The 70,789-nt window shown below is 42.4% G+C and overlaps 3 protein-coding genes across 6 annotated transcripts in view; 2 read left to right on the forward strand and 1 right to left on the reverse strand.

Annotated features, from left to right (window-relative positions):
- DESI2 (desumoylating isopeptidase 2) overlaps positions 1-14,917 on the forward strand; it is a 14,980-nt gene extending 63 nt beyond the window's left edge. The window contains exons 1-5 of one of the 3 annotated variants that reach the window (XM_027657216.1): positions 1-177; positions 6,884-6,956; positions 8,783-8,876; positions 9,371-9,512; positions 11,313-14,917. The exon at positions 1-177 is cut by the window's left edge and continues 63 nt beyond it. In XM_027657216.1, coding sequence (XP_027513017.1) covers positions 139-177; positions 6,884-6,956; positions 8,783-8,876; positions 9,371-9,512; positions 11,313-11,546 — 582 coding nt within the window. In that variant the 5' untranslated portion in view covers positions 1-138 and the 3' untranslated portion in view covers positions 11,547-14,917. Of the gene's footprint in view, positions 178-866; positions 953-6,883; positions 6,957-8,782; positions 8,877-9,370; positions 9,513-11,312 lie in introns of those variants that run through there. The other 2 variants (XM_027657217.1, XM_027657218.1) reach the window with 2 other exon arrangements.
- A 17,033-nt stretch (positions 14,918-31,950) lies between these two features.
- On the forward strand, positions 31,951-35,520 carry LOC113953731 (cytochrome c oxidase assembly protein COX20, mitochondrial). Its single transcript, XM_027657219.1, has 4 exons — positions 31,951-32,159; positions 33,972-34,086; positions 34,237-34,300; positions 34,757-35,520. Exons 1-4 carry the CDS (start codon positions 32,127-32,129, stop codon positions 34,896-34,898), a joined length of 354 nt encoding a protein of 117 aa, XP_027513020.1. The 5' UTR covers positions 31,951-32,126; the 3' UTR covers positions 34,899-35,520.
- A 10,782-nt stretch (positions 35,521-46,302) lies between these two features.
- HNRNPU (heterogeneous nuclear ribonucleoprotein U) lies at positions 46,303-60,548 on the reverse strand. 2 transcript variants are annotated; one of them, XM_027657215.1, is made up of 15 exons: positions 59,708-60,548; positions 59,592-59,665; positions 58,757-58,868; positions 58,558-58,631; positions 56,072-56,211; positions 54,381-54,480; positions 53,152-53,264; positions 52,488-52,751; positions 52,115-52,234; positions 51,478-51,606; positions 50,950-51,118; positions 50,171-50,410; positions 49,728-49,930; positions 48,562-48,633; positions 46,303-48,148 (listed from the first exon to the last, which is right to left on the reverse strand). In XM_027657215.1, the coding sequence occupies exons 1-15, from the start codon at positions 60,316-60,318 to the stop codon at positions 48,095-48,097; spliced, it is 2,475 nt and encodes an 824-aa protein (XP_027513016.1). In that variant the 5' UTR covers positions 60,319-60,548; the 3' UTR covers positions 46,303-48,094. The 2 variants fall into 2 exon arrangements, with proteins under 2 accessions (XP_027513016.1, XP_027513015.1); XM_027657214.1 differs by having other exon boundaries at positions 59,592-60,548.
- Between the last annotated feature and the right edge of the window lie 10,241 nt (positions 60,549-70,789).

Here is a 70,789-nt window from a genome sequence, read left to right on the forward strand (position 1 = left end):
CCCGCCCCGCAGCAACAGGCAGGACGAGGAGGAAGCGGCCCCCGGGGGTCCGCACGGCCCCGCCGCCGGCCTGAGCGCCGCCGCCGCCGCCGCAGCGGGAGCTCCGAGCGGGCGGGGGGCGCCCGCGGGCCGCCGGCGATGGCGAACCAGCTGGTGATCCTGAACGTCTACGACATGGTGAGCCAGGGCTCGGCACGGCCCGGGGGCGACGGGGCGGGCGGGGGTCCCGGCCGCATCCCGGGAGGGCGGCGGCGGGGAGAGCCCTGTCCTGTCCTATTCTGTCTTGTCCTGCCCTGCGGGGGGCAGGGGCGGCCGGGAAACTTTTCCTGCCCTTCCCCTGCCTGTCCCCGCGGGAGCGGGCTCTGTGGGCGGCGGAGCGGGAGAAATAACGAATCCGGGAAGGGGGAGTCGCGGGCGGTGATTTGGGAGGTCTGTCGATTTCTACAGATCTTTCGTGACCTGCGACCAAAGTTTGCCGGGATGGGTCTTCCAGTGGCAGGTGGATCCGCTCCCTGTCGCAGGGGAAACTTCCCCCGCCCCTGCTATGAGCGTCCCCGAGCTGTGCCGCTCCCCCTGCTATTGCCCCAAAGCTCAGCAACCGGGAGGCCCTGCCTTTCTGCTCACGAAAACCATAAAAGTGTCTAATTTTCTAGCAGGATAGTAGTTGGGGATAACCACATTCTCTGTAGGGATAAGAGTTTTTTAGTGCCGAGTCAGTAAGGTGACTTTTTTCTGGATCAGAATTTTTGGACGGTTTTGGTATGGCTGCGATTTGGTAGAAATAAAGGAGTCGTTCCAGCTTGATTTGCAGCCCTATGAGCTCACCTTCCCTCCCTCCTGGGTAGTCTTTCTGTGACATCTACAGCAACTGTTGTATTGTCTTATGTTCAGCTGGAAGCTGCTCAAATGCCATGGTAACAAATGAGGTGTAAGTACCTGCATGGAACAGGAGGTGCGGATAAATAATATTAAGAAAATATTATCCCTTAATGCGTTTCAGCTGCTGGAAATTAGAACGAGTGGCATTAGTTCTCTGACCAAGTTTTGAGTCTACTGATAGAGGGACAGTAAGATCAACAACTAGCTTCAGGTGACAGTGTTTGTGTTACTTAGCTTGTTTTGGATAGGCTTTCCTACCACCATTTTAAAGTGAACCTTTGGTGTTTTGAAAGGGTGAAGGTATAGAGTCAGTGACTGCTGGAAGTAAGAAAATACAGCTTATTAGCTTGAGAGCAGTCATGTTCAAATGCTAAAATGTTTGATAGCAATCAATAGGCAGCTATCTGGCCTGAAATCAAATCTATTTATGATATTATAGGAACTAGCCTGATCCTCGTCATCATTATTTCACCCCAATACTTCTCATAAAAATCAACATCCCTCTCAGAGGAGTTTTTTGGGCTTTTTCTTTTTTTGTCCACTCCTGTGTTTGAGTTCTGTATCCAGTGAATATAACCTGTTACTTCGACTTTGGTTTGCCGCCTTTGTAGAGAATAAGGGGCGACTGGAGACAGGATCAGTCTGCTCACTGTGATTTTTCTGAGGAGGCGGGGGGAGAAAGAGGTCTTTGCTCACCTGGTTGAGCTCATATGTGGTGCTGATATTAGGAAGAAGTCACTGTGTGCCTTAGACTAGACTTGAGGAGGGAACGATGCTCTGTCGCATGCATATATATGACTTCTCTTGATTACAGTGCAAAAATACACATTGTAGAATCTCTTTTAGTATGAAAAGAGATGGTTTTACATATATTAACTATAAATATTTGTACAGAGAAAGAAGTAGGACTTCAGTTTTGGGACTCTTACGTAAGAGAGTGTCTTTAAAGTCAGGGCTTGACGCACTTCTGACTCGCCAAGATGGAGACCTAGTGTTCCTGCGAAGACTTGCTTAGCTCTGCAAAGTGTCAACTGGGCCCAGTTCACAGGCAGGCTGTGAAAACTTTACAGAAACGGATTGTCTCCTGTATAAATGCCTGCCTGGAAAGTAGGGTCATGGCCTCTGTGAGAAACTCCATTCTCACTATAAAGGTAGCATTGGTGGGGTGTGACTTCAGCATGCTGTTTCTTTTTTTCTTGTGATAGTCTGCTCTTTCATTCACATGGTTCTCCTTCATCTCTTACTCCTTAGATTTCTTTGCTGCAACCCATATCCTGCTTTCTTTTTCCTCCAGAGTTGAATTGCTGTGATCAGTTTTACTCCAGCCAACCTAGGAAGGCTGGCAGTTGACACAAAGGGAAGGGACGTAAAAAAGCAACGGGAAAGGTGTGCTCATGAAAACTAGTGTCATACTTTTCCTTAGGATGTGTTGGGGACTGATTGTTCTCCGATTGCGATTGCTGAAGCTCTGCCTCCATTGAGAAGTTATATGGCCTCTAAAGCTATGTAACTGTGGAAGGAACTTATTCTCCAAAAAGCAACCAAGTACATTTATTTGCAGATGTTTGGTTGCATGTAGGGGGTTACTTTTTTTTGCATTAGTTCACAGTTTTAGTATTGGTTAAACCTGTACATCAGCACAACTTATACATAGTATAAGCTGAGGCCATAAAGGAAAGTGTTTCTATTTCCTGCTTCAGTCCTGTTTGTTGTTTTATAGCAATGTCTACATTACTTGACCATTAGAGAAACAGATTTCCTTTAAACGTGTAAGAAAAACCCAGGTTCCTGTGACGTCTGAAAGATACCGTCAGTGTACATCCTGCCTCAAACTCTTTTTTTAAATGATGTCTCAGTCCATTTTAAACTTGTTTGAAGCAGGAATTTAAACCAAAGCCTTACGTTCGTGTGCATAGCAGTCGTTACTGCATGTACACAGCCTGCTGAAATCAATGGTACTCTGTTATTTGGGGGCACTGAGAGTGGGTGGAAGAAGGGAAGTGTCTTTTCTAAAGGCTATTTTGAAGTTCTGCTTGTTCATCAAATCCTGCCAACTGTGTACTTAAGACATTAGCAGGTTTGCTATTTGCTCCTCACATTCTGTGTCACTTGGAAGTGGATTTGGGGGTTTTCTGTAGTTTAGGTTTGGGATTGGGTTTTTTTGTTTCTCTTTTGGAACAAGAGACCACTGTTACTCACCTGGTTGACAGAATCAAGACTACTGTAATAATTGTAAAGCCGTATGAACAGCTTTATTTTAACCTGAATACTAACTGCAGCTTCATTTCCCAAGCAGCTGCTTAGGTATGCAGGGTGACCTTGCTACTGCTGGATCTCCTTACATCACTGAGTCGGTTGGTTTTGGAGCATATACCCTTCCAATGTCCTTATAACTTGAAAAAACAAAAATCTTTGATAAAAACAAAGAGGGAAGAGGGTTGAGTGTATTGTACAAGAAAGTGGACTTTCAAGTACTGGTGATTTTATGGAGGGAGAAAAGCTTAAGGCCACATTTACATCGTGCAGTTCATACCTTTGAAAATCTTTTATGATCATTAAAAGAGTAGGACGAAGACTTTGATATATTGTGTTTTGAGAATTGGAGTACTTTATAGTTTCATTTTAACTAACTTCTGTTTTTAGGAGTCTAGTTTTTTTGTGCCCAAAGAAGTATGCTATTTTTTCCCCTTATCAAATAGGATGATAACAAGCTAAAGTATTAACATAAGTGAAAGCTCTGAAGAAAGTACTGTAGATATTTTTGAAGCACCGGGGTTAGTGTTTTTCTTTCATTGCAGTGACATGACTTTATTGTGTGCACAGAAAAACACTTCTCTAATATTTTCACTATGATAGTCGCATTAAACCTGAAATCCTGTTTTACAAGACTGACATATTGCAAAATTTTGAGGATATGGAATTGAAGCATTCTACTATGGCAAAATTCATATCAAGACCAAAGGGAATCCAGTTTGTGTAATGGAAGCAAGGATATAGCGTTTGGGATGAGTTTGGGATTACAGAATTTATGGCATGTTACTGAACCAGTGATTTATAGAGATGTCATTTGATTTACAGTCTTTATTTTGTGAGTTATGTATAATCTTTTCAGCTGTAGCCAAATTCAACACACTTTGTTGCATTTGTCCTGCATTTCTTCAGTGAGATAAGGCATTGTGTTCAATGAGAAAATATGACCGACCTTCCAATAGCTCATCCAGATTAAGTAATAATTAGATATAATTACTGTTCCTAAGGGGAAAGTAATTCTGCCTCATTGAAATTCTTTTATCTTCAATTAACCTACTCTGTTCTTACTGGAAACACAAAGCGAAGTGCCAGCTTACTTCAGGCTCTTCTTCCAAAGCTCTGCTAACTTTTGTTTCATGTGCCACCCAGTGCTCAGTTTTTGTACTCTAGCAAGCCCAGTGGTGGCACCAGCAAGGAGGAGTGTGTACTTGAATAGCACGTGCTGAATACCTTGTTGGAGCAGCTTTCCTTCCTGTTCATCTGCTTCTGTGCAGATGGAAGAGAAGGGTTGGTGACTCACTTTTCTGTCCTCTCCCTATACTTTGTGTCAGGTTTCATGGGTTGTGGGCGGGCAGAAGCATGAATAAATTTTTCCTCATTTTTTCTGTCTAGTAACCAACTAGACTTTATTCTTCTACTGCTTGTGGGGTATCTTGTCTAACTTTTGTTCCATTTTCAGAAAGCAGCCATAACCTTGCTTGTCATTAGCAGATCCAATAGGTACGTGATGTGTAGGTTGTTTGGAATTCAAAGGCCAAATTCTGAGTTTGTGGCCAAAAGTGTCCAGGAGAGGGAAAGACCTAAAGTACCAGGACCCTGTCTAGCTCAGTTCTAGATTAGTTTCATTTGGATACACCTCATTAGGCAAACATACTTTCTTCCAGTGCTGACAAAGTGTATGCTGACTGTGCCTACGGTTCTAACTATAAATATAAACATAAGACTATTTTGGAATGGTCAGCTGGTAAACTGTGGGATAGGAATGGCTTCAGAACTGAAACAGGTTTATGTTGCAGTAGCTTTTCTGTTTTCCAGGGGATTTTGATTTCACCTCATGACCAGAATCCATTGTTTTATGGTCACAAACCCATGAAGCTGGATGAGTAGTCTTAGCATCATTCTCCTTTCTTCTCCTCTTTGTTTTCTCTCTGTTTTATGTCTTTCTATGCATATTTCTGGATGTAGCTTGTTCATATGAGACTAGCTCTTTGCTCTTTCCTGGGGAGTGGAAGGAAAGAACTGCTAAGCCCTTTAAATAGACTAAGGTGATGATTTAGTGCAGTCATCCATACCCCACTAGCTAACATAGCAGTGCATTGACAAAGGCAGAGATTAAAGCAAAGGGTAAAGTTTAGTCTTAAGCAAAATTTATCCACAGATTACAATGAGCTTTAAATAAATATATGGCACAAAACCTGTCTTCTGTTAATTCATGTTGACAAAATTTCTCACAAACTGGCCTGTCTGTTTGTAACTATTGGCATGACATTCTCTTTTTGCCATTGAACTTGTCTTAATTTTCATGAATAGCTTGTCAATCCAAGGTTTAGTGTATCATTTTTATTGGAAGGCAACGAGCTTTCAGAAATGCATGTTACACTCCATAATGTTTGCCATGGCACTGTAAATTACGCAGTAACTCCAGCTAGCACTTCCTAAAAAAATGTGACATCTGCAACCTTTTACATCTTTATCAGCAGTTGTACTGTTTTAATAGTGACTTCGCATCAGAAAACACTGATTGTCTCAACAGGTTGTGCAGAGAAGATAGCTTCATTTTTCTGTTTGCTAAACCAGTATTAATTTACCAGCAGTAACACCTCATCCCATATCTGCCTGCCAGCTGATGTTTTGAAGTCTGCTCTGTAAAAGTTCACAGCGATGCTCTCTGAGGAAAAAAAATCCTGTTACTGGAGTAATTGACAAAATAATACTTTTCTTGTATTTTCCAGAGGTTTTTCTTTCTAGTCAACTTCAGTTTTAAGGGCACAACTGAGGCTTTTTTTTTTTTTAAAGACTTTGTTTGACCTTCTTTTAATTATGTGTCACTTGAAAATTTTTAATGCTTAGAGACTGATATTTTGAGGGTGGTGATGTAGACAAGGAAAGAGTAATTTTGAGATTTTTGTTTTCCAGAACTCCTTGCATCTTTAAGGACTTGAGGGTAGCAGCTTCTGATAGACACTGGTTGCTGGTGCAGCTTTTGTAAAAAGAAAAGACAAAGCACTAAGGGAAATTTCTCTTTCTTTCCTATTTTTTCCCTTTTTTAACAAATTATCACTTCCTGGATTCCTTTTGAAATGCATCTATTTTCTGTTGTCGACAACACAAGTGATATATTGGAAACAGGTGTTAGACCTATGCAAAAGACTTAAACCTGATACGGGAGACCCATGCATCAGCAGCCTGGAGAGAGCTTTGTCTCTTGTATGGTGACCACTGTTTAAGTATTCAAAGACAAACTATAATAAGGTCATTTCAGTCCATCTTACAGATCTCTGAGTATGTCTCGTGCTCGTCTGCTCATAAGCAAGTGTGATCATTGCCATAAGTGACAGTCAGTGTGTGTATATTACAGCCTTACGTTGTGATTTTATTTTTTAAAAAATGTGCTCCTTCAAGATTACTGTAATTGATTCTAGAATGTGTTCCACCTAATGGAAAACTTTACAACCTACAACTTGTTGACAAATAGAAAGTTGATCTGGATTTCTTCCGGGTACAGACTCCTTGCTTGACCGACATTGACAGCACGAAAACACTGGCATAGGACCTAATGGAATTAATTCACTGTGTACAGTTGGGGAATTTTAATGACATGTTCTGTTCTCGTAAAATGAGTTGTGCAGTTTCATTTTGTGGTAGGGTTTAATGCTTTTCATGTGGGGGACAAATACATGTCAGTCTGCTATGAGAAGACAAATCTGTATTACAAACTAACTAGAGTTGTTCTTGTTTTCTTCTTTCCTTTTAGTATTGGATGAATGAATATACTTCTTCCCTTGGAATTGGAGTTTTTCATTCAGGTATAGAGGTATATGGCCGAGGTATGTACAAAAAAAGCACAACTTACTCTTTGTTTCGGGAATTCTGTCATTTAAAACCATTTTTCAGGTAGTGAGGGAAGTCTGGCTCCTGAAACCCATTTATGTCTTTTCTCATCTATTCTGCCTCTGGAAAAAATCTTGGACAGGAATAATCTGGTAGCCATCATGCATTCTTTTGTATAAAGCTATGCAGCTATGGAAAAGTGTGCAATTTATTCAGCCAGGCATAGAAATCTTTACTTTAGGTTTGAAAACACTTGTTGCAAAAAGGAATGTACACTTTATGTAAGCATGGTTGAATCGTATTCTGCCAGCACTTAGTACAAGGAGTTAATTTTTAGGTACAGAAATGAGAGGCACCCAAGAGTGCATGATGCTCAGGAAAAAGTCTATTCGTTATTGGTTGGTTGGTCTGCTTTAAGGAGACTGTTTCTTTAAAAGACGTCTCGTTCATGCTGTTCATAAAAGATACCCTAGTGATAATACAGAAATACATTTCAATTTTGCTAAATAGGTTGTACCGTGGGACTGCAGCTTCTTGATCTGTTCAGGCCACTTAGAATCTGCACTGCTGCCAGAAGGTGTTTCTGAGGAAGCTGTAGCACAGGCTCAGGTCTGAGGTGTTTCTGCATAGCAGCATAATGACGCTCGGAGGTGATGGTGTTGCTGAAAGTAGTGCATTTAAAGAAGAAAAATCTACTTCAGTTCTTTTTTTGGGAGGTGAGGGGAAGCAGCAAAAGGCATGGCATGCACTCCGAAGACCACACTGCTCAAAGTTATCCTAAACTATGTTTCAGCTACTATAATGGTCACATTGTAACTGGGTTTGCAAGTGTTACCAGAGCAACAAAGTGACAATACTATGATTATTGTAAAAACTGTTTTTTTGATTTGTTTTAATCCAAACCAGAAAGACCTGACTCTTAATAGTGCTGTGCCTGAAACCCAGTTTTTGAGCTGTGCCAAATACATGTACCTCCCTTCCTGTTGGGATTATAACAGCTTTCTCATACAGCAGGTCATGCCCCTGCTAGAACAATGACTTGCATTTTTCAAAGTACATCAAACTTTTTATTCATTAACGTGTTGTAAAAAAGATTATCCGCAAAACTGAGTGCTAGACTTGCATGATGTGTTACGAGTTTTGAGGAAAGGAAGCGTGAAGTCATGCTTAAAGCCTTTTATTGCAGTCTGGGCACGACATGCTGTGTTATCTGACAGACACAGATGGAAGCTCAGCATACCATGATATTGTCATGTACTGTGAGTGCTTGTGCCAGCAGATGCTATGTGCAGACTTCAGATGCGTGCACTGGTTTACTTTGTTGTTATAGTAAAAAAACTTGTGACAGTTGAACCTTTGCAAATCAAGACATTTAAGAACCTCTTATGCCACTACTTACTGCTACACTTAGAGCTATGTAGTGCACACTGAATAGAAGTGCCATCAGACCTTTGAGGATACTGTACTTTGAATCCCCAATTTAGACATATCAAAGTGGACCTTTAAAGACAAGCATGTATAAAGAACATTGATAGGATTTACAATTTAACTTGTAAATCCTCACTTATACAATGAAAATTATATACTTACTGTAAAGTTATTCAAATTAAATCCATACACTGTAGGAAATTTCCTGTCAGTTTTTACTCAGGCTGACTAGTAACCTAACAAAACTATTCACTTCCAGCTCCTTTCATTTGTAATAATAAGATGTCTGGTTCCTAGCTTTAGATCCACATGAAGTTGTCTTTGGTCAGTGAGCCCTGCTGTTCTTTGCTGTCATCATGTGCTGGTTTTGTTAAATCTGAACTTTCTCTTTTAGAATTTGCCTACGGTGGTCATCCATACCCTTTTTCTGGAATATTTGAAATTTCACCGGGAAATGCTTCTGAGCTAGGAGAAACATTTAAATTTAAGTAAGAAAGATACCTATTTTCTTGTTTTCTGAGAAGGCATATGAAAAAGACAATTTGTTGGATTTATTTTTGAGGATAGAGGAATTGTACAAGGATTTCTGACTTTCTGAGAAATTCATGTGTTTACTTAGAAATGAAAGGATGGACAGAGGTAATGAGATGGTGAAGTGTCTACAGCAAAAAACATTTTTTTTTTAGTATACCATTAAATTTCTTAAATGCATAGAAATTTTGTGGACTTGTGGCTAACTTTTATTATTCATGCAGCGTATACAATGCAGTAACTTTTTCAAGGTGAATAATAGGCAAGGAAACATAATCTCTCATGATAAAGATGAAAGTGGTGCCGTAAAATGGAACAGAAAGAATTTATGTTGTTCTAGGAGGACCGAAAGATCTCACCACCCACAATGGGGTGACTTTTGAGCAGTGTATGAACAATAATCCACCTGTATCGTGGGAGCCTGATCACTTACTCTCTGTTTCTCTTCTAGAGAGGCTGTGGTTCTAGGCAGTACTGACTTTATGGAAGATGACATAGAAAAAATAGTAGAAGAGCTTGGAAAAGAATTCAAAGGAAATGCTTATCATCTAATGCACAAAAACTGCAATCACTTTTCTTCAGCTTTATCTGAGGTAAACAAACATGAAGATCTAGAAAGGTGCTTCCCAGGTGGCTACAGAGTATCATCTTCCTTTGGAATGTTTGGTCTAATTTCCAACTTCTTATCTCTGATACCTTGGGCAAATGTCACCATTTTTCAGATTGTATTTGTGCTTATGTCCAAAGTACAAGATTTTGCTGTCAAAAATGCTAAATATTGTTCTCATACATAGCTTGTATTCAAGCAGGGGTGCATTCCTAAATGAGAGACCTAGTAAATGAACTAACAGGATTTCAAAATCATTTCAGTTGCTTCAGAGATTGCTACTGAGGATAGTATTTTGGTCAGTATTTCCCCACAGAAACATCACACTGAAAATAATTTTTAAAGTTATGAGCTACTGTTAAAGAATAACACATTCACAGAAGTTACACAGACAGTGTTAATCTTCTGCTTGAGAGGCTTTTGTCAAGGTATTGCTCTGCCAGCATCTGTGTCCTGGTCATGTAGATACTTGAGTATCTGACTGAGGAGTCAAATGGGCTTTCCTTTCTTCCCTTTGCAACGTGATCAGTTTGCCAGTATGATTGAATGCCTGATCATTCACACGTGTATCAACACAAGGGAAGGGGTCAGGAACAAGTATCCTAGGACAAAGAGGTGAATGGAAATTTGATTTTTATTGATAGTTGGCAATCTGTGCTTGCCAGAATTTATGATGTTTCACTGAAACACTCCCAAACAAGAATGGCTATTTTTTCTGTAGTGAGCTTTCACAGATTTTAATTTTTTTTCCCCCAAATAGTTAATGCACTCTTACTGTATAGCCTGTGTTTTGTGTAGACTGATCTTCCAGTGGTACTGGAAAATTTTATTGAGATGATGATTCGTGTGCAATGCTGGTACAAGTAAGTAGGGTGAGACACTAACAAAGCTGCAGTTGGTGTGAAATCTGGCCTGTATGGACAGGGTTTTGCTATACTCTTCAGCTGCATGGTCATATTGTCTCTGTTTTAGTGTTTGTCCTATTTAGTGTTCAAATTGACTATAGAAGTGGGTATAATTACAAGGTAAATGCTGCTCAGTTACAGCAGAGTAATGCTCCCATTCTCCAAATTTGCACTGGAGTAAGTAATACCAGAAGTGAGTGTGGAGGCAGTTAAGTAAAATGGCTCACTCCTTGAATAGTGACAACGGAATTATTTAATGACTGATGTGCAGTACAAATAAGTATTTAATGCTGCATTATATATTTTTGAGGAGTTGAAACCAGCTATGCAGTGTATATCCTCTCTTGTTCCAGTGAACCTAAGTGTGTGTGCTTGTTTTGTAAGATAGTGACATCTCATGAAAGTCATCAGAGGCCATCCCACTAAATAGCCTCAGCTGTATGTGTAACTCCACGCAACTATGGTATTTTTGGTCATTTGATTTCAGGGTGCTTTTTTGTAATAGTGAAGTCTCTCCTGCAATTTCTGTTTCTGAGGAATTAGCAGTGAATGGAATACATACCTTAACTAATTTCTGTCCCTTTCGTAGAAGTTATGCAAGAAGTGAGGTGGTTAGGCTTTCCAGGACTTCTAAGAAAAGCACAGAACCATGTGTCCAAATTTCACAGTGGAAAATAAGTCTCCTTGTGGACTTAGGATGCTGCTTTTACTGATGGAGAAAACTTGTCTTAGTGCAGCTAACTTGGGTGCTTCTTGAGTGGCATTTGTGATAAGTAAACTGTAAGGCTACTGCAGGTTTTGGTTTTCATTTACCACGCTGCAGTTTTGTTACTGCTGAATCCAGAAAACAAATTAATCCTTTCTTTTTCCTTCCCTCATAGATTCTCTGTGGAAAAGAGATTCCACGATGGGTGAATCGCCTTGCCTACTTCAGCTCTTGTATACCCTTTCTCCAGAGCTGCCTGCCGAAGGAGTGGCTAACTCCTGCAGCTCTCCAGTCTAGTGTTAGCCAGGAGCTACACGATGAGCTGGAGGAAGCTGAGGATGCAGCAGCATCAGCTTCCTTGGCAAGCTCAGCATCTGGGTCTAGAACTGGACGCCACACCAAATTATAAGTCCTCCTCCAAAGTAACAAATGGTTTGAAATACTTCAGTTTAATCTCTCCAGCAACTGACTTCCTGACAGAACATGAGAGCTGACTCTAGAACATTGTTTTTATATGCAAAAAAAAAAAAAAAAGCTCTCAGCAACCCATGTTTCAGCTCAGGATTATTTATGTAGTGAGAAGAATTGCTGGGAGAAAAGGGAAGGATTTTGTGTGAAGCCACCCTTTTCATTTTCACCTGATGTTTGGTAGACCTGGATTAACTTAACATCTTGTATAAAGCGGAACTTAAATTATTTGTTTACAGTATTGTGTACTGCTGTTTACAAGTCCTGTAAGGACTCCTGCCACCATGGAAGAAGAAAGAATTTGAGTTTGATTTAACTGTTGGTGTAACTCAAAACAGTGGTGTGATGCCCTGGATGAACTCTCCCCTTTGTTTTCAAGATTTAAGGCAGGTGAACGTTAAATTGAGAAATGCCAGAAACTGCTGAATACTATATATATGAACAGGGTATTGTGCACTTAAAGTGGCTGATGTAAGCAGGTAGTTTCCAGGATGTAGGGAGACTGGTTCCGTCTAAGATCTGTTCCTAGAAGTATGACCTCTACATTGATGAAACTGTGGATTTTTGCACATATGAAGGGAAATTTCTATTTCATTACAATGCACATCAGTCCTTCTTTTCTAATTCAGCCATGTAGTTTACATCTGATTTTCCATCTTTATTTACAGTTTATTTCAATCAGGATTTAGACATGTGAAAATCATCTGTTAGAAGCATGAAAAATTTTTCGCTGTTTGCTTTACTTGATTTCAAACTTGTATCTACAAGTACTTATATTCCTTTTTTGTTTGTTTCATATAGTTTGGAATCATGTAAAACAAGCCATTTGTGTTTGGGGAATGGCCTTGCTTCCTGCTGCTGATTTTGCTTCATTTGAGTTTGTAAACATTCATGTCCTTTTTTTTTTTTCTTGAGCTATGAAGTGCTGCCCAGTTGTGCATATCTGCACAAATGATAGAGAAATCCTAATTTATTTCCCCACTGTCTCTATCTGTGGCATTAACTTTTTTTATCAGATGTAATGAAGAAAAACCTGAAAACTGCTTATGCACCTGCGTGTTTACACAGCAGAACCCACTAATCTGCACACATAATTATATCTGAAGGTAAGAGATATTATTTTCTAAAACACAGAAGTATGTTTGCTGGTAGATTATAATTAGAGCTAAATTATAATTAGTGATCAGAATATATAATGGAATGCCTTATTCTTGTTCACTTACCAAGAGAATTAATGGTTCTTCCAGTCATTAGTGTAAATTAGTGAGGTTCTATTGTGTGCATAAGGCTACAGTAGCACAAACATGAGGGAGGTGAGCTTGTGTATTTTCTAAGAGTTGCTGCCTTAAACCAAAAACATACCATCCCTAAACTGATCAGCTCACAAAGAAGTGTGCATTACTAGAAATATAAATGATTCTTACAAGCTTTATTTTCAGTCTGTTGCTGGGTTTAGTTTTTCCACTAAGTGAAATACTGACTCTACAGTTTCTGCTGTTTAAAAAGAAAAAAAAGTCCTCTAGGGAGGCAAGAATACTTCATGTTACAAATGCTCCTAGCCATGGGAAGTCGGTGCCATTGAACCCTACAGGAAGGTGCAATAGGCTGTATTCTAGTAAGAATTCTTATGATGGCTTACTGCGACTTGTGTTACAAACAAGTTTCTCTGCTGGCAGCTGAGTTGAATCCTTTGTCAGACAGACTTTGTTTTCACTTATCTTCTGTGATGCCATGTAGGTACAGAGAGAGAAACTCTCAGTTCGTGGGGGGGGGGAGGAATCACATGAGACTCTTTGTGGAAAGAGTGAGGTAATAGTAGGAGTCTCCTTAACTGTATTTTGGTACATATTTTAATAATCTCTTCTACCGCATGGGAAAACGCATAAGACTGATGAGTCTGCCACTGACTTCGTTCTCTGATCTCCAGAAGCTGGACATACTTACCCTCCCTGTTGAGTGCTTTTCACTTGGATCTCTGAATTTGAGTTCTCCTTTCCTTTTTTTCCCCTGTAGTGAAAATGAATATGGTGGTCTCCAGTCAACTCTCAAGCATTACAGAACTGAATCTCGCACTACACACAGCTAAGACAACAGGCTGCAGATAGGTTATTTTGTCTCTGCTGTGCAGCTGTGGTAGTAATGTGACTAAGTCTCTTGGCCAAGGCAGGTCCTTTATTTCAGCTCAGGGTTGAGGCCACTGATCTAGCAATGTACTGTAGCTTTTCCTAGGCTTTAGGAAAAATAAATAGAATGAATTTTCATTGCTACCTTTTATGTACCAAAATCAGCTTTTTAGGCTTCTGATACATCCAGAGTGCTAGGTCACAAATCTCTACACTTTCATTAACACACACAATTACAGCATGTACAATGCAAGAACGTGACAGATCACAGCACAGTTTTTATTTAGAAGTAAAACTAAGACTATTTTTTATAAAGCAGACTGGAAAGTTTGTAACAAAACCATTCATTTTATTGGTAGCTGTACAGGTGAAAATACTGTCTCATGCTCCATAATGAGTTTTGTGTTTGTTTCAAACCCATCCATTTGTAAATCCTGTGAGGAAACTGGCACCTGAACCCTGAAGGCTGTTGGGTATTGTATCGAAGCGAGCGGTACTGTAACTCCAGTCATGTGCTGTCAGCTCAGCTTCTGCTGGATGCCTCCAAAAAGTCGCCCTGCCAGTGGTTACTCTGATTTGTTAGCAATAGAGCAAGTTACCTTTCACCAGCATTACTGCCAAGCAGGGATTACTTTAGTCTACTAATGACCACACTGTGCTAGGACTAGAACACTCCAAAATGCTGTGAGAAAGCTGGACACCTGTGGAATCTTTTCCATCAAAACGGGTAGAAAAATCACCACTTCAGGGTTCTGCTCTGTTTACTTTCTCATTCTTGTTTAGTTTCCTGTGAGATAGTACTTTTGATACTTATTACATTGTTTAACTCGGTCATTTTATTTAAATGCCATTTTCTGTTCAGCAAGCCAAAAAAATCCAATGTACTGTTAGTGTGCACCAATAACTCCAGAGTGGCTTGGTAAAAAAAGCATAGTTGCATTACTTCTAAAACTGACAATGCAATTCTGATCACTATTGATAGATGATAATTTTCACTGTTGGAAGTTGCTTACAAGCTGAATATTCACTGATGCATTTTTTGTAAACTTGTATTCAAGTTTACTGTACTACATAGTATTTGTATAAAATTCGAAGAATTTTGACTTTTGTTACCTGTACATGGCAACAATTTGTCTAGCATCTTAAACTTAAATCCATCAGTTTATTAAAAATACTTTTATAAAAAAAAAAAAAGACAGTTGGCTCTGTGTGTTACTCCCCTTGTACCTACCTGTTTTGGCAGTGCCACCCAAGCTGATATTTGGTTTAGAAAGATGGTTTTGAAGGACAGTAAAACTATCCAGGGGTTTCCTATAGTTAATTTGTAGGCTGTTACACTGATGTGAGCATCAGGTGCTGTGGTTTGGTTTGTCTGAGGTGTTATTAACAGCCACTAGTTTCCATTAGACTAAATTCAAAATGTGTTTAGATTTGGTGTACTAACTACATCTGTTGGGGTATCCAGAGACCCCACTGTCCTTGGGATACGTTGCAGGTACTATGTGCCACATTCTGCAGCTTTGCTTGAAAGCCCGGCTCTGTGGTCTGGATTTGCAGTGGACTGAGGAGCCACAAGGCATGTGGGGTCTGTAATGTCTGTGCCCTGCCAGTTCCTTTGAGCAGAGCAGAAGTACCCAGAGTTCAGGGAAGTACCAGTGGCAACACCAGCCTCAGCCACGGCTGCCTGTGCTGTACCTGTTCCTGTGGCAGCAGCACCACTGGTGCAAAGCCCAGTGCTGACCCAGACTGGAGAAACTCCCCTGGCTTTGAATTAAGAAGCTGCCAAGCTATTTCCTGGACAGGGCCGCTCAGCAGTTGGGTTGCAGCCTGACAGAACCTGTGGGGTGGTGGCACCTCCATTTAAAGCTGTGGTTGCTCTGGGCAGCAGAGCTGGCCTGCTCCTTGCAGCCACACTGGCTGTGGGGTGCTGTGGAGCAGCTGCACGGTGAGCTAACTGGCACAGCCTGTTCCCCAAACTTTCCCAAGCTCTGGCTCAGTGTTTGCCAGCACCCAGAGGTGTTGGCACTGGAATTTGCAAAGGGCAGGTGAGTGCATGTGTTTTAACAGGAGAGATACTTCTCTGCACATTGAAGGCACTGATAAATGGGAGTGCTCTCCAAGCTGGTGCTGCTCCTACCTCTCTTGCCCCACAGCTGAGTGTAGTGGGTTGACCCTGGCCGGATACCAGGTACCCATTAAAGCTGTTCTCTCACTCTCCCTCTGCAACTGGACAGAGGAGAGAGAAAAAAAAAACCAGCTAAGGATTCATGAGTTGAGATAAGAGCTGGGAGAGGTCAGTGACTGATTACCTTCACAGGCAAAACAGACTCAAAGTGGGGATAGTACTTAAATTTATTACTAAGAGGATAAGAGCCAAAGAGTGAGAAATAAACAATCTTAAAAACACCTTCCCCCCACCCTTCGTTCCATGTTCTCCCTCCTCTCCCCAGTGGTGCAGGCGGATGGGAATGGGGGTTATGGTCAGTTGTTTCTGCCGCTGCTCAGAGAGGAGTCCTTCCCCTGCTCCCTTGGGATCCCTCCCACGGGAGACAGTCCTTTATGTACCTCTCCAGCCTGAGTCCATCCCTCAGGCAGCAGTTCTTCCCAAACTACTGTCCTGTGGGTCTCTTCTCCATGGGGTGCAGTCCTTCATGAATGAGCTGTACTGACGTGGGTCCTCTACAGGGGCCACATTTATCACACGGGAAAAACCTGCTCCAGTGTGAGCTTCCCTCTCCACGGGCTGCAGGTTTCTGGCAGGACCCTGCTCCATCTTGGGCCTCCCACGGGGTCACAGCGTCCTTTGGGCATCCAGCTGCTCCAGCATGGGCTTCTCCAAGGGCTGCAGGTGGGTCTCTGCACCCCAATGATCCTCCATGGGCTGCAGGGGCACAGCTGCTCCACCATGGTATACACCACGGGCTGCAGGGGCCTCAGCTCTGGGAGCACCTCCTGCCCCTCCCTCTGCACTGACCTTGGTGTCTACATTGTTGTTCTCATGTTCTCACTCCACTCTTCTCTGGCTGGAATTCCTTCTGCACAACAACCTTCTGTTCTTAAATATGTTATCACAGAGGTGTTACTATTACTCCTGATTGACTTGGCCTTGGCCAGCGGCAGGAAGTCTATCCTGGAGCCAGCTGGCACTGGCTCCACGGGACAGGGCAAGCTTCTAGCAGCTTCTAACAGAAGCCACCCCAGTAAGCCCCCCTGCTAGCAAAACCCAGCCACAGAAACCCCCTACACTGGGAAAGGGATGTGTTTTGCTGTGGTTTGCCTGCTGAGCCTGGCATCGCTGTGTGCATGGCTAATGAAGAGTGGCTAGAGCATGACCTGTTGGAGAAGCTGCCCAGACACAGGTGTGTTCCCTTTTCTGACTGCTAAAAGGGACCCTAATCACTAACAAAGATGCAAGGGAGTTTGAGGAACTTGTAACCTATTGAAAGGAAACTTGACAAGAGTTCATCAAATAAAACTAATGTGACTTCCAGGTAAACTCATTTCTGGCATGCAATGGCCAAGGGTGCCTATCCACTTCTAGGAAGGTGATCAATATACAAAAATACATACTGCATTATCATAACTCTAACTGTTTGTTAATTGGTGAGTGGCTGAATTTAACTGAGCTGCTCTTAAAGAAAATAGAAATGTTTCAAATGAAAATTTTATTTTCTAAAAGTTTCTTCAGGCATGCAGAAGTACATGACAGATTTGTCATTGGAACAGCTTCTCAACAGGCAAAGGTGTTTTTTGTGGCTAAAGGCACCTTAGTTTTATCACACCCCCAAAATAAATATATTCTTCCACAGTACTTCATATAGTGCAATGAAAATGGCTAGTGGACAGTTCCTGACTTGCTCTGATACCCTGTGGTTTGATCTAAATCAGATCATAAGAAAACCCTTCAAACTTGTCAATGTAACAACTTGTCAGGGAGGCCATGGCAGTTCTTTGGAAAAACTGCTGTGCTCCACTGGCAACTCCCGTTTCTGTTGGGCTAGAGTAGGAATCCTGTATTTCTCCCATGATCTGGTCTAGTAAAATCAGGGTGCAGCAAACTAAAAATAGGATCTGGCCATAAAGAAATGCTAGATCTTGCACTGGTGTGGTTTTAGCTTGCTTTGGGGATGACAGGGCTGCATCTATCTCCATGTCTCCTTAGAAAGGGACATGGCTCACACCAGAGTGGCTCTCCATCCGTGTCCATCTCTGAGCAGCAGCCTCGGACAAGTAGTACCAAGGTAACACTGCTCCTTTTGCAGGTGGAAGATGGGTGGCCAGCAGTCCTCATAGTCTTTGCAAAGTGGTGTCTTGATCCTGAAATCCTGAAAGCAGAAAGTCTGCTGCACTTGCTGGTTACCTGGTGTGCTGCTTCTAGCCTGTGTGGTTGTGTGAAAGGAGTCTCCTGAATGAGGCAAAGGTGAAGGAGAGGGGCTTCATGCATGCCCCGCAGGAGCTGTTCATGGGTTTCAACTCATGATTTCCTTTTAAGGAGCCTTTCTTAACTCTTTATCCCCTTTCACCTTTACACAGCCTGAAACAAGGCACCCAAATACTGGAATTCAAGAAGCCAGGACTGTGTTGCTGAACTGTTCCTGCTGGGGGCTCACCATAGCTTGAGTGGAGAAGTAGGAAGGGGTTCAAGCCATCTCAGATGAGAAAAGCCTTTCCTGCATCTATGATGCCAGCCTTGTCTTCTGCCTCAGGTGACTGGGGCAGTAGCAGGGTGGGGTTAAAATGCACCTTTTGTGGAGTTCCGGTGTGGTCCCAACGTGGCTGATGGTCAATATGGGCCCTCCTTTGCAGTGAGGTAAGTGAATCAGACACCCCCTGGCCAAACAGGGCACAGACAGGTTTTTATCAGGCTCCAGTGAAATGTGTCCAGATTCCCACAGCAGGAAGAGGTAAGGGCAGAGGAGACCCACTGTTCCCAGTGAGTGCCTGAGTGACATGGTGAATGCGGTTTCAGCTGGCTCCCTCATGTTTCCCAGGTCTGAACGGTCAATACTGTTAGCTCAAGCAGAGCCAGAGCTTTCCTCATAGAATAAGAATAAAGCCCCATTAAAGCCACCTAATGACAACACAAATCATGTTGAACAGAAAATGTCTTGTGTTCCTTACTCGGGCTTTGGAGGTTTGTGGGGTTTGTTCTGGTTTTCCCACTCCTAATTTGCCTGTGGGAAACGCTGCCTTCCCCCAGCCTTCCCAGTGCCAGCACACAATAGCTACTTGTTTTTTGCCTGGAAGGAATTGCTGAGGCTTTAAATAGCTGGAATTGAGTTTATTTTAATTCTGTACTTCAGCTCATTCATTACTCAGTTCTAGCATCCTAAAAGTGAAGATTTCCAAAAGAATTAGAATTTACCTCCTTTTTTTCTTTACCTCAAAAAGATGCTCTGCATCTTAAATTCCCTGCACCAGCCCTGCGTTAGTCTCTCTAACTAATCCTGCAGCAAAGTGTCAGCTTCCAACAAATTAATTCCCATGCCATTAAGCAAACATCAACAGAGTAGTGAGGACCAGCAAGAGCTGATGGCAGTGTAGCTGGCTCAAATACAGCTGTAAAGGTCAATTGTTTTTTATGTCAGAGAGACTCGGAAAGTTTAGTAAAAGCACTGAACAAGAAATTATGATAATAAGGGTGACCAGCTGAGTGGAGGCTGCTCGGGCTGGCTCTTCCCTCCAGCACTTTGGAGCCGAGGTAGAGGAACACCTCAGGGAGTGCCCAGCTTTTGAGGATGCTCTCATCTCTGCAGTTGCTTTCTATAAGCTGCTTTGCCCTTCTAGGAGCCTTGCGGCTTCTGTGGATTTTAAAAGGTTTAAAGGAAAGACAGGCTGTGTGGCCTAAAGTGCTGCCTCTGCTCCACGACTCCCTGCACAAACGCTCCCCCAGTGAAATGCCACACCAAGACATGCACCCAGGGATGCCACACTTGCCCCATGCTTTTGGAGAGTATGGATGAGCATGGCATGGGAACCTGCAATGCATCCTTCAGAGAGAAAGGCAGCCTCTAGCACCTCTCCAGGTTGCATTGAGCTTCAAAGATGTAATCATTAGTGCTAATATTGCTGAGATTGTCTTCAAATTAGGGAGAAAAAAAGGCTTTTATACTGGCACGTCATTATTTATTGATAATAAACTAATACTGCGTAATTAAACTAAGTACAAATGGGAATTCATTCAGAGCTAGACTATGCATCTTCCCAGTCCTGGCCTGTAACATGACCTATATGTATAGTACATCCGGAGCAATTAGCTTCTGACAGTCATCTTTTTCTCCCTCACTCTGTCCACAAATGTTGAACTTCCGAAATGGTCTCTGAGGATCTGCTTTTTTTAGGGTTATTCAGGTAACACTATTGGTCATAAACTTCCCTGACTGTGTCATGAGCAAATCTATACTACTTCCTCCATATCTTCTGGAGAGGTTTACTGAGAATATCTTGAAGCAGCAGCAACCCTCCCCCAGAAATGGGCTCTTGTTTAATGTCCACCAGAGGCAGCCTTTGCAGCATATCCCTGGTAGTGTGGAAAAGCTCGCTCCCTCCTCACAGGCTCTGAGGTGATTTTCTGGCCCAAGACAACAGTTGTCTTTAAGCCATGTCTGCAAACAGGAGGAAAGTGCTGCAGTAGATTACTTTTCAGCTGATCACCTTCAAATATTTTAATATTTCAGTTTTATAGGAAAGAACCCTCACCCTAAAAGTGCACTTCTGGTGACTGCTGCCTTGACTTTGAGAAGCCAGTCTGTGAAAAACATTAGAAACTCCATATCCATTGGCAACTGGTGAGGCCAAAGTACTCTATTAACAGCTCTTGTAGTTTTTCAACTGTGGAAGCCTATTCTGTTGACATCATTCTTCCATGATGACCTTGGAATAAGGAAACCTTTGCCCTCCTGTCTGAGAAGCCCACATAAGCTCTCTTGGTGCTCCTTTCCCAATGGCAACAGCAACTTGCTTTTGGGACAAGAGCCACAGGACACATTGTCTGCAAGGTTGCTGCTATTGGGGTGCTGCAGGGGACACAGAGCATGCCCTGCAAAGGGAACCAGGCCAGTGCCACACAGCACTGAGCCACTCAGATGAGCAGGATGGGCTCCCAGAGACACAGCAAAGGATTTCAAGTGCTCCATCTTGGTTTCCCCCTCCCCATGGCATCACTTTACCCACTTCAGAAGCTGCCTCGACACAATTGTTCTAGTTTTAAGTGACTTTCCAGGCCAAAGGCAAAAGCTGCTTTTAAAATTAAAACGTTTTAAAGTAATATACTCCATGCTGGTGCCTGCAGTGTTTGAAGAAATAAAACAACCAAAAGCTGCAGCTGAGCTTGGGTCAGACAAGTTCCCTCTCTCTGCCCAAACACACAGACAAAACTGGTAGTTATTGAAGAGTGTGACATGGGTTTGTGGCTCCTTAAGGAACACCACAGGTAATGGAACCTTCACCTGGAAAGCAGATATTTCTGGTAGTAGTTAGGAAGAATTCCAAGAATATTTGTAAATTAGGTGCCATGCATATAGGACTGATAATCAAAAATGTACATCTTTTACAAGTTAACCTATAGGAATATTCTAGAAGCAGTGGAATAAATAGGTCAACAAAATATGTTGAGGTCCAAAAAGAAAGGGGCACATGCATGTTCAAAGCTAACCATGAGTCCTTCCATCACTGCTGGGGCCTGGGAATGATACAGGGGTGCGAGGGGGTGTGAAGACATCTACAGACCCTTCCTCCCTCTGCTCTCCTCCCCTGGTTACAGGACAAGCTGCCCTGAGAGGCAGGATGAGGTGGGATGAGGAGGATGGGCTGCAGCCCATCTGCATTCAGGCTGCTGCTGGTGCAACAAGCTGAAGCCTTTGCACCTGGTCTTGTACACCTCACAGCAATGAGCAACGGATGTGCCCGCGCAAATGGAGGGAAGCCCGGCCGCAGGGGCCAGGGAAGGACAATCAGGTCAGCTGTCTTCTTTACTATACATGCTGCCAGTCGTTTCTTGGTTTCCATGGAAACTAGCTGCTGCAGAAATGATGTTATGGAAATTACTTCTGAGATTTAAAGCTCACAGATTTGCTTTGCTGTAATGAGTGCAGAGGGACTTGCCCTGCACGTGGTGTAAAAGCGGTTTCAGAGGAGTTGCAGGTACCCTGGAGACAACCTGCTGGCAGCGAATGCACCTTCTGCCCTGTGTCACTGAGAGCCCATGCAGCCCCAAATCCTAGGTAGGAGGAGGAGGAGGAGGTGGAGAAGGAAAAACCAGAAACTTCCAGATCCCACTAGCTCCCTGCTGTTGGATACAGCTCACGCCAGCACAAGAGGCAGCACTATTGCCATCTCTGAAGGCTGAAATCTATTGTTTGCCCTGCAAAGGCCAAGCTAGCAGATGCAGCACGTGGCGAGATGTCCAAGAGGCTGCAAGGAGACTGTGGTTCAGCACCTTCAGTGGAAACAGTAAAGGCAGCAATGGTGGCTTAGAGACAAGTGCAGCCACTGTGAGGCTGCCCATCCCTCTTACCCAGATACTAAGCAGGAAACACTTTGTTCAGTGTTTGCTTTCATATTTGACATGGCCACTGAATGGTCAAAAATCAGTCTTGTATGAAGACAAAGGTTGGATAGGCCAACTTATGTAAGTTGCTCTCAGAAATACATGTATTATTGAATAAACCGAGGTCATGCCTCGCTGAGAAGCTCTGTAGCAACAAAGCGAGCCAGTCTTTGATGGAATAATTGGCAGAAAAACACGCAGAACTTAAAAAGCTTAACTCTCCCTCCATATTATTAATTACTCAATCAAGTTTCATTTGGAAGGAGTCCATGAAAATATAAAGAGGGATTTAACCTAACAAGAGAAACACCACAGCCCAAGTTAGGCAGCGTGGTGGAGGCCTGGGGTTGATGCTCAGGACTGGTGGTGTGAAGACAAGCTGTGCTCTCCACCACAACAGCAACCTACATCTCCTGTGGAAGGCAGCAGAACAGACCCCCCGTGCCTGCTCAACGTAATGCAGTGCTTGCACCTGCAGGTAATACCTTCAGCAGGAGGACAGCCTTCCTAGTGGATACTAATCAGGCAAATCACAGAAAACATCTGGAAACAGGTGACAACAGGGTGGAATTCATTTCAAGCATGAATTTTGATGTTTCTAGGAGCTGACCCAACATTTTACAAAAATGTTGTCAATAATACAGAAATGCTGAAGGCAGTGAAATCAGACATCAAATATTTTTGTTCAAGTCCTGCAAATGACAGCTGATCATAGCACTAACCAACAAGTGTTTGTTGTTGAAAAGTCTCCATGTTCCTCGGTGCAGGGAGAGCCACATGATCCTGGTACCTTACTGTGAATATTTTTCTGGATCTCTGCTGCAAAATCCACTCAAAATGACAATGCCACGTTACCCATGACTCCATTTCTGGAGAGACTCCTTCAGAGAGGCTCTACAAAAGCTGAGGATGTAAAATTAGAAATCCTGGGAGCAATGTGCACTCTGTTGTGGAGTGTTGCATCTTCTTATGCAGTGTTAATACTGGGGAGTATTAACATAAGTACTGTAGCCATGTAACCGAAGACATAAAGAACTTCACAGTAAGACTAACAGGCAATCAGATGCCTCTTAATTTTGAAGCAGAACTTGATGGTCTGTAGTCCATCAAAGGAGGAACAAGCCCCTCAGAAGACAGGTGTGGTATTTTATGGAAGAAGCGTGTAGCTTACAAATGCTGGTAACTGCAGCATTTGAAGATACACAGCATGAATAGGCACCACAGACTCAATTTTACATGTAAGCTTAGCCTACCAATAAAGTGTTTAAAATAGCATAAAGGTCACTCCATAGAAGAGGACAGCAAAAGAATAATGCATTATACTTTATATATGTAAAAGACAGTGATTAAATGTAGAGAGAGGAGCTGTGCTTGCATTCTTCAGACTCAAGCTGCTGGACAGTCAGGGCACTGTTCAGTTGCCTACACACTGGCATTGGGTTCCTCTTGGTTTAGTACATAAGGTACTTTTCCAGCTGATTTAAATCTGTTATGGGAGTAACAAAGCACATATACATGAAAGGAACCTGTTTGGCACAGACAGGATTTGCAGGATTGAGCTCTCTGTCACGTAGCCTTTCCCAGATTTCCTTCTCAACCTTCCTCCCAGCTCATGTCAGAAGAGGCTCAGATGTTCTTTGGAGCCTCGCCAGGGAGAGCAGAGGGTGATGTGAGGGAATCAGCTTTCCAGCCTACTACCTTTCTTCCTGGATGAGCAATTTGTGTCAAAGCACTCCACCTCCTCTGAACACTACTCACCCACGTGGGCATGTTCCCTGGTGGAACAGATCAGTCGTTTTCCTGATGAGCTTGCAAAGTGCATGGCTTCGTGATCCAGCTGGTCCAGCCACGGCTTAGCACTTGTAAGCTTCTAGGAAAAGCATAGTGCCAGATTGTTGTCTAAATGGTTAGGATCAGAACAGAGTCATGAGGTAGATCCCATAGGTCCCATAAAGGTTTGTATCAGTTTGGCCTGGCTCTCCCGCCAAGTCCAAGCTGTCTCCTCCCCCCTCCCGCTCTCCTCAAGCGAGGAAAAAAAAAAAACGAACCACAGGGAAAAAAAACTGAAAGAAGTTTGAACGAAACAGGATTATATCAAATATATATATATAACATATATTTACAGTTACATATACAATTTGAATATATTATACACAACAGGGAGCTCCCGAGGGGAAAAAAAGGGAAAAGGGAGGGGGAAAACAGGGATAAAAAGAAACCTAAAAACAAATATCTCCCACATATACCTGTTAATAGAGAGCTAATGAATGAATAAATATAAAAACTAATTAAATACTTCCCTGAGCGGGACAGCAGAGCTGTGCAAGGCAGCAGCCAACTCCCCCCACGCCTCCCGGAGAGACTGGAGATAACGGCAGGTCGGAGCAGGCAGGCTTTGGCCTATACAAGCAAAACTGTCTGCGAGAGGGACCTGTCGTCTTCAGCCACCAGAAGAGAGAAGAGCACAAACTCTCTTATCGGTGCCTTTTTATATATTGTGTTACGGAAAGGAATGATATGGAATACTTCCTTAGATTCCTGACCCCATTGCTAAGGAAGGCCTAAAAATTCAAGAAACCAACCCACTACAAGGTTTTAGACAGCAACCAGAGAAGCCAGGTTTTGTATCAAACCAAGGATCTAAGGAGGAAACTTGGTCAGAAGGTAAGGTGATGTTGAGAAGTCAAGGTAGGAGCCTAGACTGAAAACTAGAGGGACTCAAGGAAACTGTAGAGGAAAGCCTTGTATCTATCTGCCTTCTAAGGGCCCACTGAGTAAAGGATAGATGTGTTTTCGGAATCCCTTTCATTATGTCTTACAATGTAGTTTAGAGAGTTGTGTTGTCAGACTTTACTGTTTTTCTAGTCTAATAAAACAGCCTTGAACAGGATGTGAAGAAAAGTGGAGAACAGCAGTGCATGGTCAGCCCAGCTCAGTACACTCATCCAGACTCATCCCAGCAGAGATAAGAACCCTGCCAGCTTTGGGGTACCAATCCATACATCCCTGTTTGCCTTTAGTTGCCACTGAGACAGTCAAACCCTCAGATCAGGAAATGAATGCTCATGTCTGACTCCCAGATTGTTCAGCTGGTCTTTCTTGCCTCTGTTCAGCCAAACACATGAACTTTCAAACCAATTTTCAGACTAGAATTTGCCTGACCCACAGTTGTGATTGGAGTGGAGACTGAGTTTCAAAACTGGTTCCCATCGCAGCATGGGAAGTATGGGAAAATCACACATCAGCCTTTTAAAGAGCAACTTGTGCAACTTGTTAACTGAGAATTTGACAAATATAATATTTCACACTAATAACTGAGCTCTCTCCCAAATCAATATTCTTTCACAACACCAAAGCACTCTTTCAGCTCACTGATACTGTTGTGCAGACACTGTCCTATACAAGTGAGACTTGAGTATCCTCAGCAATGGGAGAAGAAACCAGGGCTGGCAGATACACACCCAGAACTGCTGCAGCAAGTTGAGCAAATGACACAGATGAAGTCTGTATATCCTGATGAGTGATAAAACAATACAGGCATTCTGGTTTTTTAAAACTGACTCATGCATTCAGTTTGTCTGTCTAAGGGCAATATGTATATGAGAGCTTCACTTCCAGAAACTAGGAGAATTTTCCCCCTCATGGGAATTCCTTGGTCAGTAACTGCTGGCAAGCAGCCTGGGGAATTTCGAATGTGGTTGTAAAATAGTTTCTGAAACAGGAAGAGTCTTTGAAAAAGGTAGTAAAACTGAGTATTTCTGAACTATCAACTAAGCCTGGACTAAGTGTGCTATCTTCTAACCATGGAAGATCGATGACAAGATCTGTAAGAGGGGCTTGGCACAGCTGGCATAGAGTAGGAATGGTACAGCGGTACCAAGAAGTCTTTGTGGTGTTTGGACACTTTCACTGACCCACTGCTGTAACTATACATCTGATCTTTGCCTAGAGCTGCACACTTTACTAGTATTTGTATTCTTTGGGGGACCTGGAAGGGGGCAGAGAACATGGCCCAAGGGTTGCTGATGGCCTCTCCTGACCCTGGATGAATAGGTATCCAGAACTCTCGCAGGGTGAAAATACCTGCATACCTTGGTGCTTTTTCCTGCAGAAGGCAAAGTCTGTGGGACAAAAGGCCTATCAGGATCCTACAGGGGAGGGAACATGGGGCATGTGTGGTCATGAAGCTGTCAGTGCAAGGATAGGTAATCTCTCCTGAGAGCTAAATGGGGCAGAGGCAGAAAGCTATTGATCAGGGAGGAGCAGGAGGAAGTTTCCTTGCTGAGAAGATTCCTTCAAACTTTCCGGGGCAGGAGCCATCAGCTCCACCTCCTGCCTCTCTAACCTTTATAAATTGTCCCATCTGTGGCTGTTGCTTGCAGCACTTTTATTAAGTTTCCCTCCAACCTGTTTTTTCACAAAAGTTATACTAACAACCTCAATAAATTTGAAGTTATCAGTAAGCTTTAAGATTTTATGAGGTTACTGTTTTGGTAAAATATCAGGGAATGTGTGTTAAATGGATTCTAGAAACTTTCCAGAAACTGAGCTGGTTTAATTATGAGAAAATTAGGTTTAACCAACACTTATATAAATTTGCAGATTCCGGAAAACTTTTATCTGATGGGCCTTTAGAAATTAGCTACAATCAATCCATATGCCATTCTTTGTAACTACAGACTAAAATTGTCTAGGAATGTGAAATTAAGTGAAAAAACAGCACATTTGTGGATCATAAAAATATTAGCACTTTTCTCAACTGAGGTCTGCACGATTTTGTTAATTACCTGTCTTAGCTCTGTATCTGAAATCACAGTCACTTAAAAGCACAGTGACAGGTTCTTAGCATTGTTGTTAGCAGACACACCCCTAGTAACTAAGGAGCTGATGGTTACTGAGGTTTAAATAAAATCAAAGTGCTTTAATTCTATTCCTCTGAGTGCACAGCAGCTTTACATTTTTTGAAGAAAAACATAATAAGTGAAATGGTGAAGGTTTGGGGACCATTCCATAATTTGACTTAAAAATAACAGTGTAATGCCTGAGGTTCTTCTTAGGGATTGGTCTTTCGCCATGACTTGTCTGAGCAAATAATTATGCCAGTTATAGATGAGATTTTGAAGAAACCTCTAATATGTTCCAAATCTGAGGCTTGCCTGTAGTTAGGCTGGGGGGAAAAAGGCAAAAAATCCAGGAGTCTGAACAGCATTAGTCTTTTAGTATTCATTACAAGCATTTGAAAAAGATGGGGGATTTAAGAAAAACTGCTGTCTTGCAATGATCATCTTGAGTCATGAGTTTGAAATACCCACATAGGAGGCAAAAAAATGTAAAAAGGAAACCATAAACTACAGGAATGTACTTCTTGTTCCCAAGCACAAGAATGAAGAGGGAATTGGATGGAACCGACACTATTATTCAGAATTACGCTATTGTAAGCCCAAATTAGTGCTCTGAAGGACCATTCATCACAATAAGCACTCCTTTCCTTTCCTCACCTGAGAAATGTCCCCTCTCTGAAGCACCGGATTTTGTGACGCTTGTTGTTGAAAATTCTTGACAACACAGACTTCCCCAGGACTGGAAGAATAACTCACCAGCCACCTCTGACCGATGTTAGGCTATTTTAGCTTTAGCAGACCAGAAAAACCAATCTATCAGACATCTATTATATCCAGCTATCTAAGAATTTTAAACAGTTTATAAGTGAGGCAATTAAGCATGTGTTTAGCTTCTGCACTTGTTCCTGCAGAGGTACCGAGAAGGCACAAGTCAGACATGCTGAGAAAATAAAACTACCAGCATGGGAAAGTGTATGGGAAAATAAAACCATTAGCATAAAGAAAGAAACCCTTCTGCACAGTTCAGTGGCCACTGAACAGATGCCCATGTTCAGGAGGTCTGAAACTCAATTTAGGGAGCCGCTAGCTGTCTCACTGGTCAGGACAACAGCAGCAGGCTCTAGGGAGACTTCTGAAGGTTTCCCAAGCAGCACCACTGGGCACATAGAGGGGGACATCAACAGTTCAGTGGAGAGGGTGCACACAAATCCTCCTGGTCTACTCAGCAACAATTCCCCCAGCAACCCAAAAAGCTCCAGTTGTCCTACTATTTTCCAAAACCTCAGAACTCAGCTTCTGCACTACACGTACCCTCCCTCCCGCCAAATTCTGCTTGGCTGTCTTGCATCAGGTGCTCTGTAGAGTTAATGCATAGATGTGATTTTAGCTCAGCACCCAATTCTCTAGGCAGGAAATGAGGATCCTCCAAAATCAAAATATGACAGAAGGTTGTAGCCCTTGGTAGCCAGTCACCAACAGACTGACTCAACCTTCAGGCCAGGTCACAGTGAGGCATCAGGAAAAGAGCGAAAAATACTGGATCCAAAAACATTAAGCAACGAGATATGAGGTATTTTTAATCTCTGCTTCTTCTCAAAAAGCAGCAGAAACCACACCAGGTACAGAAATATTTATATGCTAAACTAACACTCTCAGTGTGCAAGACATGAAGTCATTCCTGTCATGAACGAGAAAAACCTTGAATTCTTGCCAGGGAATCTGGACACCACAGTGGGACTTTAGGTGCCTGCAAATCTGGAACAACTGTTTGGAAATAAAACATTGTGTTTGACTTTGAACTCTCAAATCTCAGCCTTGCAGACTGCCTGTTTCTTGTGAGATCCTTCTGAAGCCATGAGCAAATTATTTTCCTTTACCCCTTGCCAAAGGTGCGCTATTTTGTGTAGGAGATCCTGCCCTAGCAGACTGAAACCAGCCTCTATAGCACAATGAAACAACATAGGCTGACTTCTCTGAATATTTTCATGTATTGTGGACAGTGGCTGTCTCAGGACTATACTATAACTTCCAGTGCAACAAAACACCTTGCATCTGGCAGGGTACTAGTGGACAGTCTGTTGCCAGACCATGTGAAGTGGGAATAAGTCATTGAAATCCACTTTAAACCTGATTACAGAATTAAAATCAAACATACAAACTCCTTACCCTCCCCCACTTTCCAAAGCGAAAAAAGAGAGAAAAGAAAACTGAAAAAAACCCCAAACAAAATATAATGAGATCTACCTGATGCATCATAATTTTTTCAAGTTGATACAAGGCATGGCTTCTGAACATCCTCTCCAGCTGTCTGGTTTGAGTGTTACTTTGACATGCTCTGCTCCTTGAATGTGACTCCTCTCTCCCTCTGTGCTGCTAATTATACACCTTCTTGGACAGCACATTGCATACAAAACATTACCAAAGTGGCTCCTGGCACATCATTTCTTTCCTCTCTTACCCTTCAGTTCAGTGATATCACTGTATTATGTCACTGTCTGTGTTACAAATGAACCAGTTGTCCAGACTATAGTACATTAAAGCAATGAGAAGGTTTTTTCCCTTCACTGGGCTTTAGCCTAATCTTGGCAAAAATGCAAGAACTGCAGCCAGTAATGCAAAAAAGTTAATTTATCTAGTGTTGGATATATAGAGAAAAGTGTAATAATAGGAGAAACACACCTTCTGATATCTCCTCAGAACACCCCTGCAGCCTCCAGTGACTTGTGCCAAGGGAATTCTTATGTCTGAGAGGGTGCCTGAGCATTTAATAACCTTCAATATATTTTTTCACTATGAATTTTCTAATTTTGTTGTGCTATTTAAACACCTTATTTCTAAATAAATTTCTTAGTGGTGCAACCCTCTCCAGTTTGTTATGAATTCTTGGAAACCATGTCCCAAAAGAAACAATTATCATACAAATATCTTGTTAACTCTAGTCTCCAGTTTTCCCTCGGGAGTTAATAAAGATTAAGCCTGACACATTCATATGACAGACATGGAACATGAGGTGCAGAGTTCATAATAAATCCCCTCCACACTGTTCATGATAGAAACCTCAGGACAGCTACTGTATTTTGAAAAATTAAGATGTGAAATGGAAGGGGAAGTTTAAAAGGAAAATGAGATGAACATGTTAGGAACAAAATAGGCCTAAGGAAAATAACACTGAGGCAAAAAGGGAGTCCCTTCCACTCCTGTTTCTATGACCCTATGGTTACTAGGTCATTATTCAAATTTGTTTCAGAAACAGTATAAATCTCCTAACGTCTTCGGTTTCAAAAGAAAAGTTCCGTATCTTACAAAGTTGCAACTTAAAAAAAAGACCAAAAATGGCAGAAATAAATAGTACCATCATCTGCTTGAAGTAGATTATAGTGAAATACAAGAAAACTTCAGTTTCCATCAGTATTTGCCACTAATACATTCAAGACATGCCTTACAAAGTAATTTACATTATATGAAAAAAAGGGTTATCTAAGAAAAGCTACTCACAATTCAAGTGACTCCTACTGATCTTTTTAAAATGGATAGTAAATGAATTGAATCAGTGTGTTTCGTGAATTCAGAGCACTGCCTGCAAGATCTACAAAGATGACAAAACAGTGCTAGATTGGGACTGTTGGGAAGGATTGAGACTTGTTTCTAATCCATCTGGGATTTAAAATAGCTCATGCAAATGTACAGTAGCACTTTTCAGCTAGTGATACATGAAAATTGATTATGTGTGAAAGTACATTGTTTCCAAAATCCTGCAAACATGTAAGTAATGAGATAAAATTCAAATTGACATAAATTTCAGTGTGTGAAAAAGACTGTTTTATTTAGCATAGGATTAAAAAAAACCAAATACATAATAATATTTAACAAGGTCTGAAGACATCTCATGCCTCCTAGGTCAAGACACACTATTTTTGAAATCAAAGAGCAATATTACACATCTCTCATCCACGTAATACTTCATCGCTAAGATGGAAAAGATCTTAAATTGAACCTACCCTTTAATTCACTTCTTGGCAGGTAGAGACTTGTTTTCTTGCGGCAAAATGTATTTTTACAGTATCTTGCAGAACTGTAACTCTGTCCTAAGTCACTTGTTTCTATTTACCTCTTCACATCCTTACTGCAGATACAATTACATACCTAACAGGTAATTTCCACCATGTTCAAGTGACTTAACACAGATTTCACCCCTTCCGAACCCACTGGGGTTTTGCTAGAAGTAGATGTACACGGCCTCACAAGAGGCCATTTTCCACAGCACTTTCTCTTCAAACAACTCTTCCTCCACTTTCCGCTTCCCGCTGCCACCAGGGTAGGTACTTTTCTCTCAGCCACATAAGCCATCGTCCCTTTCCAGCACTCTGAGTTGCGGAGACGGATAATCAACTCTCCCCTATCTGCCTTTGGGGGGTGTATCCCCGCATCCTTCAGGCTACCTACACCCCGCGAGGGATCCCATCACCTCCTTCTCCCACTAGGTGCTACCCACTGAGCGTGTTTACATCCCCCACCCCTGTGATTTCTCTTTTGGCTTTTAACAACGCGGCTCAGCCGGACTCCGGCAGGGCCTCTCTTCCAGCATTTATGGTACACCCGAGCACAGTCTCTTGTAGCCCCGAGTGCCCGCCGGCAGCCAAGAATCGGGAGCCAGAACCCAGGCGCTGCCCACAATCTCCGCTCTCCCGCGCCCCACGGAGGCGCGCGCCTGGAGCGGGAGGAGCGAGAAGGGAAGGGGAGGAGAAGGGCGGGATGAACCCGGCGCTCCGCCTCCCGCCCGCGTGCCCGCGCGCGCGCGCCCCCCGCTCCGTGACCCATTTCGCCGAACAAAGGATTTTCGCTGGAATCTCTCTCGGCGCCGGGACCTAAAATGGCGCCGGCGCGGCCGCCCCCGCCCCTTCCGCGGGCGCCATAGAGACGGGGCGGGCGGAGCGGCCGCTCCTCGGTGCCGCTCTCCGCGCGGGCGCGGCCCCGGCTCGCTGGTGCGGGCGGGAAGGCGCTGCCGCGTCATGGCGGGCGAGGGCGACTCTGAGCCGAGGAAGGTAATGGAGAGGGGAGGCGGAGAGGGCGAGAAGGAGGACGATGAGGAGGAGAATGAGGAAGTGCTGCGCGGGCACCCGTGTCTCTGCGGGAGTCCCGCGCTGGGGACATGGGAGGTTGTCGCAGAGCAGCCGTGACCCTCACACCCGCTGTTTTATCTCCAGAGGAAATAATTAGGGAACAATACACGGAAACCCATGGCAGACCTGAGGCTCTGTAGGGCCGAGTCGGTGGGGTGAGGGGTTGTGTGTGTGTTTGTTTCCCCCCGGACCCCCCCGTGGGAGTTTCTCTCTGTGGGCGAAACGCCGTCGTGACTCTCGAACCTCCTTAACGCCGGTGATTACAGTGGTTAGAGACATAACAAATGATTTCCAGTTCGGCAACAGGTGAAATGCTATTTTAAAAGAGTGCATCATGCTGCTCGGATGTAGCAGGGATACCTCCTTGGCCAACAACAGCGGCATATCCAGTGACTTCTTCCATGTAAGAGTACTTGAAATTGCTGTTTAGGAGATTCGACCAACATAGACCACATCCTTTCTATCTGGCGTGTACATAGGGATTATGTGGAAACAGCTGATAGTTTTCCACAGGGAACGTGGATAAGACTACCATACTTGCATACAAATCCAGCTGTTGTCAGATGCTTGTCATCCCTGTTACCACAGTTTTGTGATGACTTGTCTCAGAGATGTCAACCCTCCACGAACAGCTAATTGTAGTTCTCCATCTTTAAAATCCACTTTGACCCAGTAGAATACCTTTAAAAAAATAAACCATTCACCTTTGATGAATTTAGATACAGTTGCACACATGGCACTTAATACTCTAAGGATTTAAACACAACAGAACGAAGATGTATTCTTGCACCATCACTGACAAAAGAATGATAGCAGAAAGATGTTCAGATGTTACTGTGCTGCAGCCACTTTGACCCTGATTCGTATCATCTAGAGGCTTCTTTTTTTCAATGCAGTTTCTCACTCCTGCTTGTGGTGCCAGCCTGCATTTGCAAGGATGTTTGTCAGGTGGGAAATAGGAATTACATGCAGAAGCCAGAGTAGGCGTCTCTGAAATGAAAATCATACTTTTCAGTTCACAGTTGACTTTGTGAATGCCACATGTAATTGCCATTTGAGTGAAATAAAAGGTCAGTTTATAGATAGGAGACAGCATATGTAGTAGTTTGATTTTTTTTTTTTACCAGTAGGTTAATTAAGAAAATTACTCGTTACGTATAGAAGAATTTCTGTGCCCAGCCCCTGTCTGTACATAGGGTTAGGTTAAAATTTACTGGTTTATAAATGTTTTCATTCACTGTTCAGTATAAGGTTCTCTATTATATGCTCATTCTCTAGTAATTTCACTTTTTTTTAAAGCACATTTGCCTTTTCAGTTACTAAAATTACATGGCGTAACTAACTGTGTACTTGATTGTAACCTTATTTGTGTGTTGTGATGTAACAAAAATCCTGCATTCTTAAGGGTTTTCTCCCTTCCTTTTTTGGGGAATGTAAAGGGGGAAAATTAAGTAGTCATTTTATAATATTCAGTAGAAAGGATGGATCAACAGGTTTGTAGAAAATTATGTTGTAGTAGTTAGTAGTTCTTCCAAAACCATTCCTGATACAGCTGTGCTTGTTCACTTTTCCTCAGCTATAACTGTGCAAGCAGTAAATCCTCAACTGTATTTGGAAATACAGTCTATTTGACTACTAAAATAACAAGTCAGTTTTAGAATGGAGTTGGCATCATAGACTTCTACAAAAGTGATTTTTTTAAGTTTATGGTGTGTTTTTTGTTGTGTCTTACAGTCCTTTAAACTCTTGGGATTTCTTGATGTTCAAAGTGTCCCATGTGCACGAGAATCTGTGCTCTATGGCTCCCTGGGGTCTTTAGTTGTGGGTCTTGGACATTTTTTAGCAACTAGTAAGTACTTATTCCTTCTGGTTATGTATTTATTTGCAAGAGAAAAAATTCCTATTTGCTGTTAAGTGTTATTAATAATGGGCAGTGATCCAAGGCTTTTTTTCCTTTAACTTTTTGGAGGATTTTTATTTATTTTTTTTTTTTTTTTAGGTAGAGTTAGAAGATCTTGTGACTTTGCAGTTGGTGGCTTTATTTCCACAATGTTAGGATACTGGTATGTAAAATGCTTCTTCAGTTTTAACAGACATGTGTTGGCTGAACTGTACCACATGATCCCCATGTTTGTTTTCAGAAACAGTATTTCACACTGCTTTTGAAACTCCATTAAAAAACTTGCCTAGCGAAGCATCCTCTTCCTTCTCCCCAAGATATTTCTGTTTTTTAAAGGGAAACAGTTCAATGTGAGTGAATTTTTATGTTCATATATTTTTTAAAAACTTGCTATTGTTTCTTGAATCCTAAGAGCTCAAGCCACGCAGTTACTTCCATTTTTCTTAATTCTTTCTTTTTTTCCTTTGCATACCCCCTCCTAATTCCAAAGGCAGCATGCTGAATTTTACTAGCATTTTTATATGTGACTACAACGTTTCAACTGGCTGAATAAGTCTGATTTGATACTGTGACTCATATAAGGCAGGGAATCATGTTTTCTTTTCATCCCCCCCTCTAGGTTTTACTGCAGGTACAATTTGGCTCAACAAAGGATCCGGCAAAGAATGCTTAAAGAAGGAATGAAAAACAGAATGTTGTTTGAAGGCAGTTATCTTGATCCAGAAAAAAAACAAACTGGCAATGAAAGAAGCGATTCATAGGCTGCTGTGGAGGAGTTGTGGTCTAATACAGCTTTGGGAGAAGGTGGTCCAAAGATGTCAGTCTGCCTTGTAAACATGTGAGGTGTCTAAAACTGACAAATCATGGTTTTCCTGGCAAATCCGAGCAAGAAATTCATAGTGAATCTTTTAAGTCTGTACAAGCCTTGCTTTGTTTCATGTCTGTATGTATGTGTGTGTGTGACTGTGCACATAGTTAGGAATGACTTCCTGTGAAACATCTGGGAACTGATGTGTTCTGTTACAGAGAGGATTAACAGCAGTGATTTGGGACTGCTTTTAACTTCCATTGTAAACAGAGTGGTTCATTTTAGCACAGTTGTAATTACATCTCATTTACATACAGGAAAATATTTTCATCAGCTGTTCAGTAAGTGTATCTTCAGTGCTACTGTTAACAGTGCTGTTAGTAAAACACAAGTATTTAAACAGTAGACGAAGGCTTTGCTTGTGCAAGATGGGTGAGATCAGCGGCCTTTGTAAGATTTCAGCTGCAGGATAACCAGATAACTTACATACACTGTGAAGTTGAAGGATTTCCATGTTTGTTCTGTCTGTATGAAACTAAGAATAAAATCTGAATAAAATTCAGAAGCAATCTAAATTATGTAAATAAGTAATTTTTTTACTTGATTGAAAATCTTGCTATTTAAGACAATCCCTACAGCTGTGGAATAATAATGTACATTATTTGTAAGTACCAATGGTCAGTAGTTTGTTCTTGTGGTTTTTTTTAAAGGCGTGTTCTGCTTAACTATTTCACTGTACATTTTATGGTTAAAAGGAATATGACTATAATTTCAAGGAAACCATCTTATTTGGAAATACAGTTTAGGTCTAATTGAATATTGTTAAAAAGATGAGTGATGACATCATGTTCCTTGCTTCTGTCTGCAGGCTTGACACACTGTATTTATTTTTTCATAAAATGATTTATAGCCTATAATGCTGTAAGAATTTTTTGGTCTAAAGGCATTCACTGAGCAAAAGTAGTCCTTTCCCCCCATTCTGCACTTAATCTGAGAGAGTTTGTGATCTGTTGCTGACTGAGGTTGGTGGGGGAAGGTTTGAGACTCCAGATGTAAACAGCAGTATTGCTCTACTTATTTATTTGGAAAATATATGCAAGAGCACTAAGCAAACATGTTATTTACACTGAAAAAATTAAACTTTTACCCTCTGTGGATTGGCCTCATACAAGAAGAAAACAAACCTGCATAATCTAATTCTTTTTTTCCCCCCTCTATTCCTCTTGTTTCTTCTGGAGGAAAAAATAAAGATACATTTTACTGAGGACATTAATTCCAGTATTTTATATAAAAAGTGTTCAGAAGACTTCAGTTAGTGCAATGAAACACTTCCTGTCCTCACTGCAAAATCTGAACTCAGAAGTGAATTGGTAGCTAATTCAGGAAAGTGTTTCCCCTGGGTCTGTGCTGGGCAGGGGGCCAATGGGGAGGGAGGCTCCTTCCCTTTGGGATGGGAGGTGTTGCTTCATAAAGCCCTTAGAGCAGCAGTGGGAACTGAGCGAGCCATGAAGCAGGTCTTAGCAAGCTCCTGTTTTAATACATGGTTGAGTTCTCTCCTGTCTGACAGGAGAAAAGAAAGTGCAACCTAAGCAGGGGGTCTTTTGGCTGTGAGGTCATAGTTCAGCTTGGGGGAGTTTAGGCAACAAAAGCACAGGGATGAAAATTTACTCTTTGGAAAAGAGCAGTAGTAGAGAAAGAAGAGAATGGTGTTCTGTGCTGATGGGAAAGGAGGGAGCACGTGCATCATGGCATCCTTCAAAACACACAAGTACTGTGACTGATTAGGAGAAAAGAGAAGCGTTATGATACTCTGTAAATCAAAAAATCTGGGGAAAACTGCAGCATTAAATCCTCTCTGGTGTTAATTGGTGTTGGTTTAAGTTACTGCATTTAAGGATATTAGCTCAATAGCAGCTTAACTACAGTATTAGCAATTCTGGCCAGTAACTGTGAAATGCTAGATGTATTTGCATTGTGTAGATAACCAGTGTAATACTTCTGCTTCACTGTGCAGAATGTAAAATGAGCCTGCCAGATGTTGACAGAAAAATGGGGAAAGAGGCAATATGCAGAGGCAGCCTGGCCAACACGTTTGAGCTTCAGTATGTACTAAAACTTGAGGTGGAATTGAGCTAACTAAAAGTCGGGGCCTTTGCTGAATAGGAAAGGGTGGAGACATAAGACAAGGAAGCTGTGAGCAGGATTCAGTGTGAAAGGAGGGGCCTGGAACAGCAGAGGGAAGAATGCTTATGGCTAAACATGCAGGGGAAAATGTCTCGAATAATTCCTGAAAGTGCTGGCTAGGCTGCTTCCCTGCCAGCTGTGGAAAGTGAATTGAAAGTGACTGATGGGTTATCACATTGAAAAGGTGAGGGATGGGATAAAACAAAAAACTCTCAAAGCTACTAGTTGTAGGATACATAGATAAGAAAATAAAAATTACAGCAACTTTATAGAAGTAATTTTAACATTTGAAAACAATTACATAACTGGTTTTTAAAAATTAGTGAGCTGTTTTGCTGCTCATCCCTTACTGCTAATTTCTGAAATCTGAGTTATTGGTGGAAATACATACTAAGCCTCTGAATTTTATTTTCAGATGTGATCTGTAAGTGTTGCTGCTAATGACATGTGATAGTTTTTGCTTTCTGGATGTTCAGAATATTCCTTAAATTAAAACTTACCAGGCAGTTACTAGAAAGGAAGAGAAATAGTGATTTTGAAGATGCTTAGTTTTCAGCCCTCTGAATGAGCCATAAGAAGGGAGAGAATGAAGTACAGCAGCTTGAAACTGTAGAGCTGTTAAAATCCTGTTCCTTTTACTGACGGTTATGTCAGTTGGTCACTGCACAGTGACTGACAAGCACACTTAGTTTTTATCCCTGAAGTTAGTAAAATCCTTCCTTAAAAAGCAGCCTACAACACCAGCAAAATAAAGAAATGCGTTTATGGCCCCCATAGCTCCTCCACACCTTGTCTCTTCCTGTTCCTTGCAGTGGTGATACTCTTGGGAAAAGGTGTGTGCCAGCCTCCTCCGGCAGGAGCGCACTCGGGACACTTGTGCAAGGGCACCGTGTGTCCTCCAGGTCCTTCAGGAAGGAAAGTCCCTGTTGAGGCAACAGGGTGAAACGTGGCAATCCAAGGTTAATTGCCAACCCCACTGCCAGAGATGCACGTGAGCAGATTGACTGTGCTCTTCAGTACCTCTCACTGAAGCAAAGGTCTTGCCTCAGCCATTGACAGCTGCAACAGGCTCAAAACTCAGGAACTCTTTTGAAGGTGACAGCAGAGGCAATTACAGCTTGGTACATCCCAAACTCATAATTTACGTCTCTTTACTCAGGCAGTGATTTTGGGGAGGCATTGGCCCTCACTGCATTTTGCAGGCTTCCAGGCTATTCTGTGTGTGTCACAGACCCAAGCCCTCGGGTGCTGCAAAGGAAAGGTCATCTCCTGTCACTGAGTCTGGCTTTTGGTAGGTTGTGTTTTTTTTTTTTTTAAGGCCTGGAGGAAGCACGTTTGTTGTTTCTGGTGTAAGCAACCCAGGTAACAATGAAGTACTGTGTGAATGCAGTTGTAATGAGCTCCCAAGCGAAAGATTTTCTCCAACTTAGTAGACTAATTCCCATACTTCTTTAATTCCTGTTCAGGCATTTAGATCAAGAGCTAAGTGGTTACCAGTGAAAGTTTTTGCTGTGTTCCATTTAAAGTTTGAAACAAATATGTTGTTCTTGCCTTGAAAAAGTGATCAAACCAGAAGTTTTACAGTATATTCAGATATCAGGAAGATGATCCTTTGATGTTTTTTTTTTTTCCTAACTGAAGTACCAAGAATTTATTAAGTAACAGAAATGGAGCTGAGTTTTAATTAAGGTGACTCAAGGCCTTGGAATATATATATCCTTCTTACACTTAAAATGAAAATATTACACTATAAGCAAGTACGGCTGCTAAACCTTCAAATGGGGATGGGGCAGCAGGCTTATGAGGGGTAGAACTTTGGATGAGACAATTTGAGGAATACTCAGACCTTTGTTTGTGGCTAACAGCACCCTGCCTAAGACTGTTCACAGGCTCCCACTTTTTCACACGCACTTTGTTTCTTCTCTGCTTAGGTTCATAGTCTGCCTGAGAGCCATCCAGCAGAGAGCCTGTTCCTGCAGGAATAGGTCACGGCATCCTTATGTCTGCTTGTTTTAAAGATTAAGAGCAGTTTGTTCTGAGGCTATTTTAATCCTTCCAGCTTCTGTCATCTATCATGAGCAAGGCTGCGTCAGAATCTTCAACTTTCCTGAACATACCAGGAGCAGCCCACTGGCAGTACCTAAAATGTACTGTGGGAGCGAACAATTACCACTGCAGGGATCCTTTTCTTTAGGCTGGCCACATCTCCAAAAATATCCAGCCTGTATATTGTGCTGATCCTGTTTAACAGAGCCAAAGGTTCCCCCTCTTCCTGCTCTGGAGAGAAGGAAACACATGCTTTGCTTGTTGTTTAAACTTGTTTATTTTGTCAAATGCTCTAAAATAGAGCAGCAGGTGCGCTCTTGGCCAATGTGAGTTTTCTCCCTGGAAAACAGATCCTCATCTCCTGCTGATGGCAAATGGCTTGTGATCAACTCTGGTGGTCACGGTGTGCATTTATCCATGACACACCTTGGCCTTCAGTCCTGCATATACATATGTGACAGGTCTTTGGAGTTCACTTACAAGCTTTACGACTCTGGCTTATATTCCTGCTTTCTGTCATCCAGGTCAAGGGTTCTTACCACCTTTACCTTTGCCAGGTGGCAAAAAACAGTGAGAAAAATCTTCTTCCACCACCTCATCACTGTGACACTGCACAGATGCTGTGGAAACAGGATGAGAGATCCACCCAGCCCATCTGCCTGTTGCTCCTTGATCTGAACAAATTCACCATCCGGGTGTCCACAATCCCCGCCAACAGAGCATTTAGGGTATGTTACTCATGTGATTAAAGGGAAGCTAACATCCCCTTCCCTGTCAGAAAACATTCAGGCTCTGGCTGAGATAGTAGCAATATTGCTGAAGATGAAAAGAAAATAACAGGTTTATTACTGGGCAGATACATTACCACAAATGGCTGTTGCAGGAATCCTTCACAGAGCAAGTACAGAGGAAAAAAGCCAGCCAACAGCCTGTTCCTCAAAACAGAGGGGATAGATTTCAGGTCCCCCAAAGAAATCCGGAACTACCAGTGATTGTTACATGCTGGGCTTATAGTGCTTTCATCCAAGATATAAAGCCCTTGAGGGTTGCCCTGAGGCAGCACTGAGGAGGCCATGACAGAACTTGTTTGACTCGGTTTCTTAGCTCTGACAGTAGTATCCCAGTGCCATCTTCTTCAGTAACTGCCTACTAAGACTCCCAAATGGATGAAAAAAGCAAAAGCTCAGCCTTTTCTTCCTACACCTCACACAGTCCCCTTTAACCACTAGAGGGGGTAGAAGGCTTCCTACCCCCACTGACAAGCACAATGGTACTCCCCTTCCTAAAAGCCAGTCACCATTTATTTCTACTCACCATTTTCTGTATCACCATTCATCCTTCTGCTAGGGACACCGTGTCTCAGTCTGTACATCTCTCGTCACCCACACCTGCGCTCTCAAGATCTTCTAAGAGATGTACATCCAGAGCATCTAAGTGGGTCACAGAGTGGCCACCTACCAGATGGTTAGGAAGCCGCTCCCTCAGAGCAATGTTCTGTTCCAGCAGAGCGAAGGATAATATGACAGTGAACTGTCATAAATTTGGAGGAGTTCAGTTACTGATACATCAGCAACACTGTCCATCTACTGGTGGCCTCCAGAGGGATTCACACCAATTGGAACACTGAAGACACAGCCACCATTCAAGGAGGAGCCCATCCACTCTCTACCTTCCCCCGTCAGCCCTTCAGTTGCTTTCAGCAGTGTAATTTTCATTGGTTTGTTCTGGAACTAGAGGATACTTGTACTTGCTAGAATAATACACCTTTCAAGGCAGTAAGCACCTTTAAAGGCAAGATCGCTCCTGAAAACTTCTCTTCATTGTCTGTACTAGGATCTGCTGAAAGAAACGGTTGGAGCATCTCGTTTCCCTTCCACGGGTGTTTCCGTGAAGGAAAAAATAAAAAAGGACTGGCTGGCTAGCTGCCAGGCTGTGGAGGCACATAAATATCCCATGGCTGTGCCAATGCAGTGCTGAAGCAGCAGCAGCAGCCCCCTCCCATGAATGTCCAGGAGCCTCTGGGGAGATGTTGATCTTCAGGAAGTGTCTCCCGGCCTCCACCACTGCCAAACAGACTGTGGAGTTTTCTCAGTGCTGAGCAGGGCTGGGCTCAGCATGCAGCCCTTCCGACTGGAACACTGGATCACAATGATTCCTTCCACCTCCTCCTTTCCTTTGGAGGAAGCAGCTCCTATTGCAGCCACATATGGGAACCAGCCAGTCATCTTGAGCATCAGCAGCCGGTGTGGCACTCGGCGGCCCCTGCTCCACACAGGAGATACCTTTTGTAAAAAAAAGGGGCAGGCACATTCATGCAAAAGGTATGATTGAAGGAATGTCCTAGGCCTGGAATCCAAATGTGTTTTTTGATATTTAAGTGTTGTGTTCACTGATGCATAAGTACTGAAATTGTTCTTATTGCACTATTTTGGCTGCTTTCTCCGAGGTCTCCCAAAGTAAATGGGGAGAATACATGAGACATTATTTAATTTGCACAAGTAATTTAAAACTATTGTTTCTTTTTGAGGTGCTTGACTTACTGTTTATCTATTTAATAAGTTAGATTTTAAATATTGCCGTTATTATTATTGTTATAGTTATTTTTACATAGTAGCTGCTTGCATAATAGAGTGTCCACTAGAGGCTGGGAAGCAGCAAGCTGAATAGCCGCCCTGCTGAAAAGGATAGGACTTACAGTGGATGCCAAGTTGAACATGGGCCAGGGGAGTGTTCTCTCTGCAAATAAGTCAAGCTGCAGTCTGGGCTCCATCAGGAAGTACGTGGCCAACAAATCAAGGGACGCGCTTATCTGCCGGCATGTGACACTGAGGAGTGTATCCAATATTGCTGTCCAGCTTTGGGCCTCTCACCGAACAAGGATGCTGAAAAACTATAGAGGCTCCAATGATGGGCTCCTGAGGTATGTCCAGGGAGCTCAACTGCCTACCCTCTGGAAAAACAGTGGAAGGAGTTGGACATAGTCCGAGGAGGAGGCGGCTGTGGGGTGACCTAGTAACAGCCTAATATTATCTGCAGGACAGTTACAAAGATGGAGCCAAACACCTCCTGATAGCTGCAGGTGACGTGGCAAGGGCACCGGCCACAAACTCCAGCTTGGGAGCTCGAGGCCAGGCAGCAGGACAAACTGCTTTACTCCAAGGGCAGTGCACTGGGCTGCCCAGAGAGGTTATGCAGTTTCCACCCTTGCAGGTTTTCAAGCTTCATCTAGACAAAGCCACAGCTGACCTGAGCACTAGTGCCAGTCCTGCTGCAAGCAGGAGGATGGACTGCATGTCCAGAAACAAAATTTCTACAATGCTACAACCTACAGAGAGACAGAAAAAAAACCCAAGGCAGAAAAAACCCAGTTTGGTATAGAGGGCAACCTTGACTGAGACAGTAACATCCTGTTTTGCTTGTTCCCTCCGATGCAATGCTCCCAGGCTGGGCTGGAGGCCCCCAGGTGGTCCAACAGCAGCAGGGAGGATGCAGTGGAGAAGACATAGTATGCACAATGTGGGGGTGCCAGGATTTGGGGTACATAGCTCTGCTGCTCACAGCCTGCACATGATGCTGCAGGTGGACTCACCTCTGCTAGCTCAACTTTTCTGAACGTTGTTTCTCAGCATGACGTGAGCAAACCCCAAGTGTCATTTGTTTCAGAAAAAATTATTGCAGTAAATCCCTCCTTCTAGGCTTACTCATTTCTTCTCCCCCATCTCTTACTACTTTCTTACCACAAAGACAGTTCTTTTACAATACAAGGTTTATCTTACCTGCTTGCTCAACAGCCCCAAAGAGCTGAAAGTTCAGCAGAGCCCAAATATAGCTCTAGCTGTGTCTGAGTAGGTTACATGGAAACTACAAAGACAGAATCAGACCTTTCATGCATCTCCCACCTTGTAAACAATCAGTGGTACTTAAGGTGTGCATTTACATCCAGGGAGATCTTCAGTAGTATTCTGAGCCTTTTTATTTTGCAGCTGTCTTGGGCATCAGCACCATTTCAGAACTTGTGGTCTGTTAAGTGCCAGCACAGACCTCCCTACATCTAAGGCAAACAAGTATTTGTTAAAACCTGGGGGAAAACCTCCAGAGCACAGAGTGGCAGAGGAGTTAACATAGGCTAATGTGACATAAATGAAGGCCACACTCAGACCAGAGAACACATACTTGCATTTATATGCTACAGCAGTCACCAGAGGTGTCCTACTAAGCAGCCATCTGATCCTAGCAAAGGGGGAATTAACACTGAGAAAAACAAGTACCCTTTCAATCCTTGCATGCTAACCAGGCAGAAGATCCCCACATCATTAGTGTAAGTTGGATCTGCCCTGGACTACCAAGTTGTAAAAATTTTTTGAGCATGAAAAAGTTTGAGGGAAAAACTGGCTGAGTTGTCTTACCCATAGTTTTGACTTCAGTAACTTCTAGGACCAAAATTACTCTGCAGATCAAAGATTGTCAACCAAACCAGAAGAGGGAACAAAAAACTTGGTCTAAAGTAACACCTGTATATCAAGTCACCCGCACAAGTAATTGTAGTTCTAGGTTTTTTACACTTGCCTTTGTTTTTCCGCTTTTGATGTTGACAATGTATTAAGTATTTAGCATCTTTTTTAAGCCACAGTTGAGTTTTTTTAAGCTACAACATAGCAACCGATTCATCGCTGAATCTTCCTGCCGCTCCCAGTACTGGCAGAAAGACAAACTAAGGCAAGAGTTGCATCCAGATTAATTGCTGGCCTAGTCCCGATTTCAGCCAGTTCCCTGCGAGGGCTGGCTCTGGAGAGGCCTGCTGCACTGGGGGAGATGGCTCGTGCCTTGCAAAGGAGAAAAGCTGCACAAAACTAACCACTAATCTGCCATTGTTAAGCGTAGGTGTCCTTCTCCCCTCCACCTGCACGGGGCAGGGGGCTTTGCCTAGGATGAGAACTGTGCATGACTGAGAGAGGTGCTACTTTAAGTTCACCACAGCCAGTTTGTTAACACCTGACTTACAAAGCTGCTCCTGAGTTTCTGCTTTCCCCTCAGCAGCTTTTTCTGACATCCTGGAGCTTTCCTGATCCTCCACAGCGCTTTGGGCCGAATCATCTCCAGCAGTACTTGCTCCTCCCTTGGTAGTTCACAAATACAGTATATGCACACTTCTTTGCTTGGGAGAGCCCAGCCCCTGGCAGTTAAACATCTGCAGTAGTCTCAAAGTACTTCACCTCTCTCTCTAACTCAGTTTGATTTGTTGTGGTTTAGTCTGAGGTTGCCCTTTTAGGAAGCACTGGCCTAGCTTTTCAAAAGGTCATGAACAAGGAAACTTCCTAATCTTAAAAGATGACTTCATCACCTATTCCTAATTAAAAACATCACTCTAGTGTTGCGAGAAATTAAGAAAAATACCCGAACTAGTGGCTTACACCATGAATATTTTTTTAAATGCAAGTGGCTTGGACTGTACGTGGCATTGCCAGAACACTGGTTCATTCTGCTATCTGAAAAATTGGGCACAATGTCTAAAAATGTCTTCACTGATTAAGAGTTATCCTGCAGTAGGCACAGAAAGGAACTTGCGTACAGGCACCGCTTACACTGAGCTCCTACACACGTGGCAGCACTGCCAAGTACTCCCTGTGCAGCACAGGAAGCAGTGCAGCACTGGAAGGGCCAGCTCACGACAGCAGAGCCAGGGTTTGGGGGTGGAGATTGCGTATGGCACCCCAGAACCAAAGCCTGGCCTGGCTGTCCCACAGCTAAGAGTGCATTTATAAAGTCCTTTGACCCAGGACAGAGCTTCTTGCCAAGGCTGTTGCATGTCAGGGAAGCACCTCCCTGTACACAGTGTGTATCCTAGCGACTGTTACTAGCAAAGGCAGAAATACAACTGGAGTTTATGTTTTGTTGTTAAATGGGCGCTTCCTCCCAGGATACCCGGCACAGACCTGCCTTCAGTCTGCAGCCAGACGTGCGTGGCCCCCTCACGTGATTCAGCAGACAGGGCTGCAGCGAGAGAACCACCAGCAGCAGTGCTCCTGCTGCCAGGAGCTGCACAGGCATCATCAGCCATGCTTCTACTGCCACAGAGCCAGGCCCAAGGTTCTCCAGCTTTGTACTCCCATTAGGAAAAATCCATCTCAGTTAGAAAAAAGCCAACCCAGTTTGCCCTCCAATATGAAAAGCATCCAAAACCACAAACCCAAACCCAGCTGTATGTCAGTGTCTGTGCAGCTGCTGCCAGCAGCACAGCTGCTGTAATCCAGGTACTTTTCTGCATGTAAACAAGCCCCTGTAAGCTGCAAGAAATCACTCGATATGGCAGATGGCTCGTCCCTCTTGTTTTGGCAACGTTTGGCTGTGCCTTCCTCACCTTTCTGTAGCCATCAGCCAAGTCTGATATTGTCCTTTTTAAATGCAAACCACAATTTTTTTAATATTACTGATTTTCTAGGTAATGGCTTTTCTGTAAAAGCAGTTTTCACATGGCAAAACAAATCCCTTTGCTATGAATAATCACAGCTATACTGATGAAGTCTCTCTGCGCAGACCCAGGCTGAACACACAGCCTCACACAAGTGCTGGTCTCCACTCTACTGTGACAAATCATGAGCAGGATGTGCTTGGGACTTTTCTGTGCCCTCTCTGAACTACACATGCCCCAGTGGTGCATGTGCTAAAGCTTTTTGGAATTCAGTGCTGAAGTTACCAAAACAGCTTTTGTCATACAGGAGCATTTTTAACGGAAACAAGAAAGTCCTCTTTTGAGACACTTGATGTGTGGCAAAGACTTGAACACAAAACATCCCAGACTTTTGAATTGAAATACAAGCTTTACAACCACATAGTAAGTGTAGGCTCTTATATTTAAGACTATATCATTTTATAGAGTACCAAAATAAGCAAAGGATCAGCACTCCATACAAAATGTTAGTTCTCATGAAGAGGGTAGAAGGGAGATGGACTTTAATTACACTAAACTTTTTTTTTTTTCAAGTCTAAAGAAAATTCCATTTCAGCAGAACAGATTTGGGTTTCAATTCCCCAAATTTCTAGTTCATTAAATAGCGTTTCTTTAAAGACAATTTACAGTTTTTTCATTCAAAGTAAAGGGATGATTTAAAGCAATATTAACAAGGAGGTGGTGCTGTTAATGTTTAATGTCAATATGCATCTGCTATAAAGGCTAGAAGAGCAACACAACTTTATCTTTACTTCTGAAGACTACTAGAAATTGACTAACATTTGAGAGAAGTTTGCAGCACACTACACGGACTCCAGCTCTAGGCTGCTGCCAGGGAGCCTCTGCTAGTCTGGACGCTGCCACGAGGACCCGGCCAGCACAGCCCAACGCCCCAGTGCCGGCAGTGACACGTGTTCTCACACGTGTGTGCTGAGTCCCACTGACAACGGTGACATCTCTCCCCTTTCTCATGGCATTAAAACACAAGTCAGCAGCTAACATTGCCACTACAATTTTACAGAAGCGTAAAGCTGAACATAATAGCAATTAAAACAAATTGAAGCTCTCAAACTTCATGACAAGCCTCTTTCCCATCCTACTCCCTGTCCAGTCCCTTCCCTAATGTCTATTTTACAATAAAGAGGTTAAGTGGATTTACATGATGCAAGCCAACTCAAAGACTTTTGCCCTATACATATAACCATGTTAAACTGTGAAATTATACATGTGATAGATCTCTAACAGAGCGACTACCAGTTTAGATTTTAAAGAAACACAAGTATTTGAGCATGTACACAGCAATGAGTTTTAAAACTGTCCAACATCGTCACTTTCATACATTCTCTTCCTCTTTATAGCCTTAAAGGGATTTTAGACCTTGATGGTGACAATCCCAAACAAGAGTAAAATGAATTTATTTTATTGCAAACAAACGTCTAGAGTTAAACTTCTCCACCCACCTTCTTTAAAGAGAAAAGGAATCAGCAGGCTAAGGAGATACACCCATTTGAAAATTGACATGATTAAAAATTAAGATATAAAATGGGTGACTCACAGTTTCATTAGCTTACAAAATGGTGGAGTAACTACTACAAGCACACTAGGTATACAGTATTTTGTGGGGAAAGTTATACAGACACACAGCTAACTTCATATAGATCCCATTAGACAACTGGATTTACAACAAGTTTTGTTTAATAAGAAATGGGCAAAGCCAGCTTCTTTTCAGAATCAAAATGCAGAACAAATGGAAAAAGAAATTATGGTGTTGTACCTTCACAAGTTTGAGCCTCCACAAATAAAGCAACCGAGTTTTACAACTTTGAGAGCTTCTACATACACTCCACCTTCACTATTTAGCCCCAGGTTTCTGATTTGCCCCCAACATCCTAAAGAGTTCCAAGTGTTACAAAAAAGTCCTAGTTATTGCCAGAAACTTTTACCTCCCCCTCCTCCCCTCCCAACCCAAAAGCTTCATAGAGAAGATGGAGTGTAATATGGAGCTTTACATAATCTCATGGTATTTGAGGGCTACTGAGAAGCCTCCGTACGAATCTGGTTGCTGACACTGCTATCGTATTGTGACATGACTCACGACTGTTTCTTAGAAATTGGGGGATGGGGAAAAAGGAGAAAATTCTTTAATAAAAAGACACCAGGTACAAAGCAACGTTTTACTTTTGTTGTGGTAAAAAAAAAGTCACATTTTACAGATAAAATGCAGAACCCTGAAATACTGACACATTCTCTTATCGTGCACAATGCTGAGGTTCTCTTACGAATCACTTTAAAACTGCAATTAAAAATGTACAAAAAAAGAAAAGAAAAAAATCAACCCACAAAGCTTCTAAAAAAGGAACCCGCAGGCACTTCCTCTTGTGGAATGTTTAAAAAGTTAGCCTACTAAAGAAAACAGTCGACTTCTTGTGAAGGTTTTGGAGAAATATGTATCAGTTCATTTATTTGGGTATTCAATAATATCCTTGGTGATAATGCTGACTCCATGGCTTCTGACCCCAGAATTGCTGCAATAAAGAATAAATAGTTAGTTTTAATCTGCAATTGCAAAATAGTTACATTTCTTACAGAAAAAAAAAGTACTTAAACATCTAGTTCCTCTGGAACTTGAGAAGAATAAAATCCTCTCCAATAGCAGCAAGTTTCTGAACAACTGAAGGCAGTTATGAGCTCACCTCACAGCAGTAATGTGATGCCAAACACTACATACCATCAAGGCTGTTAAGCCACAGCTGATATTTGATATATCAAGATCATCAAGCCAGATTAAGTTTTGCACAGGAAACTATTTATAGTGATATTACCTAGCATTAGAAAATTTTAATATCCAGTTTTGATTACACATCTAATTATTTCAGTCAGCATTTTGAAATATTCAAGTTAAAAAACTCAGTAAAAAGATAAAGTTGGGACTACTTACACCCTGCTGCCACTGGTTGTAGCCCTGAGATTGGTTTTTGTAGCCACGATTATTTCCCCTTCCTCTGAAGTTCTGCAAGAGGACAACAGCTTTTAACAACTTCATCTATATGTGTTTTTCAGAAGGGTACTAATACCAATCTTTATTACCACCAAAACCCCACACACCATATCGAAGCTTTCGAATTCAAGGTATCAGTCTCTGGTTAAAACAAAACAAAAAAACCCTACACAAAACAAAACCCTCCCTGAAAAACACTAGAATATCAAAAGCCTACTCTCTCTAAGCAACTCCTTTTTAACAAGGGGCAAGAACATCAGAATTAATAAGCCAGCTCAAACTGTCGTTGCCAGTGGTCTGGAAAGCAGGCTAATCCAGTTTTGCCTCACCCTATTTTCAGCTGCTAAACTGCACCAGGCCAACTAAAAATACAAGAGCTTGTCTATTTTCAGTTAGGAAAGGCTGTAGTTGCTACAAGGGTATGTTATCTGATCAGACAAAAGGATGTGGGTCACACAACTGAAAATAGAAGAGCTAACCCACAGAACTTCAAATAGAAGTTATGGTACAACAAAGGGACATTGATACTAGTAGATAAAATATTTCATTTCTCCTGTTTGTCAGTATTATGCAAACCTGAGCCATGTTTACTGGCTTGGGCTCCATCTACTGGCTTTTCAGTAATCCAATTTTTTTTTCATGAATTCCACCAGGTAAGACCTAGGCTAGCACCTTTACCAGTTGCGTTTGATACCAGACACCAAGACAAAGACTGTGCAGAGTCATTTCCATAAAGTTCCCTAAATATTTGATACACCTTGACCCTAAAGCCAAACAACAGTTACTACTATTGTCAGGAGAGGGAGGGACACGTGACAAACAAAAAATCCCAAACACAAGCCTTCACATACATGCCCTGGAAATCTTCGTTTTTAACAAGACAGAGGTACAGCCTTAACATGGAACCCCCACATCCACATCAGCACTTCTTACACAGCATTCAGAGCCCTGCGCACATGCACTAAACTGGAAAAGCCTTGCAGTGTGGCAGCGGTGTAGCACCACAACCTAGTGTGCAGCTGTTCACGGCCACCAAACCTTTCAACCAACCTCATCCAAAGTACTGCAGTTCACCCAGTCAACCCCCCTCCCCACCCAAGCATCACCTGGTTGTAGTTCCCCCTGTTGGGCATTCCACCTCTGTTATAGTTTCCTCTGTTGGAGTAGCCACCTCTGCTTGGAAAGACAGGGCCACGAGGATATGGGTAGCCAATCGCACCGCTGCTGCCACCGCCACCACCGCCACCTCCACCACCTCGCTGAGGCATGTTGCCTCCCCTTCTGTTGTATCCACCACGATTGCCAGGGACTGCAGGGAGAGAGTTACTTCAGGTCTTACATATTTCCTACTTGAAACTCAACAGTGCAATCCCGGATTTTGGCAATTTTCTCATTTAAGCTGGACAATTAACTCTGCACTGGAACGTTAAAACTTGCTGAAATTGAAAGCAAGGTTCCCACTAAATAATAACTGCAATGCAAGTACTACACCCTTTTTCCCCTCAGTAGCAGCAACCTCCAGAATTCACAGCCTTATTTTTAGGCTCACCTCCTCCTCTGAAGTTGCCCCGCATGTTGAATCCTCCACGTCCTCTCTGACCCCTATTAAACTGATTTTTATTGCTCTTCTTGTTCTTCTTTGAGCCAGTGTTCTGTTTCTTTTCTGGCGGAAGAGCTTTCTTACTTTCTTCTTTATACTGTTCCAAAAGCTTCTGAGCTTCTTCTTTTTGCAACTCTACATAGATTATTTCATCAAAACATTCTGCTACCTCTGGCAGTGTGAAGTTCCCTATAATTGCAAAAACACTGAGTATTCAGCATCTACATTCAGCTACAATCAAAGCCGCAATTTAACCACCTTTCTCCCATTCTTCCTCCCACCCCCTGCATTCCCTCAAGCACAGGGACAAAATTACATAATTTGAGCATTTAGGAAATATAACAGTGACAAAAGAAATAAACAGGTCTTCATGGAGTTACCAGTACTGTTCCAAACCTCAAAAACATTCTGCCTGTATCTTTTTTTTTCTTTTATAAGCCTCCACTCAGAATACCAGTTTCTGCCAAATATATCACTCATATAGGGCACTTTATGCCAAGACAGCTTTGTGCATCTGCATGAAGCGTATCAGCATAACTGAGTAGTGTTAAGGACTGCAGCAGAGGGAACACAATATAGTGTTATCCTACCAAGTTACAATAGTCTTCCAGTTTTGTTTAAGTACAACTGTTTAAGATAAAGTGATTTTTTTTTAGACTTCACGTTTACTTAATCCTTTAAACAGATAGTCAGCATCCTAAAACACAGTATAGGATTATGTTCCATGCCTTTCATTTTGAGAACTGCATGCTCTGGAAGATCTTTTCCCTCCACCTCTGCCTTCTTTTGTGTTCTTTGCTTGTAGTCTTCATCTTTTGGGCAAACAACAACTGCTTTGCGCTGGAAGCCTGCAAACAGGCACATTTTTCTCCTCTGCGCAGCTGCAGACACATTTGTCTGAAAAAAATGCAGTAACTTACTACACGTAGCTGTCATTGTAAGAGTTAAGGAAGTCAACTTATGGTGTATAGACTTCACCTCTACAAGAGTTTGCAATGAAGTTTACAAATAACTGGACATAAAGATGCTGCACAATGCAAAGTTACGAACTCATATCCACGTGTTAAAACACTATTCCTCCCACATCCCATAAATCCAGAGAAGTTCAGACAAGCATTTGTAGTAATATCTCAACTTTGAGTCCCCTGAGTAGTAAGTAAGTGAAACTGCTATTACAATGTAACTTTAATCCCAGTTAATTACTATATTACAGCCTATAACAGATTTCCTTAACCGTTTTTCACTGAAGTTTCTACCTGATCCAAAATGAAATTCCGCTTCTTACGAGCTGCAATCTCAATAAACTTCCCAAGACACTGTGGAGCTCTCTGCAACAGTGTGTTAAGTTTCCCAGTGTCTGCCATCTGACGCTTAAAACCTGCAACCTATGGAGAGATTTTCCAGAGTTAAAGTAGTCGTGATACACGTGGTTGACATTTTCTTTGCTAAATGTTCTCCACCTCAATTCATGGATTGTTCAATTGAAGGCTATAGCTGCAAACTCGTAAATGAAATTCTCATGCCTCCATAAGACACAGAGCTTTACAAACAAAGACTCTAGGTGAATCAATACAGTTCAGTTACTGTATATACTCATCACAATACTAATTCCAGCTAAACATTCTATTCTGAGAACAGTAACACAGAGAAATAGAAATACGTTAAAGAGTCAACAACAGCTGACTATTTTTTACATGTTACCACAAAAAGCTTTAGAATTCTGCTGTGCCACATACAAATGACCAGCTCAGCAAGGTAAAAAGACTTTTAACAGTCACTAGCTAACATGTAGCCAGCTTCTTTGGCACAAAAGAATCCCACAGCAGCCAGACACCTTGGATTTACACCAAGTTTTAATTATATTAAGAAATCAAATGTCGTATTTTCACTTACCATCATTTTGTCCATAATAGTATTTGTCCCAAGAATGTTGTATTTCCCGGGATTTGCTGCTGCATGTTTGGTAACCCATGTAGTCTTGCCAGCCCCAGGTAAACCAATCATCATCACCACCTACGACGACAAGTTCTATACTTGAGATACTAGTTCAAAGATTTTCTTTAGTATGTAACTTAGTCCAGAAAGCCTAATGAATACTGAGAGGGAATGCAGGAGTGTCAGGGGGTGGTGGTGGTAGTCAACAGTCATGGGATACCAAGTATTAAAGCTCCCAAACAACGTCAGAGTGTGGTGTAATAGTCTGCTTAAGTCTACCACTGCCATCCACCCATCTCAACAACTTCGAGATTATCAAGAAGAAACTCACCTCACAATCTTTCTTTTGCTCAGGTCCCTTTGGTCCTCGGACCCTATCCTCCAGGGGGACCTTCTGGATGAAGGTATACTCTTCAGGAACAGGAAAGTAAGGTTCCTCCTTCTGACCAAAGTTGAACTCAACTGCACAGTTATGGCAGAGAACATGTGGAAAGAGTGGTCGCCCATCAAGAACTTCCTTGCTTATTTTGAATGCAACACCAAGCTCTTGTCCATTCTTGGAATACGAGAGTTCCACTTCATCACCATCAAAATTCTGGTTTTCAGACAAAACATCAGGTTAGATACAATTACCTCACTCTGTGAAATTATATTAGTCACTTCACTATACTCATTATATTCATTTAACTCCTGTAACACTGCTATATCATAAACAAACTAAACCAAATTTTCTCTTACAATGAGTTACTGCCAGTGATCATCTTGTTTAAGATCTGATTTTTTGTTAAAGGCTTTAAAGACATTTGTTTATGAATACAAAATCACGTTGGCAGCAGCCACTGTTGATAATAGCTGCTGCTTCTAGCATCTCCCTATGTTAAACAACTTGTCTTGCTCCCATAATTTTAAGTATTTGCTTTACTGCTTATCACATCAAAGAAGTCTAAAAATATTCTCTTTTGAGGAAAAACACCCTTGAATAAGTGAAAACTTACAGCAAAACATCCAATCACATCATTTTCATCAAACTTCTCACCAAAGTCTTCAGTCTCGCAATTGCAAGTTTTTATTCCTTTTAGAGAATACCCATAAGAAAATTCTTCTTCCCCTGAAGAAATAATTTAAACTAATTAAAAACAGGCATTCCCACCTAACCTTTTAGAAATAAATCACTTTACAGCTACTTATGTAAGCTGCCGTTCAGAATATTTTTATTAATGCCAAAACAAGCTATGACCTTAAGCAGTTACACAAGCTCATTTTTCTATTCAAGAATACTCTCACTTGAGATGGAACAGCAGCGTTTCCTCATCCCAGTTTTTAAGAGCCTTATGCTGCTGGTTCCAGATTCATCCTGACAATAAAGCTGAACTGCCAGATAAAGACACGAGCAAGTATTTTTAAAATCCAAAGACCTCACATTATGCACTGGTGTACCTGCTGTAACACAGTCAGAGAGGCTTTCTGAATTTAGTCTCCAGTAGCACTTACCCCTCCCATTTTAAAGGGAGTTTAGCAGACAGTCAGCCTATGCGACAGCTGAGGATGAAGCTGCAAGGAACAAGCTAACAGGAAGTGTCAAACATAAGCACTCAGGCGGAACTTAACTACTTAACTAGAAAGCTGTTGCTGATGTCAGAACATACCAACTCATACACATTTCCCACAAAGATGTGTTTCAGCAACAAGTATGAGCTGTCTGTGTTAGTATGACCATTTGCCATATATCTAATGAAGTTGTACTTTTTCTTTCCAACTATTTTCAGAAATTAGGATTTCCCCCCCAGGCCAAAAGAATGATAATGGAGTTATCCATGAATTTTTTTCACTGGTTAAATCTTACACTATGTCCCACCCTTGAAGAAAAAAGAGAAGGGGAAGAGAGAAGGGCTGCCCCTGTTCCCACTTATGACACTACACAAAAAGGAGAAATCTTTATCTTGTTAGGTATTTGATAATGTTCTCCACAAGCCATACTTGACCACTGGAAGAACTAGCTCTGAAATTATGAACTCCTTACAAGCCTGAATACTTAATGGCTTAATTTGAGCCATTTACAGGACATGGTGTGAGGAAGTTTATTACTAGGACCAAATAAAGACTTTTCAGAACACACAGATTACAATCACTAAGCTTGTCCCACCTGTTTCAGAAAAAGATGATTTAAAACTTCAGCCATATTCAGCATACACAATTCAAAAGCATTCAAACATTTAAGTCTTACCAAGCAACATTCCACTTGTGTTCAGTGACCAGCCAACTCGCACTTCATGTATGTCAATATCTTTTGTATACAGGTGTTTAACAGGAATCTTTTCTGTAACCTATTTTTAAATTATTCAGCAAAAGGTAAGCGAGATTTATTAGACACTAACAAGATGGAAGCACAAAAGGTAGCATTTGGAACCTTTACACATTGGTTGAATCTTGCTAAGTCTAAGTAATCACCTTCTGCAAAAATAAAACATTCTGAAACCACAAGCCAATGACTAAATAGTTTTATCTCCTGACCTAGCAATGAAGATTGAAGATACCATATATCTTGATCACTTTGTCAAAGCAGTCCCCCTCAGTGGCCAAAAGCCTTAAGTCCTTTTGACAGTGTATTAATATCAGAAACAAGATGTATACATATTTAAAAAAACCAAAAGAGCTGCCATAAAATTGGGATTAACAGTAAATTACTTTGCTAAGAAAATATGCAACGGATAAAAAAAATTGCTTTATATAGACTAAGGCAAATATTACACTCATCCCTTTTCACTGTAAGTAGACTTCCTGGGCAAACTGCCAACTTCCAAACAACATAACCAGATTTAAACAAAAAAACCCCAACATACAAAAAAACCCCAACAAACCACCTAAAAGCACTGGAATCTGTAGGCAACCAGCTATTTCTTAATTGCATTTACTAACTTCACCAAATTCAAGTGAAAAACCCATCAGTATCCTACCAGCTTCTGCAATTATTTAAGTCAGGTCAAACTGATTTGAAACCAAACAGGGCAATAGTGACATTAATTTCACTTCAGTGGCCTCCCAAAGTTAAAGAAAGAAATCACTCCATGCAACAGCAAGGAGAACGGGATCACTACCCAGTTCTCATGGAAAAAGTTACATATCAAAGCACTAGAGGAAGAGAACAGAGTAAGAGAACACAGGCACATCATGTGCAAAGAAGCCTTTAACATGGTTTTAAGTAAAAAAAAAAAATAAAAAAAAGTTCAAGCTTTGTGCTCTTGTTACTCTTCCATCCACAAGTTGGAGAAATCAATTTATTACAAGGCTGATTGCTCTTTGCAGTTCTTAGCCTTCAGGAGAACTTTTGTTCTCAAAATTTAACTACCTACTAAATACTCCCATTCAATGCATCAAGTCAAGAGTTAATCATGTTGAAAGGGACCTCTGGAGGTCATCCAGCCCAAGTCTCTACCTAGAGCAGGTCAAACTCAAAGACTAAGTGGAAACAGAAAGGACTGTTGGGATAACTTATATCCCCTTTTTAAAAAAGAAATCAAGCTCTCTGTACTTTTCAAAAAGTCCAAGCAAACTTCTGACTAGAGAGTATAAAAGTTCTTCAAGTGTTGATGCATGAGTTGCCAAACAGAATTCTTGATTAAAAAATGAGACCAAACGTCTCATTTAGACAAAATGAAGGGTTTTGTGGTTTTTTTGGGGGGCTTTGTTTGTTTGGGGTTTTTTTTGTTGTTAAATGGAAGTTCTTATTAAAGAGGCAACAGTTTTGCAAACTGAGCCATCTTTTATCAAGAACATTTCACAGGCACATAAGACAAGGCCTTCCCAAGCCTTGTTCACATGACGTAGTTTTAACTTAGTCCAAAAAATGTGACAAGTATAAACAATATTATATTTAAGCATGCAAAACAGTCTCCTGTAAGCATCAGTTTAACTCACCTTCATCTCAAAGCAGACTTTGCCTTTAGAAACTCCATAGGAAGCTCTCCCTCCAGCCCAAAGGAAAGCAAAGCTTTCCATGGTCAGAGAGGAAGCACTAAACCGGTCTCTTGAGATTTTAAAATGCAGGTCACAGTTATCTGTTAACATAAAAATCATTCTGTTTACTCTGATTACAAAATAACGTACAGGTGTCCAACTGTATGCATTAAAGGTGATGTCAGCTTTCACAGGTGATATTCAAGACAAACTGCCAGCAAGTACTCATCGGCTTTCAGGAAAGCAACTCGCAACTGAACATATGCCTAGATGGAGGCGCAGGCTGAACCTCACCATAAAGTCTTAAAGAAACTAGCTAACAAGAGCAATTTTTCAAGGTGTTATCTTCACTTTTGTCACCCATTTCCCCTCTATTTTTTTCATCTGCTTAAAAGCCCCTGAATTTCACCTTATCTACCTACTTGAGTCTTCTTTGTTGGTTACCTATTTCGGCCAGTATAGAGCAATCTGCATCATGCTCTTGGCAGTATGTGCTGTTGTACTGTTTTTGAAGTATTCTTAATGCTCACCCCCAAAATTAAGGGCTGCTAAGAAGTAAACATGAATGTTTGAGTACTGAAAATAGTCTCTGGTTAATACAATAAACTAGCAAGTGCCATTAGATTAAGCCAATTAAAATACAAGTGTTTAATTCAAACACTCTCTGTGCTTAGCCTGAGAACCTACTTCAGACCAAAAACAAGACCTACACTAATAATTCACCTATCACTCTAAGAGCTTAAGTGGAATCTTGGTTTTACAGGCATCTTCAGAGCTGAACACCATCAAATTGCTAATTAATCTTTTAATAGGTTTCAGATTGGCAATGCCAAATGGTAAGACGGGGTGCAGCATAGAGCACTTTAATTCCCCAGAACAAGGAATCCATAGATGAAGCTCCAAACCTATTTGACAGTTACAAGAAAGAAGCTAAAGGAGCAAACAGTGAGTTCTGCTCTAGTGTAAAACCTGCACGCTGCCTGAGCACACCAAATGCAGTCTGCCCTGTACTACTGGCAACTGTCATGCACAAGATTTTTGCATACAACCATCCCCAACTGCAACAGTGTTTTCCAAGTGTTTTTCTCATGAGTACTTCTACCTTTTATTTGTTGTGTGACAACCAGATAAAATCACACAGAAGAAACCCACCTTTGCATGTTATTTATAAAACAGGAAATGACAACAGAATTTCAAATTACAGCTTCCTTTTAAGACATGGGAAATAAAAGGTACTTAAGAGTGGCTAAACCTCTTATATGTCTGGATCACTATGGTCCAGAAAAGAGAATACCTATTCAGCCTTTAAGCTATGTTTGAATCTTATCTCTAAACTGTCTGTTAACACCTTAAATCACAAAGTTTGTCCAGCAAGAAAACTTTTCACTAGGAATTATTATTATTACTAGAAATAGTAATAATTAACAGCAGCCATTTAACTCAGTCATTGGGAATATCCAAAGCTCCCACAGAGGTGGCTACTCACCAGGTTAGCAGCTAGAAACTTGAGATTTAGTTACCAAAATGTCAAGGATGGCATATTCAGCAGTTTATGTGGCTGTAAACTAATACTGCCTTCCATTTCAAAGCATTTGTTGTGGGAAAAAAACCATCTGGAACTACCAACAAATATGCCAGATAATGCCAGAAGTTAAGCTTTTCTTCCATGGCACTTTAAGAATCCAACAAATTCAAGCACTACTTATTCCAGTTTTCTAATATTGCACTAAGTTCTTATACTTACCCTCAAGAATACAAATGTCAACTTTGCTCTTATGTTACATCCCAGTAATAGTAATGTTTATAATCTGTCTCAAAAAAACCCATTTGCAGGTACTTGTCAATGTCTACGCTCTGCCGACGAATTCTATCTTCCCACTTACACAAATCACCACCCAACCCCATAAACTCCCAGGTTGCATAAATGGGTCACTTTTCAGGAGGCCTTACCAGATTTTGTTCAATTTCTCAGAAGATGTGAAAGAACACTCCACTCCTTGCTACATATACAGCGCAAGTTATGCAGAAAGATCACTTCACCAACCATACTATTGTAATCACACCACTGACTCTCTAAGCTTCCTGAAGCAGCAGTGCTGGACAACTATTTTCTCAAGCTGTTTTCAGGGTGTTCTATGTTCACTCTACATTTGGCCACCCAAGCTTCCATACTTTTAAGAGTTTTGGTTAAGATTTCTTCACAGAATTCTGTCACCACAGACTTTGTAGGAAAACAAGCCTACTGCTGCTAATATACTTGCATATCCTTCTGATCTCTGTATATTGAAAATGGATAGAAACAAAATTTCTTTTTTTTTTTTTTTTTTTCAGTTACCTGGTAATGAAAGTCAACAAATGTATTCTCCCCGCATTTCAGAAAGTGTGGCATTAAGATTAAAAATATAACACCACATCTTTCCAGAGCAAAGGAAAGCATGTTTACTCACAAGTATCAAGACAAACCACTGTGTCATCAAAATGTTCATCTTCTTCTTCAACAGGTGGTTGAGGGGACTTGGCCCTGATAAAACAAAGACCAAACAAAAGATAATAAAGCTACACATATTTTCACAATGTTAAAACAGACACTCCTGCACTTTACTCCTCCACATTCACAAAATGCTACCCAGCATCAAGTCTGTTTACCTGCTATACTTATTTTCCTCAATGTATTCAAAATATCCTCGGCCGTGGTCCTCACGTGGTCTTTTCACTCCCCTCTTCTTCTCACCAGGTTTTTGTTCCATTTTACCATCTCCTGTAACAAAATGAATGATTCATTTTAATTATTTTAAGTTTTAATTTAATTAGGAATAAAATCTGAGGGTTATAATCTTGTAAATTGCAAGAACCTACAGCCTGAGAAAAACAATAATATGCTGAAAAGGAGTTTTGCTTTCTTTTTTTTTTTAAAGATAAAACCCCGTATCTCGAATTTTCTCCGGAGACTCAGAACTCGTCGTGAGTCAGAAATAATTTAGCAGACGGAAGCGGCCACTACACCACGTAGCAGCCGGTACGGCCGTCGGTGTTAAGATGCCCACGGAAAAGCCAGAAAAATAAAATAAAAAAAAAGGACCAAAAAATACCTGGACCCGCCGCGACGCCGCACTCCCATCCTCCCCCCCGCGGGGACAGCGGGACATTCCCGGCCGCTCGCAAGGGCACGGCGCGATCCGCACGACTGCGCCTCCTCCCGGCGGGCCGCAGGCGGGAGCCCCAGGGCAGGAATTCCTCCTCCTCCTCCCGCCTCCATTGTACCGCCGGACCTTCCCAGCGCCATCCCGTGCGCCCAGCCCGGAAGTGACGTCACGCGCGCCGCGCGCCCCTCGGCGCACAATGCACAGCGCGCCCCAGCGGCCCCTCCGCCGCCCCTCCCCCCCCCCCCCCCCCCCCCACACCCCCCTGCGGGCAGCCCCCGCCATGGCGGGCGGGGGATGGGATTAATGGCTCCCCCCTCGTCCCCACCGCGCTCCCTCACCCCCGGCGCCCTGAGCCCCAGGGCGGCCGCTGCCGCCTTCCGCTTTCTTCTGCTGCTGTTGCTTGGCGGGGCCCGCCGGGCCGGAGGCGGCGGCCGCGGCGGGCCCCGAGGCGCCCCCGGCGCTCTTGCCCGGGGCCTCCTTGGCGGCGGCGCCGCGCGGCGGGAGGAGCGGTGGGGGCTGCTGCGGCTGCTGGGACTGCGGCGGCTGCTGGTCGCCGTGCCCGTTGGCGTCTCCGGCCACGGCCTCCTCCTCGTCGGCCAGCTCGTCCTCCCCCTCCTGGAATCCCTGATCGTCGCCGTTCTCATCCTCCTCCTCCTCCTCTTCCTCCTCCTCGCCGCCCGCCTCCTCCTCCATGGGGCCGCCCCCGGCCCCCGCCCGCTCGCCGTTCTCTTCGCCCAGCTCCATGGCGTCGCCATCAGCGGCCTCCAGCCCTTCCTCGTCGTCGTCCTCCATGGCGGAGGCCGCGGCCTGGCCAGGGCCTCCCCCCTGGCGGAGCTGCGCGGCGCCCCCGCCGCTCTCGGCCGCCTCCCCCTCCACGCTGCCGTTGCCGGGCTCGGCCGCGCCGCTGGCGGGGCCGCCCCCGCCGGCCTCCTCCTGGTCAAGCGCGGCCTGGAGCCGCTCCATGAGCTCGGCCTTGAGGCCCTTGTCGGAGAGGCGCCGCTTTTTCAGCTCCTCCTTCAGCTCCGACACCTTCAGCTTCTTCACGTTCACGGGCGAGCAGCTCATGGCGGCGGCGCTGGCGGCTCGGTCCCTGGGCGGCGCGCGGGCGGCGGCGGTCAGGGACGGGCGGGCGACTCTGGCTGTGCCTGCGGTGTATGGGTGCCCCGGCGGGCGGTGGGAGCGGGCGGGAGGCCTGTGCGGCTGCGGCGGCTGCGGGAGCTGCGGAGCGGGACCCGCCTGGCGCCAAATCCTTTCACCGCGAGCTCGCGAGGGAGACGCGCCTCGCGGGGCCGCGCACGCACCGCCGCCGCGCGCGCGCCGCCCCGCCTCGCCCCCGCGCACGTAGGCCCTCCCGCGCTACCGTAACCACCCTGTTACCGTAAATGCCCGGCCGAGCGCAGCGGGGCCCGCCGCCCTTCTGGCGTATTCCTGCCCGGCAGCGGATTCACCGACACGCACCTCCGGCACACTGACCCCGCTCGGGGCTGGGAGCCATCCCCGCGCCAGCTCCCGCTCGCTGACATGAGGCCACGGCCCGACCGAAATGCCCCCGCGTTCGAGCCGCAGCCTCGCAGCGCTCTGCCCTGCCTTCCCTCGGTCCCCGGCGCCCCTCTCGGGCCTAGCCCCCCACGGTTTATTGCGTAAAGGCTTCGAAGAGGAGCACTGCCGCCCGAAATAGTTCCCCTGGCACAGCCCTGCTAACGCGGTTATGTAAGGGCAGGAGCGGAGCGAGCAATCCGCGTCCCCGCAGCACCGGGAGGAAGCGGGCGCAGGGCTGATCCTAAAGCAGAGCCCCGCGATAACAAAGGTTCTCGAGTGCCTCAGCTGGGGCTCGGCACAGAGCCCGTCCACCAACCAAAACCGCTCAGCTTTCGCTCCTGTCCCCCACCCCTCTCTGCACAGTATTAACTGGGGGCTCTCCCCAGCCACCCAGGTTGTACGGTGGTTGAATTTTGGATTTTTCCAATTCGGTCAGAACTAACAAGAACAAACAGCAGAGAGAATTTTGTATGAACACGAAGGCAGAACTGATCTACGACTCAGCTTCCTTAGGGAGCAGGAATAAAAAACTAATTTTCCCTTGCAGGAAAAGGAAAGCAAGTCAAACCATCGGTATGAGGCGCAACAGAAGGGAAGGTGTGTTTGGCACGAAGTTGCCTTGTGTTGGTGCAGATGGCTTGGCCTCCTGAATTAGAACAGATTACTTTTACCTGCCCCGGGAGGAAGAGAGGAGAAACAAGGAAGTCACCCTGTTTTAACTGCACAAGGAAAGGGCTCTATCAAGCACATACAGGCACACACTGCTCTGTCCTCAGTCAGGCTACGTCTATTGGGAGGAAACACGACTCAGTCAGCAAGGTTAGCTCAACCCAGCACTACAGAACAGCTTGTTGGAACAGAGACAGGACGAGATGCAATATGTACAGATGAGAAAAAGGTTGCCAGAACCTTTCCCTTACTATAAATGCAAGTTAGTAGATTTTATCTCGGTCCAGTAGGTCAGAGTCATCTCAACAGGAGAAGAAGAAAAGGGTAAGAGTGCATCAGTGCAAGGGAGAGGTCAGTGCGTGAGGAAACTGCTCTACTATAAACCATTACCTTTGCTCATGTCTTCATGAAAGAACTCTCTTAGCTAGTCTGCTGAGGAATTCTTGATATATACTCTTCTGCCAAGGTGGCAACAAAAGTAAACAGAGATCACCTAGTTAATATTGCAAGATTACTGACTAAAACTTACAGATAGCTCTGCATTAATTTAGATGTCATCTGCCTACTATATCTGAACCTCAGATGGAGCCCTACATTTAGACCTTGATCTGGCATAGGCCTCTTCACATGTTCAGCCATGTTTCTGGGAGAGCTTAATCAACCTGTCTGCAAACTTTACAGACTGATAGACTGTTTTAGGCCACCTTTGGATCCCTAAGCCTTGCCTTTAATTAGCACATCTGCACACATTCACAGCACCTGTGTATAAGAAAATGCCTAATTCAGAATCACTCCAGAGCTGCAGTCCTAACACATAATCCCATTTCTAAACAATGTCATGTCTCCCTGCTTTAGTAACATGCTCATACTGCTTTATACTCCTGTTACCATGGAGAAACAAAACAGCTAACAGCTTTGAGGCACATGGAGAGATTTCTTATCCTAAAGCATTCAAGCCTGTTTATAAAGGCACAAGTATATAAAGTAAAAATCATATTACTCCCCCTGCCCCCCAGAAATTTAGCACTACTAACCTTTTTTTTTTTTTAAGTTACTACAGCTATCTATTTATTAAACCACTTAGAAGGCTAAACGTATTATTTTTAAAAGAGATTAATTCATACCATCATAGTACAGCTAATGCTTATTATCTAACCACACACTTAATTAACTACCAAACAAGTGTAGCAGGAGTGTGTTTTCAGACTTCAGTTATGTTACCTATTATTACAGGAGTGAGAAATTTCAGTTGATTTTCAGATGTCAGGTGATTCAACTGTAAATAAAAAAATTGTAAGTAAATAGTTGCAAATAATCATAAAGCTAATAAAATACCCATATAACTGAAATAGAAGTGTAACCTTAAAGACTGCCTCTCAGTATAAAAAAAACCCCATATTTCTTACATATCTGTGCCTGGGAAAAAATTCTAGGATACTCTCCTGTCCTCTTTGAATCCTGTGTTTCAGGAGTTCGCCTTTTCCTTATTTATACTTTGAAGGGGATAAATGAGTTAGAGGGATATGCTCTGCTAATTGCTCTACCCTGTCTTAATTCACATAGTAAGTAGATGCTTCAACTCTGCTTTTCATAGACCATGCAGATAAATAGATGCCAGCCATGTCAAAAATGAGTGTTTGGTAATGCGAACTCCTGAAACGAGAAAGTTCTAGAAGAAAGTATATTAAACTTTAATTTGCAAAGCTGCTACTTGTATGATGATGGCCACATGAAAAACAAAACATCATTGCTGATAACCACAAGTACTCCTCCATTAAAATTGTCTTTTCTTTCGTCTCAAAATATATTAAAAAAAAGTCCTCCTTTTCATTTTAATTAGAAATGACATCTCCCCATATATAACAGATGCAATCCTATACACTTTTTACCATCAGATAACATTTTCCTCCTAACTGTCTTGCTTTCTAACCTAAACTGTTCTTCTCTCCAAACCAGTCTCTCCTCTCAAATGTAATTTGGGATCCTCCCTCTGGGACTTGACTCTTCAACAGATCCCTTTCTCTGGTTTCCCAGACTTCTTTAGACTTTAATTAGTTGATCTCCTCATCTTTAATGTTCTTCCCATTATGCACCCTTAGTCCTTCCAAATCTCTCTCCTCCTCCAGTTTGCCAAGAGCAGTCACAAAGGGGTAACAAAAAGAAGAGCAGGCTTTCAAGAGGGCACTGAACAGTCTCAGGAGTCCATCCCACCTGGGTTTTGAACCTTTCCATACACTGTCAGTGTTGCAGGAGAACCCAGGCATTTATCTTTCCCTGTTCCATTCTCTTACAGCCTTGTCCGTCCCTTTGTGGTTCTTCTTCTCATGCTTTACCCTATGTCTAACCATCACTGAACCATGTTCTTGGTCTCTTCTGCCTGTCCTTAACCCATCTACCCTCAATTAATATTGCGTTCAGAGTTCCACATTCAACATACCATTACTTTAAAAGAGAATATCATTCTTGCAATCCTCTGCTGCCTTTTATGATAGCAAGCAGCATGTGGAGCAAGTCTTTTTCTTTCTCCCTTTTCATCTCTCCTTGCCAGATCTTCATTAATCATTATTACAGCCAGTCAGAAATTTTCAGACATTTTTAAAGTGCTAATTTGTCACAAGTGAGGCTGCATGACAAAGGGTCAGTTCTGATAATTTCTTAGCCCAGATAACCCCCCTATCTATGTATCTCCATAGGCAGGCTCTATCTGTAGAGCATATCTTTAGGCTCTATGTGCCAGGAGGTTGGGAATTTGTTTTGGAGAAATACCACTACCCTTGCCCTGTGCTCCTCTTTCCCTGACATGCACTGTTGCTCACTATCAGAGTCAGGATGCTGCACTAGACTGACCTTGCCTTGTACTATCTATAATCTCTCCATGATATTTTAATATCAAAGGAGTTCAATTAATCTCAGAAATTAGGTGGTCATATGTCACAATAAGGCCTATTATTTGCAGAGGAACTAGATCAGTTAGGTCCTCAGCATGCTTTCAGACCTAAAGGTAGTTAGTGCTTGATTACAAGTAGATCTAACAGTGTTCAAGGGACTGAAATTCAGCTTTCTGGCACTGGTTTGGTTAGCCATTTCTCCTCAGTAGCATCTTTCTCTTACTACACTTTCTACCATATACCTTTTGGGCCTCCATGTGGGCTGTCAGTCTAGAGTCAGTACACAAGTCCCTTTTAAGATCCTGATGCTATTTTGTTTTTCCTTTGCTGGATGAAGTATTTGAACAATCCCACCAAGCAAAAGTACAGCAAAGCTGCACTGGGACATCACAAATCAGCCACAACCCATGTTTGTCACTGTTTAAAGGGCAAGCACTCACTAACCCCATAGCAACAAGAATCCCTCTTTCCCCATTTTCAAGAAGTAACTTTTCTTACTTAAAAAAAAAAAAAAAGCCAAAACCCAAGCCCATGAGTTTCTGAGAAACAGTTTCTCAATTCAGAGCATTCTAAGACTTACAGCTTCAAGTCTGGCCTTGGAAAAGAAGGCTGCATTCTCCAACATAAAAGCCAGGATTCATTTGGCTTTATTCAGAACCATACAAAAGTTTACTGACTACACAAGTCTTGAGTGTTACATATGAACTAGTTAATAAAAAGATATTCAGCTCCACAAATCAGACATCTGCAGTTCCTTTAGATTTTTTTTGTAACTTGCCACATATACACATTCACTAGAGTGGAGCTGTGAACTCTGGAAATTTAGACAGACTAAACTCCTCTGCACAGCAGTCAGTCTGTGAAAGAGGAGGTAGCATTGTAAATCAGCTTCCAAAAAATACAGTTTTCTTGTGAGAAGACAATGTGAAACAAGCATTTCAAGAGAGTATCAATAAATCTCTCTAAGGGACTATTAAAACAATCATAAGTAGCTTTTAAGGTTGACTGTCAGCTCCAGTGTACCTTTCTGCTCATATATGAAGACACATATGGTCAATATATGTAACTAAACCGAAACAATCATGGAAGACAGATGCAAAAAGTGTAGGCGACAGGACAATTGACAACAGGCAGCCAATAGACCAGCTCTTGCCTAATGCAACTTTTCTGTTCAATCTGATTTAAAAAAAAACAATGCCCACTAATCCAGATTACTATCTTTTTGGGTACCGCCTGTTCTGGTACTCTACACCCTCTGTAGTACACACAGTACACACCTATCATAATTTTACTCTTTAAACCTCTTCAATACAATTTTCTCCTTCCCCTTTGAGATGTTTTGGAGAAGTAGCCACACACTTTTTGTGGCACCAGAGCACTGCCAGCTCTTAGGCCATTTCATCTGTCCCCCCAGTTCACAAAGAATGGCTTCTACAGATTGGGAAGGCTGTGCTAAACAAAATCCCATAAGCACCCTAGAACTTATAAGAATATTGTATGCTAACAAAAGGTACCACTGTGGTCCAACTGCATACCTTAAGTCTATGATGGGCAAAACTGAGTAAGCAAACTATTTTTTAATATTCATTAATCCACGAATTGTTCGCTTATTTGTTTTGAAGTTCTACAGCATCAAGAGAACTACATGCAGAGAGAAGCAGTAACTCAAACTTCTCCCCAGCACTACTTTCTATATAGGAAACATGTCCAGCACATTAGGAAAAAAAAAAAAAAAAGAAACAAAGGGGAAAAAAAAGCTAGGTGCCATGTAGCTTTCCCTGTTTAGGCACTGCTCTGGGAATCCTACAAGGCGGCTGTTAGAAAATCCTGAGGTCTGCTAAGCAGACTCCAAAGCACCAAAAAATAACTTGGAAAGTACAAAACTGCCTTTCTCCACAGTCTTGGTCTTTGGAAGCAGTATCCCAAAGTCCAGCTACTTTTCTGTTAAGCCCCAGAAGAAGTCAGCTCAGAGAAGAAAACGAAAACCCCTCCACATAGTGAGTGAGAGAAGGAAACGGAGCCTTTTTCTTTCTGCCCACTCACCTCCCATCACACATGCATGGGCTCAGGAAAATACACAAAAATTAACTACGCACCAGGGAACAGCAGCTCAAGCATTAGCAACACTTAAAGACTGTACATTATATCATCTTTAAATCAAGAAATATAGACAAGTAGGATAAAGAAAGAGATCAGAAGCTTGGTCAGTTGATTCTTTTTAGGAAACTGCATTTTATCTAATTGAGTTAACCTCATTGTAGAATGCCCCCTGGAAAGAAAGTAATTTTGTCATAGACTGCTCTTTAATCCACTCTGCTGGAGCAAATTTGCTCAGCCTTTCTTTTTTTTTTTCAAACTGAGAAGAACCAGCATCATTTCATATGACAGACTTATGGACAACAGAAACTCTTTTGGCAACACAGTAGAGTAACTGCTAGCAAACAACTACAAGTAATTTCCTAGAAAAGCATCAAAAAACTCAGTCGGTCCCCTGCAAACTCTCTAAGAACAATTATTTGACAATAAGCATAAGACAAAAAGCATCATCACCAAACCTTGCTGTCCAGCACCCATAGGCGAAGGATAGTCCCGGGAGTACACCCTGACCAGAAGGCAGACAGCCTTTCAAGCACGTACTATAAACCACAACCAGGTATCCCATAAGGTCACGCTGCTTTAAAGGAACAGTGCCAGCAAAATCATGGGGAGGAAAAGGGTCAAAAGTTTTCTAGAGCCTTTCTGCTAATTCAAGAGTTAACAAGCTCCTAAAGTATCCAACTGAATTTTTCTGATAGGAACATAAAGCAACCTATCCTTTTAAATAACATCAAGCCATCATGTTTTGTGTAGCGTCCTGAATTATCTGTATTTGCAATACAGGTCTCTCAATTCTACAGCGTTTCCTACGTCCCAGGACCCACGTGACTCTGCTGAGTTCATTACAGGGTCAGGGCCTCAATGAGATTCTGGATTTTATGAATTCTTTTTCATACAAAAGAAAACAGAACTGCCTGGCAGTTTCTCTGTGAGACAAGGCATCTGCACTTGTTTCTCCTACTCTGCACACCAGCAAAGTAAGAGGTCCTCAACAGCAAAACTTAAGAAAGTTAGAAGCAAGGTAAGCACAGCATGCCAGTCTTAACAGGGAACTGTTTTAACAATACTGTTATAATAGACAGGATAGTGTTTCTTACATAAAATAAGAGCTGGTTGCTGTTTCACAACAGTGAGCTTGTCTATCATTTACAAACTTGAAGAACTTATAATCAAAAGTATTATTTATTAAAAAGGACTGAAAACAGGCATGCACTTCAAGCACAAATCTAACACCTTCAAAACAGAGAAGAATCAGATTGTCCACAATATCTAGAAAGTTTTTTTAATCACCAGTATGTTCCACATGGGAAAGTCTCAGATGCTTTAGTTATGGAATCATAATATACTTACAAAACAAAGGCAATTTAGAGTAAAAGAAAAGAAAACAAAACTAAAACCTGACAAAACACTTGAAAAATAAGCAATTACATGAGAAAATAGTGTTATAACTGTTCAGCTTTAAAGCAAATTAATGCAGAGCATTCAGATGGCAAATCCTTAAATGAAGGCTTAAAACCAGCTTTTTTCCTTTATCCTCTATTTCTTCTCTGAAGCTGGTCTCATCACAAAAGCCAACATGTTTTTCTCAGTAGATAGCACGTATGCTCTCTCCAGCTTCTAGATATTAGCACTTTTATTCTTGATTTCCAAGTGACAATATAAGTGATTAATTCTGTGCAATTATTTGTGATCACAGAGTTGACAGAAAAAAGGGCTCTTACAGGCTAGATTTGTCTGTGAAATCTTGTGCTTAATATAAAACCAGCTCTTATCTGCCGCAATCCACCAGGCTACTGAAGGATGTGGGGAGGATGGAAAAAAGAATTTGATGATGGCTCTCTTAAAAGCAGATCTTCCCAACCATTGGATTGCTGCTAATGGCACTGCCCCCTTCAAAACCAACCACACCTTATGCAGATGAAATGCCAGGTCTGGAGCTTTGAGTGATCTGTGAATTTATGGAGCTCATCCCCACCCCTGCCTCCTTTTTAACTCTGATATTACTGAAGATTGTCTCTACTGAGAAAAAGAGATGGGTATTTACTTCTTTCAAAGTCTCGAATCAGAGATTCTCATCTATGTTTCTCATTTCTCAAATCTATGGGGAAGCCAATAGCTTTAGGCTGATAACTTTATGCATTCATATTTCATGGCAATGAATACAGGTTGGAAAGTGATAAAAACAGAGCTCTGAAAATCAGCTTCTTGCTTCTAATACTGAATCAAAGTAATCCCACAAAGACAAAACACTCTTTTATTCCTTTCTGTGTCATATTTACTGAAGAGGTCTTCAGTCTTCAGTTAATTTGGAAGACTGGACTTCCGAAAATATACTCAAAAAATTGGCTGCTAGAGGTGTTTAGGAGAACAAGAGGTTCTCAGACTTGTCAAATTTTAGATCAGAAGAATCATGTATATCTCCATGGTTACCAGATCAGTTTGTGAGCATCCTGGCAGATTTCTGGTAGCCATTTTGGAAGGTTTCATAGATGCATTGCTTAGTGAAAATACTACTGTAGCCATGCAGGTTTGCTGGGGAGACCAAGGGAGGTTGGGCCAGACGACCCCATCGGTGGTCTCTTCCAACCTTAACTGTTCTGTGATTCTGCAAAGGCCGTATGTATTTGACCATCAGTTAGAAAGGAGAACATGTTGTATTTGACCATCAGTTAGAAAGGAGAACATGTTGCTGCACCACCTTGTTATCTGACCTTGTTAAACTTGATGGTGTCAGGGCTAGAGATCAACAAAGTGGTCGGTTTAGTGTCTTGTGATCTGGCGATCATGGGTCTGTCTACATGTCTGTGAAGTCTGAACTTCTAGCACGCAAATATTTCACTATGGGAGCAGGAAAAGTGGTGGTGGTGCCACTGAAGGGAAAGCTTTGTTGCGGGTGGGAATAGAAGATTTAGACAAAGTTATTAAAAAGCAAGGCCTTGCTGGTGACTCTTGAGTTACAGAAAGGACTCCCTTGCTTTCTAAATTCCTTCTCAGAGAAGGGTTTAGGTGTGGTTAAACCCAGTCTTAGCCTTGGACTGTGTTAAGGGTTTAAATTTAAAGGAATTATAGAGGTCTGATTGAACCACTTTTGTCCTGCTGTTTTTAATGATTGGCAAAATGAAAATATTTATATAAAATGAATAATTATTTTATATAAATGATCAGACAAAAGATCTTAATCAGAATTATTTACTACACAATATAAACACTAAAAATCTACTAGTAGAGTATAATATAGCATAAAGTAGTATAGTGCACTGTAACAAAGCAATTATTGAAGCAGTTATATTAAAACTAACAAAAAGAAATAATTATTAAGTAGAGAGCTGATGTAACTCACCCATACCAACGCTTGTAGGGAGATCACTTTCTCTCAACCTTGAGGAGTATCCTCAGGGGGCATTCTCAGCCCAAGGGAGGAATCTCCACACACACCCCCCAAGAAGGGTTATGTCAGAAGAACCTGACTGCAGGAGAGGGGACTGGACTTCTATAGTATAAAGTGATTGACTGCTAATCACACCTTTACAGGCCAGCTGTCAGCTTATCTGGATGCTAGCTGGCAGTGGAAGGTAAGGTCACCAAGAGACAACAGTAGTGCCTCAAATCATTGCAGCAACATTTTGTCTTCAGGCTTCCAGAACTTGTGGTTTAGTTAAAAACTACTCTCCTTCTTGGACTCTGTCTGATTGAGTTAATGTGAACTGACAGTAACTATAGCTCTCTAGGTGACAAAGATGTATACGGCAATGCCAATAAATACTGTTGTATAGTGAAAGTATATATAAACCAGATAAAAAAGTGTGTTCTGTTTTAATTATATACTTCAATAAACAATTAGAGGAAAATAACTATCTCACACTGTGATATCACTTTTAGGTTTATTTTCATAGCCATCCTGTTCCTGAGGGTAAATCCTGGTGCCAGTGACATAGAACTGAAGAAGTTACCTATTTAGGATTTACAGATCCTCAATTTCAGGTGGACTATTAAACTTATATTTCCACTTTGTTAAATTCAATTAGCCGGTAAAAGTTATGCATATATTAGGTATTAGTCCATTTTCACTGTGTCAGAGACTGAAATGGTTAATGATTTATGCATTCTAGGAGACTTTTGCAGGCTTTTGACTTGCATGATACCTCTGATGAGCAGTCGGGCCCCTCCCTCCCTCCAGTGCTGAAGGTGTGAAGCCCTGAAAAGGCAAGAAGCCGAGCTCGCAGGCTTTTGACTGTTGATACATCTGATGAGCAATCAGGCCCCTCCCTCCCTAAAGGCGGGAACCGGGCGAGACACAAAAAAAACTCAGCACAGACCCAGGAGTTGTTGGAGGCTCGAGGCAT

Source organism: Corapipo altera, unplaced genomic scaffold (genome assembly GCF_003945725.1).
Source record: "Corapipo altera isolate COAL_440 unplaced genomic scaffold, ASM394572v1 2c, whole genome shotgun sequence".
Classification (NCBI taxonomy): domain Eukaryota; kingdom Metazoa; phylum Chordata; class Aves; order Passeriformes; family Pipridae; genus Corapipo; species Corapipo altera.

Excerpts from the sequence above, each read along its gene's own strand:
- LOC113953731 (XM_027657219.1), top strand. The coding sequence starts at position 32,127 with ATGGCGGGCGAGGGCGACTCTGAGCCGAGGAAG. Across the intron at positions 32,160-33,971 it reads GCGACTCTGAGCCGAGGAAG|TCCTTTAAACTCTTGGGATT; the intron begins GTAATGGAGAGG and ends TGTGTCTTACAG. Across the intron at positions 34,087-34,236 it reads TGGACATTTTTTAGCAACTA|GTAGAGTTAGAAGATCTTGT; the intron begins GTAAGTACTTAT and ends TTTTTTTTTTAG.
- HNRNPU (XM_027657214.1), bottom strand. The coding sequence starts at position 60,318 with ATGAGCTGCTCGCCCGTGAACGTGAAGAAGCTGAAGGTGTCGGAGCTG. Across the intron at positions 51,607-52,114 it reads CTATTATGGACAAAATGATG|GTTGCAGGTTTTAAGCGTCA; the intron begins GTAAGTGAAAAT and ends ATCTCTCCATAG. Across the intron at positions 49,931-50,170 it reads GGGCAACTTCAGAGGAGGAG|TCCCTGGCAATCGTGGTGGA; the intron begins GTGAGCCTAAAA and ends CTCTCCCTGCAG.